Source organism: Phyllostomus hastatus, unplaced genomic scaffold, assembly GCF_019186645.2.
Source record: "Phyllostomus hastatus isolate PE091 unplaced genomic scaffold, TTU_PhHast_1.1 phas_scaffold_78, whole genome shotgun sequence".
Classification (NCBI taxonomy): Eukaryota; Metazoa; Chordata; class Mammalia; order Chiroptera; family Phyllostomidae; genus Phyllostomus; species Phyllostomus hastatus.
In genome coordinates, this window is record NW_025334041.1 from 90,714,589 (window position 1) to 90,786,491 (window position 71,903).

The 71,903-nt window shown below is 45.5% G+C and overlaps 1 protein-coding gene and 1 pseudogene across 1 annotated transcript; both read right to left on the reverse strand.

The window, feature by feature from the left end:
* Positions 1–4,298: 4,298 nt before the first annotated feature.
* SLC1A4 (solute carrier family 1 member 4) lies at positions 4,299–32,099 on the reverse strand. Its single transcript, XM_045827845.1, has 8 exons — positions 31,260–32,099; positions 19,820–19,862; positions 17,563–17,625; positions 16,052–16,218; positions 11,181–11,414; positions 9,790–9,984; positions 9,367–9,501; positions 4,299–7,631 (listed from the first exon to the last, which is right to left on the reverse strand). Exons 1-8 carry the CDS (start codon positions 31,802–31,804, stop codon positions 7,397–7,399), a joined length of 1,617 nt encoding a protein of 538 aa, XP_045683801.1. The 5' UTR covers positions 31,805–32,099; the 3' UTR covers positions 4,299–7,396.
* A 10,381-nt stretch (positions 32,100–42,480) lies between these two features.
* On the reverse strand, positions 42,481–42,930 carry LOC123811323 (annotated as a pseudogene).
* Between the last annotated feature and the right edge of the window lie 28,973 nt (positions 42,931–71,903).

A 71,903-nucleotide genomic window follows, 5' to 3' on the forward strand; every position in this document is an offset into this window, starting at 1 on the left:
TATGGACACATCTGGGAGGAACACACTCCCCTCTGTCCTCAAGGTTCTTCTGGCTGGTCTAATGATCAATCAAATAGACATGAGACAGATTAACAAGAGAAAACAACCAAATTTAATATATGTATGTGTGTATGGGAAGTCAGCATACATGAGAGAGTCAGAAACTCCAGATGCAAGAGAGGTTCAGAGGTAGAAAAGGGGATTGAGGTGTAGAAGACACCCTGAGCTAGGGATGAGGTAATGTAGCTTGGCAGCTTCAGAGGGTCACTGTAGATGATAAGAAGAATAGGCCCTTAGTAAGTATAGTTTGCCCTGTCCTGTAGATAGTAGTTAAAGGAAGAAGCCAGAGTTTGATTGTACTGTGCCTCATGGGTAAGTCAGCCCCGACACCGGTGGAGGAGGCCACCCTAATGGGTCTCTGTGGCTCACAATGCTATTTTTCTGGAGCAGTACACAAGGGCCATCCAAAAACAAGCAGTGGGCTGGACTCCACCTGTGGTCCATGGTTGGCTGACCCCTGCTTTAAAATATCAAGTTTAGATGATCAAGATGAAACTACCTGAGAGAATTTCCGATGGGCCACAGGACACCTAAGAAAAGCCATGGTCACCCACGGTGACTGGTAACCACTACAGAGAGTTAGGTCTGGTGCCAGGTCCTGCCCCAGCCCCCATTTGTTTCCCTAATGAAGTGTCACTCATGTATGGGAAACGTGTATAATGTAATGAATTATCACAAAGCAAACACTCATCCAGATCAAGAAATAAAACTTGCTCACATTTCTAGAGGTTTCTCTTGTCCCCCTCCCAACCACTGCCCCCTCTTTCCACCTGAAGGTTACTAAATTGACTTCCAACCCCACAGGCCAGTTTTGTTGTATAAATGAAGTAGCAGTGCATATAGCATTGCAATCTTTGGTGTCTGGCTTTTTTCAGTCATGGGCATTGCTCTCTTGTGTTTCTGAAAAGACTGAATGCAATGAACCACCATTCACAGGATCCTGGGGCTGCCCTTTCATCATGAGATTGGTTCTCTTAGTGTTGTGGCTGGAGGGGAGGAGGGGGCCTGTGAGCCATCCAACTACCCAGCCCAGGCTGCACTGTGGACTAGAGAGGTAACAAAAGGTGCAATGATGCTACAAAGTGCCTAGCAACAAACTCAGATGCCTCATGACAGGCATGCACAGGAAAACCAACTTGAGCAGTGGAGATGATTAAGGAGGTTCCTCTTGACCTCAAAGTTATCCTATTGCCTCTGAGACTCATTAGCCTCCACCTATTAGAAAGAAAAAAGATTTATAAGGCACACATATTTGAGTGTGAGGCAAGTCTTTTCACTGCACCTTACCTCTGGAGGTCAGGGCTGCCATGTGCAGCACTGAAGGCTGCTCACTGCTCAGCTCCAGGAGCAGCCCTTGCACAGAACGCAACGGAACGGTGCTTCCCGGGGAAGTGCGCAGCGCGGTCAGCAGGATGTTAGCTGATGTTACCACATTTTAACTTAGCCTGTGGTCTAGATACATAGACCTTCGTCGCTTACACATATTTGAGGAGGAGGCCCTTCAAATTATTTAAGTGTTCTCAGCATTCTGATTAACCAATCCCCCCTCCCCCCACCTGGCACCTCTTTTTGGCCTCACAGGCTAAAATGATTGCATCTGTATTTGGTGATTAATCTTATAGGGTGTCCTTTCTGTGTGTCAGGGGAGGATGAGTATAGTGGGAAGGTGGGTGGTGATTATTTTTTGCACGTCAGTTCTCTTTATCTGGGATCTTCTTGGAAAAGGAAGCGCCTAGATGTATGTGTGAGATGTCCAGGACAGGCAAACCTGTAGAGGCAGAGGGTAGGTTATTGGTTACCAGAGGTGCTGAGTTTCTTTTTGGGGTGATGAAACTTTTCTGGAATTAGATTGTGGGTGGTTGCGCAAGTCTGAATATACTAAAAACCACTGAATTATTCATTTTAAAAGGGTGAATTTTATAGGGTGTGGATTATATCTCAATGAAGTTATTATCTGAAAAAGAGCGAAGAGACGCTGAATCTTTACTGACCTCAGAATGCCCCTGAAACTATCTTTCCGAAGAAGGAACGCTTCTGAGCTTTGTGCGTGGTTGTCTTTCTCCCTGAAGGCAGAGCCTGGGGACAGTTGTACCCCAGGACCTGAGGCAACTTCACCTGTTACAGACCACCCTGAGAATCCCAAAGCTGGCATCTCAGGATTGGGTCTCGCTCCAAATAATCCTAAATCTGCTAAACTCTAGCCCAACATTGATATGTTGTTCCTGAAACAAAACAAAAAAAACCAGGTTTGAGACCCTGATTTGATAAATTTTAAGATACTCAGCTCCAATTCCCTGAAAAACCGGTGAGGAATCGTGGCTGTTTTCCTTTAAAAGAGGGAAGTTTTCTTTCAAATGGATTAAGATGTTCCCTCTCCCTACTTACTGAGAGCCCAGAGTGCCAGGGCCTGCGGGTGGAGGGCCCTGAGACTGGGAGGCAGAGAGGACTCTCCACACCCCAGTCTGCTCTTGCCTCCCCTGAGTGTGGTAAATAGGGGTTGAACTTGGGCCAGGAGAGCAGATTCCCCTCCAGAAGGCAGGCTATTGCTGGAATCTGCCTGCACCCAGAGTTGCAAATTGGGAGGATACAGCTGAAGAGAGGAAACCTTGAGTGGAGGGCTTCTTTTATGAATAAGGACATTCAAGTGTATCCTGACAAGTTTTTACAGGCCCAGTTAAAGCAGCTGGCCAAATATTTTTAGAATTAACAATCCTGTACTACATGGGCACAGATCAGCAGAGGAACCAGGAATTGGAACGCATCTTCCTCTATGCCTCCCCAAGGGGAAAAGGGGTCAGACCTGAGTGTGCCACTTGTTGGACCCGAACGCAGAGACACAAGCTGGTTGGGAATCTTTCCTGCCATTCTGTGTCTGATTGGGGAGCCAATGGTGACAGAGCATGCTTCACGTGCCAGGTGCTTTTCTGAGCATTTTACATATATTACCTCCTCCGTTCTTCACAATATCGTACGCCATTGGTACGATTATTACTGTCATCTTAAAGATGAGGAGACCGAGGCTTGGAGAGGTTATCATGCCCAGGGTCACCAGCAAGAAGGTCAACCTGGAACTGGACCCCAGACAGTGCTCACTGCTCCTTGCTACATGGTTTCTGCCATTCACAGGTGTCATCATAAGTTTCTCCGAACAGGCTCAGGTGACACAGGCTCAGGTGACCCCACAGATCAGTGCTCTAACTGCTTACTTGGAAGAGGCAGCTTCTGGAATTGTTCCTCTTGATATGGCTATGAGAGCTCAACACCGAATACTAATTTCAGCCTCCAAACACTGTCCATAACAGAGAATCAGGGCAGCCACACTCCAAGGTGGGAGCCCAAATTTCACTAGTAACAGACCCCATTGGGCCCTTGATCAAGCACGGCAAATTCCCTCCTCTTCCCTTGCCCAGAAATTAAAACTGGGTTCTGTATAATATGAAGAAATGGAAATGTCCAGGTTAGAATGGGGACTTGTTTCTTCAGAGCCCCAGGGAGTGGAAACTATGCTTCCAGTGTGAATTTGTAGGATAATCTTATTACAAAAGGCTCCTAAATTTCTGAATTGTGCTGGAATGTGGTGAAACTGAAAATGAGATTACATAAAAGAATGGGCTGGGTGTGATGGAAGAGGCTTGAGACTGCCTGACTGTAGGGTAAATGGAGGCAGTCTGGCTTCCTCACCCGGATGTCTGGGCAGCTAAGGGAAGCAGTTTCCCATAACCTTGAGACTTGGTCCGATAAACTGTTTCCATAGCTTTGAGTGGGTTTGCATGTGTAGTAGGAAGCTCTTTTGCATAATATCTGTTGGTACTTGCTGGATTTGTTTGTATCTAGTATTGAAAGAGGTAGGGGCTTCCTGCTGGGTGCCACGCAGGGGGACAGGTGACATGCAGGGACATGCAGGGGGACACACAGCTTGCAGCATGTGTGAATTGCCCACCCTTGAATAAAGGCATGTCAGACCTCCCAATGGCTCTATGAATATTCTTCCATCTGCCCAAATCTCGTGAAACTTCATCCTCGAACGGTCGCAACACACTGGTACAGGGACTTTCTGAATAATTCTATGGAGCTTGGCTGTTGGCTTAACAATAGATGCTTGGTTAAAGCTTGTTGACCTAATTGTCCTAGCAAGACTTAACTTTATGGAGCTATGTGGCAAAACTGCTCACTTTTTCCCTTAATCCTCATCAGAGGGTATTTTTTTAAAACTGATTTGAGAGAGAGAGAGAGAGAGAGAGAGAGAGAGAGAGACATCAACTTGAGAGAGAAACATTGACCAGTTGCCTCCCAAATGCACCCTGACTGGGGATTGAAACCACATCCTTTGGTGTATAGGGTGATGCTCCAACTGAGCCACCCACCCAGGATAAAACTACTCATTTTTTTTTTTTGCAAGAGACCTGCTAGTGTTGAATGGGAGGTGTCCAGCAATAGCTGGGCATCACCTGTTGCAAGCCAAGTCAGTGATGGCCCCACAGCAGCTTTGCCCACCTGAGGGGGCCCACCCTGCCTCAGGGGGTCATGCTGGTTAAAAGTTAGAAAAAAAAGTCCAACTCAATCACCACAGATCATTTCCTGTGGAGTTAGAACTCCATCAACATATGTCACTTCAAAACACAAGAAAGGAATAAAGGAACATGTAGACCCTAGTAGAAACACTGTATTCATTTTTGAAGACTACTATGTTTAAGGCAAATGTCATGCATACAAAACAGTCAGAGATGAATGGCACTTGAACTGTATGTACGATGTGTGACGGGAGAATAGTGAGGGAGATGCCTTCAGACATGAGCACAGTGGGATGTTCCCCCGCCAGACCACTCCTGGTCTGATTCCTCCTATAGGCTGAGAAACAGAGAAAAACAGCACCTTCTCCCTCCCAGCGGGAGGGGGAGTGCTCACTATCGGGATTTTGTGTGGAAGAATGCTTCTTCAGGCCACGGCACTCTCCGAGCAGCAGAGACCAGGTGCCGCCATGGGGTCTTACTGCTTTGCTCTAATTTCTGCATTTTGTGAAATTCATCATTAAAAACAGGAAAATCTGATGCCAAAGTGACACAACTTGAAATTCATTCACCTCTATCCCAACTCAAACTTGCTTGGATTGGAGCTAAAACAATATATACACACATGTATATATACATGTATGTGCACATATAGCCATGTATGTGAAGAGGGAAAGATGAAATATATCAAAGCATGAAAATCAGTGAAAGTTAACCGCAGTTGGGAATCAATGGGACTGTCTCCTCCTTTGAAAACAGAAGGGTATCAGCAAGCTATAGTCAGAGGGTAACATGTTTCCAGGCACCTCTCAGCTCAGTTCCTCGCTGCTCCAGTCTCCACAGGTCATGGGACTGGCTTAGCAGGCGTCAAGATTTGGAGGGAGCTGGGCCAGCTCTGTGTGCATGGCTCTTCCCCACCCCACCCTTCCTGCTCAGACACGGGCTGCTGATTTTTAAATGGAGAAGCTCAACCATCTCTGTCCCATCTGCCCATACTCATTACAATGGGAGTCACATCTTAATGGAGTGCCCCCCTTCTGTAGGGCCTGGGTGACAGCCACACCACAGCAACAGGGAAAACAAGGACATGAACGAGGGTTAAAGTTTGGGAGCTTTGATGGTGTGGCAGGAACAGTGAGTGTCTGGGTCTGGGAGTCACAGGCAGGTCTGGTACCCAGAAATGCAATGAAAGGTGAGGTGGTTAATTCATGAACAGTTGCAGGACATCAACTGTTGTCCTGTTGAAGAGGCTGCCTTTGATGTTGTCAAGGAGCTACAAGGAGAATGGCGTGACGAAAGTGGCTAAAGCACACAGAGAACAAGTCCTGCTCCTAACAGCTGTCTTCACCTGGAGAGCTATGCCTCTGTGGAAAAAGGAATCACTTCGGTAAAAAGTAAGAGCACAGGGGTGTTAGCACTTGATATCCAAGAAGTGAAATGGTTGTCTTCACAGATTCACTCAGTTTGCCTCACCAAATCCCTCCGAGGTAGGTAAGAGGCAGGTGACACTGGTCCCATTTCACAGATGGGGTAAAGTGAGGCCCCAGGACTCGCCACAGGCCACACCATGGATCCACACCAACAGTCTCTGTGACATGGCAGTCTTGTGCCTTTTAGGTCTTCTCTGTCACTGGTCACACTGGTCTTCTCTGTAAGACCCCTCACTTCGATTCAAACCAAGCCCGTAGGTATCTGGAGGAACACGGGCGTCTGGCTTATAATTTCAAACTTTGATGTACTGGCAGGAAAGGAAACCATATCCAAGGAGATCAACCAAAACCAGGGGATGTGGGGACTTGGAAATGGGGACAGCCCACCCCAGTTAGTGTGTGGGTTTGCATTTTTTAATTTTAACTTTTATTTATTTTTTATTTTTCCTTTTGCCAGAATGCAGTATTTTAGGGAGGGCTAGTTAAATTGATTGATAAACCAACCAGGGTCCTGAATGTAATGGCCACATCACACCTACCCAGAAGACAAGGCGTCTGTCTGTCCTGTTGCCAAGTCAGAGTGGGTGGGGATAACACGAGACTGTTGTCAGAGGCCCAGGTCACGGAAGCTGAAAACTTCCCCAAGGCTGGGACGAGAATGGGGGCAGTTACATGTGTGTATCCTGTCCTGGTTAGGTTGCTTCTCTTTCCCCTGCAGACTGCATTCCGCCTCCTTTCTTTGACCTCAGAATTTACATTATTACTTAATACCACTGACCACAGAACCCAGCAGCCCTAACATCGCTAAAACCGACCTGATTATTTCTAACTTGACAATGTGCAGTGCCTCCAGCCCACCAGCAACCCTTGAACCAGAAGCCAGCTGCACCTAGTTGTAGCACAAACTCCAACACCTTGAGCCCCAGCTCAGCGAATTTCAGCCAAGGCTAAGAATTTGGGCATTTTTCCAATTACTACGGCTCACAAGGCAATGTGACAGATGACTGCAACCCCCCTAGGTTTGCTGGGAAAGCAGCCAAGCAGAGTGACTGGGTGTAATGAAGGGTGCTTCTGCATTTTCCCAGGCTTTGACCATCAGGTCCCTATGAGCCTGTTATTTCCACCAGCCTAGCAGCTTGAGGGCGTATTTCAAACAGAGCCTGGTGCACATACAGTTTCAGAATCAAACTGAATGTCAGAGTGTCCCAGTTCTCAGGAAGCAGTTCTGGCTGGGAAGCCCAATGCCTGTGCTGAAAAGTGACCCTCAAACCAGTGACTGGGCCAGTGCATTGCCCAGGAGGCTAAAGTCGGTGAGGGTGGTGGGCAGGGCCTGTGTCCGGTGGCCGGGCTGATAGGGTGGGTACCACCCCTGGCAGGCAAGCCCGAAGCCCAGCCCCATCACAGAACCGACTCCTTGGATTCCAGTTCCGAGGTGCTGGCAGTAGGGCCAGCGGGGTTCTGGTGTGTCACCAGAGGTGACGTCTCCTCTTCTGACTTGCAGTTGGGGACGGCTTCCACTTTCACCTCACTCAGCACCTGCTCCCCTCTCTTCACTGCCTTTTGATTCAGGTGGTGGAGAATGCCTGCACCCAGGGCATCCCCTTCCACATTCACCACGGTGGTGGTACGGTCCCTGGTGGGAAAAGAGAGGTAGGCATTACAGCCCACACCACCTGGGACTACCACGGGGCAGCCCCGACACTGGAGGCTGGGGGCTGCGGAGCAGCTGTGACCCGGAGGAGCCCTGCTGTTTCCTGGCCAGCATGCTGCTATGGGCAGAATTAACATTTGATCATTTCCCTCCAGTCCTCTTTCTGTGCACGCACTTCGGATGTAACAGACACCATCATCTAAAAATCCCGTCTAACGGGGATGGATGGGAGTGCAGACACGGTTTTGTGTCCAGCTGTTCTTTTTCCTTCTCATGTCAACACTGAATCTCTACTGAATATCGATCTTCATATGCATTCCATGGCCGTTGGCAACACCACCTCACAGAAGACATCACTGTCCTTTCCAGAAGCTGTCTTCCCATAGATTAGCCCAATAACCACCCTCCCTCCCTGGAGCTCAGAGGAGGTATTTGCCCATTTTTAATGGGAAAAAAAAATGTGAACTTGCCTGGGGCCACTGCCCTGGAGTTAGAGGCCACAGAGAGATGGAGGGCTCATGTGACTTCAGGTCTCTGCCGGGCAGCCCACCTGGTGCCCTCATTCCCTCTTTGGGGCTGAGCACCCATTAAATGCCTGCCTGCCCCAAGAAGATGAGCAAGGAGATGGACCTCTGACCCCTGACCCTCGACTCTGGTCCTGTCCAACTCACCAGCTCAGGAACTGAGTTCTCTCTGATGAGTTGTCTGGACAATGCAGGTCTCTCGCACATTCCACCCTCATTGCTCTGATGAGCCGTAAGGATTCTGAGAAGCCCCTTCAAGTTTCTAGGGCTAAGAGAAAATGCTGGGAGCCACCCCCCCTTCCCCACCACTGTGCACAGAGCTGAGCCCGGTGCCGAGCCGCAGTGTGGAGGTTTTCTCACGCTGAGCTATGGCTAGCCCGGTAAGCAGTATCTTTCTTCCCTGATGCTCACTGAACGCTTTCTCACATGCCTGGAACTCTTCCATGTGCTGTGCATCTGCAAACTCAATCTCCACCACAACTCTGGTGTAGGTCCTATTATCGTTTCTATTTCATAGTTGAGCAGAGAAAGCACAGCACAGTCCTACTGCATGACTAGTAAATGGCAAAGCTGGGATTTGAACCCAGGTCCACAGGCTCTAGGGCTCATTTTCTCATCCATATGCTCTACTGTCCAGCTCTAGTACCTCAGCTAACCTTCCCTATAAAACAGGTATTGTTCATACCTGAAAAAGGTGTTGTGCAACTCAAGGAATCAACACTCAGGCAATGTTTTCTGTCTGTACAGGAGCCTGCCGAAAGCAGTCTGGACCACAACTCCTTCCTAACACTTGCTCCCCTGAGCCCAAGCCAAGGCATTCCCATTAGCTGGGTTCATCTTCTCTCCCCTCAGGTCAAGGGCTACATCCTTGAAGGCTCATGGTGGCAATGGCTGTGATTCCCATGTAGCCAGCAATTTGCAGATTTTTGTGACCCCTGAGCCCGTGCTTTCTGGGATGCTCTAAACAAATTCTTGGTAATCATATTTCATGACTGTTCATGAGCCTCTGACTGTCATATTGTTTAGTTTTTCCTAGCTCTAAATTTTGCCTTGTCAGCTCAGCTGTGGGCTCCTTTTCAAGGCAAGGAGCACGCTTGAGGTTTCCCCACCTGCCTCAGGCCCAGTGGCGTGCCAAGCTCCTGGGAGCTCAACAGAGTTTGTTTTGTTCGATGCCCTTAGGACTTGCTACTTACACAATCCAGTCCACAGCCAGGATCAGAGAAAGATCACGAGTGGGCAGCCCAATGGCCTCCAGGATAATGGCAATGGTGAGGACCCCTCCAGCTGGCACGCCTGCTGCTCCAACACTGGATGCTGTGGCCGTCACTCTAGGGTATGGCACAGCAGGGTCAGCCATTAGCACAGAGCATGGGGGTGGGGCACAGAGACATGCAGGACATGGCAGTCTTGGCCTGGAAACTGAAAACCACATCACCCTAGATTCTGCCAGATGAGCCACTCTCTTCAAGTGATGGATTCACGCTATCCTCATTTCATAAACGAGACACCCAAGTCCTGGTGAGACTGGTGATTATGAGGTTTTTCAAAGGAGATCTCAAGAAATACCTCAAGCTATGACCAAACCCTGAAGAGGAAGGAAGGAGTAATGAACTTACAGAATCGTGAAAATCTGTCCTGCTTTCAGCTCTATGTTGTTGAGCTGGGCGATGAACACCGTGGCCACACACTGGAAGATGGCTGCCCCGTCCATGTTCACGGTGGCCCCGATGGGGAGAATGAATCTGCTGATCCTCTTGTCTACGCCATTGTTTTCTTCAACACACTTTATCATGGAGGGAAGGGTTGCTGAGCTGGAGAGAAACAACCAACCATGAAGACAATCTTTCCAAGGGTAACATTACTCGGCTCAGACTCTGGAACACAACTATTAGCACCATCCTGGTTTCTGGCTTTTTCTCCTTGAAATAAAAGAAAAATCAGAATTGTTTCAAAGTTTCTCTCACAACATGGGGTTTTGTCAACTCCCAAAGTATTCAAAATCTGACTCCTTCGATTTGCCTGTTGTATTATTTACCTGGATACACCTGCTCCAAATTTCTCAAGAGCCACACATTGCCTTGCGGTACAAAGTGTTCTCAGGAGAATGAAGAACTGCTCACTCCATGTGCGCATCTCCCCTCTTGAATTCCCCGCTAAAGTACAAGGCGAACTGTGATTTTTTTCCTCCTTTTAGGCCAAGGGGGAAATGGCTCTGGGAATTTGGAAAGAGTAACTGTGTTCGTAGGTAACTGAATAAATGAGACTTGTTCTTTCCAGTCGCCTCTGCGGGCTGCGCAGAGGGTGGCGGGTGCAGCTGAGAAGCAGGTTTGTTTTTGTCTAAGCCAAAAAAACTGACCTTTTCAATTCTTTTCACCACCACTACCTTGTTATACGAATAGTCCTTCAGGATGTAAGGCAACATGCAGCAGAGAGGCAAAATCTAAACGTGAGAATGAAACAGTGTGCTGCCATCCTTTGAAAGATTTCTTTAATGTATTTGGAAAGTCCATTTTTCGGGGAAAGATTTCCAGTAATGATTAGGTGCATCTCTTGTGCTAAATTAAATAATCCTAGAGAACTGAACATCCACTCCTCACTATGACACCTTGGTCTTGTTTTCTAATTCATGTATCTAGAGGGAGATCTGAACAGGTATCCTTCTAGAAACTTCCCTACAATGCATTTTGAGTTAAGTGGCTGCCTTCTTTTACTCTGGCAAAGGTCTAATTAATTAGAGTGAGGACCCACAGTTCCTATGGGCTAAACCATGATCAGGTTGACCACCAAGGAGCCAGAAGGAGAGGAGGCAATTCCTCAGACTGACAATCACAGCTCTGCTTCTGTAAGAGCTGTGGGGCTGGTAATACAAAAAATAAGGTAAGACTAATTTAGAGGTTTTTTTATAATTAGATTATATTAAGATTCCAGTTGTGTGTCTACCATTGGACTCACCTGGTTTCATGTTAATGCAGCTCAGAGCCGTCAAGGGCACCCAAAATCCACTCACCTGGAACAGGTGGCAAATGCTGTCGCAAATGGTGTGAGGAGGCCCAGGAGGAACCTGAATGGGTTTTTTCGTGTGAAAACAAAATAAATAAGTGGTAGAACAATTCCTCCGTGGATAAAATGGCCCAATATCGATGTAAAGATATATTTGCCAAGGCTTGTCACTAGCACGATGATGTCCTTCATTTCCACAATCTTGCTTCCGACCAGGAACATGATGCCCACGGGCACATACCTAGGGCATGAGCACAGGGCCCTTGTCAGTAAGGGTGATGTGATGGGGAGGGGGCTGGGAGATGGGAGATGCAGGCCCTTCCTGACCCAACACAGCGACTCTAAACTAGGCAGTCTTCCTCTCCCCCTAGAACCATCCTAAGGAATGGAAAGGAATGGGTGCATTTTACAAGCTATGAAACTGAATAAATTCACACGATACATCACTATGGGTAATGGAGTCAGGATCAGAATCCAGACTTCTTCCCCCTTGGGTATACTATGTCCTTAAGAGATGGAAGTTACCAACCACAGGGGCTCCCAAGTGGAAGGCAAAGAAGTTCAAGATCAAAGCCTCTGAGAACTTTGTTTTGAGAACTTAGAAACACAAAAGACTAATACCTATTTCATAGAACTGAGACAAAGCTTTGTGAGGTTTTAAGTTCTTTGTGATTTGGAAAACATGATTCCGTGGGGAAAAGCCACTAACAATGACCCTCTGGGAATGTTCCTGGAGTGTGAAGATTTTTTTTACTGGCAGGATGAGAAGAAGGAAGGGAAGAAGTAAACTAGGGGAGCTACAAGGAACAAGTCAGTTATTTTGAATTTCATATATATTGAGGAAGAATTTTTAACCATTGACTTTTTGGGTAAATTTTAATTATATAGATACTAATGTCACATAGTTCAAATTTCACCTAATATTTGCACAGCGTGAGCAGTGTAATGTCTCCTTTCCGCCCGTCCCCCAAGCCCCAACCAGTCTCCTTCCCCGGAGAAAGCCAATGTCACTGCTTTCTCGAGTTTTCTTACCAGTGTTATTAATTCTAAATTCCATAGTAACATATGACTATATTCTCCTTTCACAAAATTAAAACAATTGATTAGGCCAAAATCCTTTTTTTAAGTGCCATCCTCAAGCCAGACCCCTCCTCAGATAACCACTCCTACTTTCTATACATTTATTCATTTTTTAAAATTGATTACAGAGAGAAAAAGGGAGAGAGGGAGAGAGAGAGATACTTGTTCTATGTATTTATGGATTCGTTAGTTGATTCTCTTTTTTTTTAAGATTTTTTAGAAAGAGGGGAAGGGAGGGAGAAAGAGAGGAAGAGAAACATCAATCAGTTGCCTCTTGCCCACCCCCAGCAGGGACCTGTCCCACAACCCAGGCACGTGCCCTGACCAGGGATCAAACCTGCAACCTCGGTGTATCAGGACGACACTAATCATCTGAGCCACCCGGTCAGGGCACACTTTCTATGCATTTAGATACATAGGTATGTATTTAAATTGGTATGTTTATTTTTAACACCACATTATCTCTCTTGAGATCTTTTCATATAAATACATAGACATCTACACTGGCATGTTTTTTTTTCGTGGTAAAATATGAATAACATAAAATTTACCAGTTTAATCACTTTAATTGCACATTTTAGTGGCATTAAGTACTTTCATATCGTTGTGCAACTGTCCCCACTGCCCATCTCCAGAACTCTTTCCTCATCCCAGCCTGAAACTCTGTGTTCACCATCACTGACCCCCACCACCCCCTCCCCCATGTCCTGGTGACTGCTGGCTGTTCTACCTTCTGTCTCTATGAATTTGACTGTTATAGGTGCTGCTTATAAATGGAATCGTACAATAATATTTGCACTTTTGTGTCCGGCTTATTTCACTTAGCATGTCTTTAAGGTCCATGCATGTTGTAGCATGTGCTAGAATTTCATTCCTTCTTATAGCTGAATAATATTCCATTGTATGTATACGCCACATTTTGTTCATCTAGTTGTCAATGGACATTTGGCTATTCCTACTTTTACTTTATTATTTTAAAATATTATCCTCAGAACCCAAATACTATAGATTACTTTGCTGTTGCCCAGCTGATGGACATTTAAATTGCTCCCAGATTTCCATCATGAAAAACAACACTTCGGACAGGCCTCTTTGTGCGCTACGGGCCTTTGTGCTCCAGGCAGAGACACTGAAAAATGGAAGTGCTGAGTTATGAAGTGTGCATGTTTTAAATTTTAGCAGATACTAACAAATGGCTTTCCAAAGTGGCTGTGCCAGTTCAAATTCCCACCAGCTATCCAGGAGAATAATCCTTTCCCTGCACCACTGGTTCCCGTCCAAGCATGAGTTTGCCCCCAGGCAAGTGCAGCAGTCTGGAGGCAGCTTTGGTTGTCACAGCTTTGGGGAGGGGGTGCTACTGGCATCGAGTGAATTAGAGGCCTGGGATAGCACTAAATATTCTACCATGCACAAGGCAGTCCCCCACAACAAGGAATGATCCAGCCCACAATCAGGAGAGCTGCTGTTGAGAAACTATCCTCACCCTTACCAGTGCCTGACGAAACCAAACTTTTCATGTCCTTGAATAACCTGGTTATTCAGGTTTCCTCTTCTGTGAATTGTTTGCTCACATACCTTTTCCATTTTGTAGTAGTTCATTCAGTCTTTCTTGTTTTTAAGTAATCAGAAGTCTATATTAGTGTTTCTCAAACTATCTTTGGTAAAAGACTGGTTAGTTTCTATCCAGGTAGGTCATGAACCAATATTCTTATAAATGACAATAAAAATAAAATATTAGAAAAACGATCATGTGTTTGGGTATTGCAGCAATATAAAATCACTATAGAAATTTCTAAATACTTAGGCTCAATTTCCCTATAAATCTAATTGCAGATAGAAAAACAGTTTGTGAGCTGGTACTAGTCCTTTGGCTACTAGTGCTTTGAGATCGTGTGTATGGGTGTATACATATACATACTATATGCAAATGAATATCATTCTTTCCTAAGTTTTGTCTTTCAACTATGTTTAAGGTATCTTTGCATGCAATTGTTTTATATTTTGATATAGTCAAATTTAGCAGCTTCCTATGGCTTTCAATTTTTGTATTTTGTTTAGGAAGACTTTTCCTACCCCAACATTTTCTTCTAATACTTTTAGAGGACTTCTTCCTTCTTTCTGCTTCCTCCCTAGAGACTTTAATGCATGGGTTGGCACTATGAGCTTTATTGAAAATAGCCAGAGCCCTTCCATTACAAATTGTCTATGGTTGCTTCTGTCCCACAATAGCAGAGTTAAGTAGTTGCATGAGAGATTGTATAGTCTGCAAAGTTTGCTGACCCTGTATTTAATCCGCTGAGGAGTTACTTCTGTGAATGGTGCAGGTGAGGCAGGTGCTTTCCTACTGGAGTAGGTAGTAGTGAAGGACAAAAGCCAAAAGAGCTGCTGCTGAAGATCCCTCCCTACCTGGTTGAGATCCTTTAACTAGAAAAGACATTTGAAACTCCAGTTCTGTATGGGATGGGATGCACTTTCTGGGCCAAAGATGTCCCACTGCAGTTAGACACTCAGCAGGAGATTTTGTTTATTTTTTTTTAAATCCTCACCTGAAGATATGTTTATTGATTTTAGAGAGAGAGGAATGGGGAGGGGCAAGAGAGAGAAACACTGACATGAGAAACATGGATCGGCTGCCTCCCCTACATATCCTGACCAGGGATTGAACACGCAACCTTGTGGTATCAAGGGGTGATGCTCCAACCAACTGAGCCATGTGTCCAGGGCTCAGCAGGAATCTTGGACAAAAGAACACAACAAAACAAAACAACAACAACAAAACAGGAAAGAACCTGAACTGTGATGAAGACACTTTTTCCTTCTGTAATTATTTCTCTCCCAAGAACAAGAGTCGTATGAACAGAGTTTCATGTTTGCAGTGGTAACAGTCAAACTGGACTGTGTGGTTGAGCAAAATAAACACCTCCAGTGTGGGCTCTGGACTTGGCCTCCCACCTAATCACAAGCTTTCCCACCAAATTTCAGGCTTCTCTCCTAGAATCAGTCCAGGTGCCATCAAGACAGAGAAGTTCTGGGATGTTGAAGGGTTGACAATGAGGAAAATGCTTTGTGCATAAAAGGACAAGCGAGTTCCTCAGTAACGCACAGGTTTGGCCGCAGAAGTGCGGCTCGAGTAAAACAGCGTGGTGAAGCCGACGAGGGACCGCCACTGGGACTGGGATGATTTCTGAGAAGTGACTTTGAGGGATCAGGCCAAATTTTCACCTTTTAGCCCATAATTAATCCAATAATTTTTATGAAATGATTGCATTTTCATTGCTATTACATACAGAAACATTAATGTAAAAAAGAGATAATTCCAAGTTTATATATTCACAGGGTGAAGGTGGATCTGTCTTCCATGTTGTGAAATATCACAGTAAGAGTCCCTTTGAAGCTCAAAGCCTATCATTTTAAGATCAATAAGCCTTATATTACACAGCAGAGAGCAAATGTATGAAATTCACTGCTCCACAAGATGATATGGGCATTGCATGTACAATGGGGTGACGGCGGGAACCCACATATAGATCTCTGATGACAGAACCAGAGGGGTCACTGTGGGTGCAGAGGAAATAATGGTAACTGTGGTACATGTCTGAGGTCCTGGACAAGAGGAGAAACTGCCACCACCGCCATCACACCCTGTACCAGGACCAACCCGGGTTGCATCAACCACATGCAGAGTCCTGGGCTAGGTGGTGACCCCGGGCGTGACCTAGGACAGCAGAGTCGGGCTCTCTCCTGGATGGCAGGAGAAACAGGAGGGAGAGTAGGAGGTGGGGAAGGGGCACTACTCACCACATAATCCATGACACCAGCACCATTGTCGCCTCATTGAAGGCATTGAAGAAACGGATAAGCTCTTCTCCTTCAGGGCCGAGTTTCTTTAAGGCCACTCCTAACACCAGGGCGAAAAGGACCAGTCCTAAAATGTTCATCCCTTCGATCTCGGTGCCAATGGGGATCTGCAGGATCAGAGCAAACACGGGGGCCGAGTTTACAACAGATGGGTGAGACCTAGAGGCGCATTTGCCTTGTGTGTCCACTGGATTGAAACACTATGCCCAGGATGAGAAAAGGCTCATATTTTCTTAAACCTCTAGTGATTTCACAAGTCAAGGGGTAGGAAAGTTAAGGGAGCATGGAGTCTAACGATACAGAAAGTGAACAAGAATTTCACTGAGGTGTTAACTCTGACAGCTGCTCAAAATTGGTATAGGTTGAAGCAGAAAGCAGTGAGCTCCGTGCTACTAGATATTCAAGCAGATTTTGACAATGACATCAAATGCTGCTTTTAAAAGGAGAGCTGGTTGGTGAAAAAGTTCCTTCAGATCAAGAGTCAATGATTCACCTCGTAAATGTCAACAGATGCTTGGTTGCTAGGCTGTTATGATGGCCTCCTGGCTGACAAATTTCCCAAAAGATGTTTCAGGACTGGCAGGGGTATTTTCAGGATATTTGTTCCTAAATCACTGACTTCAAATGTACAGAAAAAAATGTATTCTTTTTTTCCCAGTAATGTTGAATCTTACCACTGAAAGCATATGTTAGTCACTTAATTCCATCAAAACACGGTATGGAATTCTGAACAGGAAACGTATGTCAGCAAGGTAAAAAACAGAAAGAGCATTTTTGCCATAGTTCTAGTCCCAGCTCTGATATCAAATAACTTATCTGGACTTCAGGTTCTTCATCTGCAAGATGAAGTGGATTGGACTAAATTAGCAGCTTTTTTTTTTTAAGTAGAGCTTTTCCTTCAATCAAAGAAAGGCTGGTAGCACTCAGCGCCCTCAGCCCCGGGGAGTATGTGTGTGGGGGCAGGGAAAGAGTAAAGTAACTCCCTTTTCCCATGACATTCTGTGGCCGGGCTGAATGATCCTAGAGGTCCCTCGTCCCTTCCTGATCTCGTGACCTGGCCCAGTGTCCGGCAAACAATTGGAACTAAAAAAAAAATGTGTGAATGAATAATGGCTAGAATAAGTTAAGCCCCTAAACAATTTTTATATGCCTGTTAAATCACCTGTTAATTATATATTAGGATAGCAGACAGGGTTTTATAAAATATTTTTGAAGAGGACATTAGTTCCAATTAGATGAAATAGATCCACTAAAGGTTCCAAAGCTACAGACACTGGCCTTGACCATGTTGGTGAAGAAGCAAACCCAACCCATGTGCTTTGAATAGTCTACCCAAACCCCAAAGTTTTCAGCCCTGCTGAGGAACAGCTGCGCTGTATATGCTCCTTCAATTAAGAAGCATTATTTGCTTTATAAGTATTCCTCGCCAGTGATTTTACAAAGAGCTTTACCTTTTCAAGGGTTATGTTTCCAGTGTTCATGCCGTAGGCCACCTCTTTATAATCCGTTGCATACTGTGAGCGAGAGAAAGAAAAACCCACTGTCAGTTCACAGGGGAAGCGGGACCCAGAGGAACCAGAGGACTGTCTGGCCTTTTGCTGTTCTGGCATTATTCACTCCAAGTGCTGGGGGCACTGCTCAATTTGTTGGTCTGACCAGGGTCTCTGAAAACTATACAAAAGCAACTTGAGACCAAGGCAGCAAGTGTTTCAGGAGACCTCTGGGTTATTTAGGGACCCAAGGACACAGGGAAAACTTTATGTCCTTTGGACAATGGTTTGTAGGTCTGTCCAATTTCATGCTGATAGTTTGACATTTCAAACAGCTGACTGCTCATATTATTTGGAGAACCTTGGTATTAATTCTATAATGCCCAAGTCCACTTTTCAATTTGTCATTTTATTTTGATCCATTTATTTGTGCTCCACTTTGTTCCAGAACTTGTGTGAGTGGACTGCTTTTCAGACTTGGTTTCTAAATGTCCTGAGCTTCCACTCTCCAAAGCAAAGGATGCGAGGCACGATGGAGTTTCCTGGCGGAGTCTTGTGGGAGACCCACCTCTCAGAAGTAAAACACCTCTCCAGCCTCGGCCCTACAGTTGACCTCACACGCTTCTGCACAATGCACAAGGGTGTCTCCCTGTGGCAGCATGTACTGTCGAGGGTGATCTGTTATGAAACGCCTTCCTGATCTTTTCTATGGACACCTGGCTTCTGAACTGTCAAGGGCAGCCCATTAGGAGGGACAGACACGGAGGCCTGCTTTGTGTGAGCCTGTGAGGAGCTCTGGTCTCCCTCAGCTCTGATTTACTGAGCTTTCAGACAGGCAGAGCTGTTTAGTGGCCCTGTGATCAAGGAAAAACAAAACCCACTTCACGGTGACAGGCACTGAAACCCCATAAATCTGTTCTTTTCTTTTAGAAATTTTTTCTTTATTGATTGATTTTAGTGGGAGAGAGAGGGAGGAAAGGAAGGAGAGACACACACACATACACAAACAGAGAGAGGGAGAGAGAGCAGGAGAGAGAGATATTAATTTGTTGTTCCACATATATATGCATTCATTGGTTAATTGTGTGTGCCCTGATTGGAGACTGAACCCACAACCTTGGCATACGGGGACCATGCTCTAACCAACTGAGCTATCCGGCCAGGGCTTTTAAAAAAATTTTCGTTGATTGATTGGAGAGGGAGAGAGAAATCTTTTCTTTTTCTCCTACCTCATGTTATATATACAAGCCACAGCTGTGCTTATATGCAGATTTGTTGTTTTTTGAAAAGAGAAAAGCTGTAAGTAGAAACAGAAAAGCCTTTGCTTAAAAAGAACCATCAGATTAGTCGATGTCATCTAGACTTTTATATTTCTTCTCTGTGTAAAGCAGGGCGGTGGGTTACTGGCACTATTGTTAAAATTAGGGGAAAACTAGAAACGACCTGAAAGCCCATTCATAAGAGACCAGTGGAGCGAAATTAGAGTACACTCATACAGTGGGATACAGGCAGCAACATTGTGCAGAGGATATTTCCTAACATGAGAAAATCTTCACAATATGCTGCTTAAAAAAAGAGTTTGCAAAAGCTATGTGAAGTATGTGCACATGCTAACAATATGTGTAGTATAATGAATTTTAAAACAACTTTTTATTGTTGTTCAATTATAGTCCCATTACTCTCCCCTGCCCTATCCACCCTTACCTCCAGCATTCAATAGTATAATGATTTTTAAAAACATGTGGGAACTCATTGAAGAAACAGATCTAATGGACATATACCAAAATAAATGTTCACGGGTAGCTGTAGGTGGTGGACAAGGGTGATTTTTATTTTGTGTTCTTCTGCTTTTTTAGACTTCATTTAAATTTTTTTTTTGCAATTAGCATATATTACTTTTATAGTCAGAAAAATAGATAAAATTCTAATTTAAAATACTCTAAAATACTTAAGAGAACCCCAAAATGTGATTTGAGGGTATTTCTCAGGTGATGTGAAAAAGATATTGGAGCCACTAGGATATTTTAGAAAAATGTTGAGTTTTTTGTTTTGTTTGTTTTATCCCAGAGGCCCATGTATAAAACTTAGCCCAATGTTACCAGGTTTTGTTGATAACACTAGCTCTCCCTGTTCCACCTTACCTAAGTCTATAGCAGTAATCTATACATCCCCCACTCCCGTCAAAATTTCACATTTTTAGCAAAGCATCAAGCCTTACCGTTCGAAAAGCTGCAACCACAAGATTTGAGGGGAACAAGTTTCTGTTGGAAAAGGAAGCATTTCATCAGTATTCTGAAAATTCAGCATTCAAAGTATCCACTTTAAGATGCCCATTCTGATGGCCTAACATAACGGTGTTCCTCCTCTGCCCGCCTCCAGCAGTCATTGTGGTCTTCTGCTTGTCCAGACACCCAACTCTGTTTTGGCTCCTGCGGCACAGTAGATACCTGAGCACACCAGTTTTCATCTCTTCCCCATCCTGGTACTCCTTGATATTTGGGCTTACCTGTGTTCAACCAGACCAGAACAACTGCATTACTTTCCTTTCCCCAAGAGGTTAAACCCTATTCCCGTGGTTTCCAGTGGGGAGTGGTGCTATCCCCTAGTGAAATCCTTGGGAGTGTTTTTGTTGTGGTAATAATAGGGCTGGAGGGGGCGTTCCTGGAATTGGGGGAGTTGTGTGTAGGCGAAAGTGCCAGGTCCCAGCCATTCATTCTTCTAAGAGTTAAGCCAAGTGCCATGCAATAAACGGTCTCAAGGCCGTCATATGTTTTGATATCCTATATGACATACCTGCAGATGAAACCTTACAATTACCTAAGCCTAAATTAACCTCCAAACAAGGTAGTTTTTGCATAATTTGAACATACAGTCATACCTCGGTACTCGTAGGCTCCAGAACGCGTCAAACCCTGTACTCGTTGCATTTGGGCGAGGCAAAAAAACGTTTCAGCACTCGGCGCTTGCTCGGGACTCATCACACTTGCTAGAACTTGTATGAGAACTTGTATGAACTTGCTAGAACTTGATGCCGCCCCTCAAGAGAAAATGCTTCATCGTTTGGTACTCATTGGTTTTGGCAATGGTCATGAGTTCCAGAAAGAATTAACAACAAATTCCGAGGTACCACTGTATATTGAATTTTCTAGGACTGCAGCTACTGTGTAAAATATGGGATAATTACTTTTTGTTTTGTTCAGAATATTTCCAAGAATTATTCATCTTTCTGGAAAAATCACATCACCCACAGAAAATTGTAGGATTTGAGTCCTTAATCGCACATGTTGTTACGTGCCAGTCTGTATTTATAGCTGTGTCCTTAATGTCTAAATTCAGAAGCAAGCACGTAACCAGTTTGTTTTACAGCATTTACCTATTAAAACACATTTTAAACGAGATTTTATTTATTTAGTTTTTAGAGAGAGAGGAAGGGAGAGAGAAAGAGGGAGAGAAACATCAATGTGTGGTTGCCTCTCACGTGCCCCCTACTGGGGACCTGGCCCACAACCCAGGAATGTGCCCTGACTGGGAATGGAACCAGCGACCCTTTTGTTCACAGGCCTGCACTCAATCCACTGAGCCACACCAGCCAGGTCTAAAACACATTATTTTTATAAATAACTCTTTTGTCTTTTATGTTACAGTTAAGTCACTTTAATGTTTTTAAATTATTTATGTAGGTAAATCTTATTTATGCATTTTATTTCATGTTAAGAAGCAGGGCAGCAGTGCTGATCAAGTTAAGCTATGTTTTAAAACCAAAGTCTATTCATGCAAGCAGTTTTTACTGAGAGTCTCCTTTTGGTCAGGCTCTGTGCAGGGTTCTGGTCTTGAAATATGAGAAAATCCCACTGGCATTCCATTTGTCCTATTCACTTCCTGTAAGAATAAGGCTAGAAGAGCAAACAGCTCTGGACCATCCTTTAAAATTTGTGCCAAGTGTATGCACTAATTCTTACTCCTATGGCTGATTTGTTTACCTAATGCTAGAACCTCTAGGCAACTATTTGCATTATGTTTGATTTCAGAGGGAGGCGGGTCTGACTGTAACCCACCTTAGCAGTGGGTTCAGAGATGTCCTACTGGAAGCCACACCTGTGTGTAATACCCTCTCTTTGAGTATGGATAGGGTCTATGACTTGCTTAATTTAGCCAAAAGAATTGCGCTAAGGGCCCTGGCCAGTGTGGCTCAGTTGGAGTGGCATCCCATAACCTAAAGGTTGCAGGTTTGATTCCTGGTCAGGGCCCATAACTAGGTTGCAGGTTGGATCCCCTCTCTAAAAGCAATGAAAAAATATTTCCTTTGGTGAGGATAGGGAAAAAAAAAGAACAGAGCAAAGGTAATGGGATATCACTTGCTGACATCTTGTGAGAAGACTCTCTTTACTGCCTCCGGGCTCGCTTGCATGTTTGATGGAACAAGCTGCCGCACTGGGCGGGCCCTTGTGGAGACAGACAGGGAGCCTTCTGGCCAACAGCCAACTAGGAACTGAGGTGCCAGTCTGAACTTGAAGGACCCGAATTCTGCCAACAACTGTGTGACCTCAGAAGTGAATCCATCCCTGCTGAGCCTTTGGAGGAGACCCCAGCTGTGGTCAACACCTTGATGGCAACTTTGTAAGGGATTCTAAAGCAGAAGACTCAGCTAAGCCATGCTAAGATTCATGACCCTATGTGAGATAATTAATGCATGTGATTTTAAGCTGCTAGTTTTGGTAACTCATTAAATTTGTGCATTAGATAACTAATATACTGGCCAACAAAGTGAATGAGATGAAAAACAATTTTATTACACTCAGGGTGCATCTGCAAGAGAGCCAGCATGCAGAGACTGCAGCATGGCATTTTCCAAACCTACTCTGTCTACGGAACCAGATGGCATTGAACATGTTTAGAGAATACCAGCTAGTAGACCCCTGCATTTAAGCAGACAAAATGTGATCTTCAGTTGGATTAACCATTACAAAATGGTGATGACTAAATACCAGTCCTTTACAAGCATATTTACTTTAAAGAAAAGGTAGAAAAAGACTAGCAATGTGTATTGACTATTCCTTAGTGTATAGATGAATAGCAACTTCCGTTTGCCTATTATTTCCATTACAAAGCACCTTTCTTACCTATGTCAACCTTGTGACATAGGTTTGGTATCTCATTTCCATTTGCTATACTAGTTAGAAGCAGAAATAGGTTCTGAGCCAAGATTTCCCTGTTCTACATGCACTGGATGACAACTCTCAATAGCCCAGGACGGAGCTGGGTTCTCTTCCTAAAAGGGCAGGGAAGTTAGGGAACGTGTTGGGTTAAAGGTCCTCCATCTTTCCCATGAGGAATGACATCCCTTGGAAGTGCCTTGCATCTTTTAGGGATCAGCAGATTCCTCAGTTGGCACAAGCACAGCCTTTCCCACAACCTTGAAATGCACTCTCTTCCAAAGAGCACACACTGTTTGTTTAAACCCTGCTGCTGGCCTGCCTGGTCTTTTTAGCGTGAGCAATCACCCAATACTGTCTCACCCAGAATGGACCCTGACCCTATCCCAGAACTTCTAGACCAAACAGCCATTGACACACCGACCTGCTTTCAGACAGTCTACAGTATCCAGTCTACAAAATCCAGTGGGAACAGAGAGGCACAGACAATACTAGAGGCAAAACAACAACTCCTGCCAAAAAAAATCATCTTCCTAAGAAAAAAATGATGTGTTCTGGCAGTTACTTATAAAGCTAAACATACACTTACCATATGACCCAGCAATTCCATTCCTGGATATTTACTCAAAAGAAATGAAAATATATGTCTGCAAAAAGGACCTGTATGTTTAATAGTCTTATTAATAATAGCTCCAAACTCAAATGTCCAAAAACAGATGAAGGGACACATGATAAATCCTCACAATGGAATCCTCCCAGGCAATACAAAGAACTCAGCTACTGATATATGCAACCCAGATAATCTCAACAATATTGTGCTGAGCAAAAGAAGCCAGACAAAGAAAAAGTACATGCTGAATGATTCCATTAACATGAAACTCTAGTAAAAGCAAAACTATTCTGTAGTGACAGAAAGCAACCTTTCTATCCAGAACTTCCTGGGGCTAGGGGTGGAGAGTGGGAAATGCTGGGAGGGGTCACAGGTGACAGGACTGTTCAGCGTCTGCACTGTGGTGACTGTTAAATGAGCTCTCTGCATGTCAAAACTCACTGGCCTTTATACCTAAAATGGGTGCATTCCAGTGTATGTAAATCATACATTAAAATGGTTAAAAAGTTTTAAAAATACAGTGCTAACTGCAAAGGAAAAAAAGCATTCAATAGGATGGCTGAACTTTCTTCAGGTTATATGGCTCAGCTCTCTGATGTTATTCCCTGGAGAGAGACCGCCTGAGGGCTGCGAGCTGAAGCTCACACACCCACAAAATCACATTCCTTTCCCTTGGTCCCTCTGGTTGCCATGGACTTCCTGTCCATAATTAGGGGCAAGGAACTGAGGCTGTGGGAGTAAAGCAAAACGTCTGAGAGATTGTCTTTGGTTTTGTATCTAAAAAGTCATCTCCGCACCTGAAGTCACCTAGGGTTTCTCCTATGCTATCTTCTAATTTCATAGTTTCATCTTTTACAGTTAGGTCTGTGATCCATTTTGAGTTCATTTTTGTGAAGGTGCAAGGTTTGTGCCCTGATTCATTTTTTTTGTACAAGGACGTCCAGCTATTCTGGCACCATTTGTTGAAAAGATTATCTTTTTGCAATTGTATTGCCTTTACTCCTTTGTCAGAGATCAGTTGACTGTATTTACGAGAGTCTGTTTCTGGCTCTCTATTCTGTTCCATTGATCTATTTGCTTGTTCTTATGGTAGCTTTATCATGTCTTATAGTCAGTCGAGTAGTGTCAGTCCTACAACTTTGTTCTCTGCACTCTTCTGAACCCTCTCTCCTTTAAAACACAGATGCTGCTGTGAAATCTGGGATTTTCTTACTCCTGAGCTCTCAGGGATCAGCTGCCTGTCACGCAACCTCTGCTCCCAGGGCTCTGACTTCAGGCATTTTCCCTCATCTCCTCACTTTCACACACTATCTTTGGGGTTTTCAAAATAAAAAACATTTGAGCTGGAAGGGATCTTAGTGGTGACTAAGTTCAACCCCCTCATTTGGCACATGGTGACCCCAAGGCCCTGAGACATTAAATTGATACATCTGGCATTCATGTGATGGTTAGACCAACGCCGTCAGAGAGAACTTTCTATATTCGTGCTGTCTCATATGGTAGTCATATGGCTATTGAGCAAATGAAATATGGCTAGTGTAACGGAGGATCCGAATTTTAAATTTTGTTTACATTGACAATTTAAATATTTAAATGTAAATAGCTACTGTGGCTAGTGTCTACCTTATTAGACAGCGCAGACCTGCAGCACTGAGACCCAGAGTCCGGGAGGCAGGAGGACAAGTGTGTACTGCTGCAGGACACTCAGCTTCACTGGCTGGTAGGGCGCGCCTAGCTACCGAAATCTACATCTTCTTCAATTCTCAAATACTTCCCCTTTCTGTTGTTGGATCCCGAGAAATTTAGTCGAATTAAATAATACCAGATACACATTAGACCAAAGTTTCTCAAACATTAGTAGTCCGTGAAATTAAACATATTGGCTCTAACCAGCATTTTATAAAAGATATACTACATTAGACAGAATGGAAAATATTGGCACTTCAGATGTTGTTTTGAGACACTGTTGTTCATGTTGAGTATGGGAGGCTCAGGGTGCATATACATAGATGATTATTTTATTATTTTATTTTATTGTTGTTCAAGTACAGTTGTCCCCATTCCTCCCCCCAACACCTCCCCACCGTAGATGCCATCATTTTAAATGTATGTCTTCTTTCTTGTTCCCCGGCCATCTCGGCGGCTGCTCTTGGTTGGGGGCCATGCTGCACCTAAGGCAGGAAGATGCTGGCCACAAAGAAGACGAAAGAGTTGCTGGAGTTGGTCAACTCTAGGCTCCAACTTGTTACGAAAAGTGGAAAGAATGTGCCAGGGTACAAGCAAATTCTGAGGATGATCAGAGAGGGCAAAGCAAAACTGGTCATCCTCACCAAACTGCCCAGCCTTGAGAAACTCTGAAATAACTTTCTATGCCACGTTGGCCAAGACTGGTGTCCATTGCTACAGTGCAGTAATAGTAAACTGGGCCTGGCGTGTGGAATATAATACAGAGTGTGCACACTGGCTGTCATTGATCCAAGTGATATCTGATATCATTAGAAGCATGCCAAACAGACTGGTGAGAAGTAAATCATGCAAAAATTTTCTTTAATAAAACTAGCCAGAGCTTGGTTTTCAAAAAATCTATTTCTTATAGTGGGTTAAAGCCAAAAACATTTACAAAAATGCCAAGGCCACACTACTAAATCCAGAGACTCAAATCAGAACAAATTGGGAGAGAATGAATTGACACGCCTTTCCAGTGCTATAGCAGTCTCTGGATACGTCACTTAAAACAAACAAAAAAACTGGTATGGCCCTGGCTGGTGTGGCTCAGTGGATTGAGTGTGGACCTGTGAATGGAACATCGCCAGTTTGACCCCTGGCCAGAGCACATACCTGGGTTGTGGGCCAGGTACCCAGCTGGGGGCGTGCAAGAGACAACCAGCTGATGTTTCACTCACACATCAATGTTTCCTCTATTTCTCCCTCCCTTTCCCTCTCTCAAAAACAAACAAACAAAAAAACACAACAAAAACCATAGAGCTTTAGTTAGTGGTACTATGCAGACTCATGCAGCTCACAGGATGAAAAACTTCATAATGTTCCTTCTTTCTATATCTGCTACTATTTATTCTTCTTATTCTATTGTGAAGGGTAGTAGCATTTCCCTGTTTTATGTGAGAAGAATGTAAAACAATGTACTTTTGCTTAGGTATATTTTTTGTTCCAGAGTATTTCCTTTGAGTTCAAAAATTCTTTACTAAATTTACGAAAATTTCAAAGGCTCTTCAGAACAGGATACGGCTCACACCGTATACATCTGATATTTGTTCCTCCTTGTGTTTATTGTCAGTCAGTTAACAGGGGTGTGCTCCTTCTGATCTTGGTGCCCCCCAGGGGCTGGGGTCACGCTACTGTGAGAGCAGGGGGTGGGGGAGTAATTGACCCTCTTTTTAAGGCCCACATCCAGTTTTAGATTCCAGCTGGGAAGGCAATTGCTGGGCCCCTGCGGTGGGGGACATTTTAGGAAATAAGGCTGAGAACGGTACTCACTGTCTGTATGCAGTAGCCTGAGAGGCTGGACACACCAGAACATTAGCAAGGCACTCAAATATTAACTCATTTATTCCTCATGACAAGTCTAGGTAGTAGATACTAACTATTATTAGCTTCATTTTACAGAAAATGAAACCGAAGCATCAAGAGGCTAAATGACTGGTCCATATAGCTAGTAAGGGGTAGAGCTGGATTTGAACCCAGGTAATTGACGTCAGTGTCTCCTCTTAATCACTGCCCACACTGCCTCTCTGGGTGTATGTCCTTTTCAGTACCTGAGCTATTCAGGCAGTCTCGTGGGTAGTAGAAGGAATGGTGCTGAGCTAAAACCTTTTTAAAAAAATTACAAGCTACCATTTTAGTGAGTAGTTTGGCTGAGAAACCTCCATTAATTTGGATCCTTGTTGGTTTGCTAAGAGTCTTCATTTTGCCAATAGAATACAGACACATCGGCATAGACCAAACAACCTGCCACGGCCAACAGTTAAGAGAAATTATTCACTAGTCACTCTCTCAACTGTGATCTAGGGGCTAATGTTAGACCTCAGTCTCCAATAGGTTTCTTTGTACCTGCTGAAGAAATGGGTTCTTTGCACCTTGGGAAGGAATGTAAGTTTCTCACGCCTCCCTTGGTGAAGGGAAAGGCTCATAGCACACTCTACTATTGATCAAATTAGCACAAGAGAAAACATAACTTTAAAAATCAGGCAACAGGCAAACCCTCAGTCGTGCTCACTGGGCAAGTGGCAGCAGCCTGATAGACTTCTGCAAAAGACACCGGCCCGGGCCTTTCTTCTGGCTGCCAGTGCAGACAGAGCCTCGGCCCAGGAGCTGTCCCTTCCTGCCTCCTTTGCTGGTAAGTCTTTGGTTTTCCATTTGAAAACTATAAATTTTAGCATCCCGATGAATGTTTAGAAGCCAGCTGCCTCAGTCCTTTCCATTTACAGCTGAGGTCAACGTTGGGGACCAGAAACAGGTAATGCAGGGAGAAAAGAAACTGGAATACCGCAGAGCACATATGAGGATTTCTGCCCCATTTCAGAATGGAAGGATTTTCGGTGTTTAGTTTTGACTTTTCTCCATTTCCAAATTTCCCATAATGCTGATCCTATTAGTTCAAAACAGTCAGTCACTGTTCATTTCTTTTTCCCCAGGCTCCTCCATATGGTTCCCAATATACCTAAAGACTATGTCAGCTATAAGTCATCTTGAGTTCCCCCAACATTCTTTTATTCCCCATTTACTCTCATGTATTTCAAACTATAAAATTGGGACATCCTCATTAGCTGTGAATGGGGAAAACCCCGTTAGTTCTGTAATATTGCTCTATTTACATACAACAAGAGCAAACATATATTGGGCTAGCATGTCCTGTTCTAAGAGCTTTACAAAGCTCATTTAACCCCCAAACAATGCTGTGAGATAGGTACGATCATGATCCCTGTTATGAAGGTGAGGGAGCCAGGGCACAGAAAGTTATGTGCGTGCCCTAGGACCCATCATCAATGAGCATTGTTAGGGACTAAGAACTTCCACAATGACTGGATTCCTGATAAGCTGTTTCTGTCTCTTTGGTGCCCACACTATTTCATTTTGGATGAAAAGTCACGACTCAATCACTTGGGTCGCACCCAGTTCTGAGAGTCCTGTGTCGTTCCAGGTCCTCAGGCATAAAAGCTTCAGGCTGGTGGGGAGGAGACTGTCTGTGACTCTGACATCTGACAGTTGCTATCCACTATCACTTCTCAGCTCTCAAATGGCCAGCACCCAGTGCCAGCACCTCACACCCACTCCCCCATCCACTTTGTTATTTCTCATCTATTGTGTGGTAGGAAATCAAATCACTTGATAATGGCATTCTGAATTTTCTAAAAGGCATACTGAATATCTACTGGCTTCATTTCTGACTTGTAGTTACATCTTGGAAAAAAATTAGAAATTGTGGCAGAGAGAACCTACGGGATTTGGGGGCACTCCACGACCAGGAAAGGTCATGGCCTTTAGCAAAGCCTGCACTGCGCTTAGTCATATGAGACTTTTCTCACTCCTTCCAGGTGTTTAAGTTGTGGGCAGTAACCAGGGCTGTGCCCTGTCTTTGCCAAGGAACATGCCCAGAGTCACAAAAATATCAGCACCTGTGAGGTTTCTTTGATGTAAGCAATTTGAAAATTGTAACCCAGAGTATTCCCAGACCCAGGGAATATTTCCACGTGGCTCAGGCCCGCTCCCTTACACAAGCTGCTGAACGTGAAAGCCAAGTCTGAGCAGCTGCACACACACTGCCCTTCACCAAAGGGGGTCATCTCCTTCTTTCAGAGGAAGTGGGCATCTGTCTTGACCCAATGAAACCTTTATCTAGTTCCTCTTTTGGATGAGAGCAAATATTTCTGAGACTGTGAAACTAGACTAGCAGCTGATGTCATTACTATGGCATCTTGGCTTGGGGGACAGGAGAGTAGGAGAAAGACAGCCCTGAACTGTGGGGTACAGACACCCCTGGTTCTTCTAATCCCTCTTCTGATAAACTACTCTGTGACCTAGTGCAAATCATTAATACCTGTATGGCTCAATTTCCTCAGTTGGTAAAAGAAGATCGTACCTCCTACACTGCCTTTATTCGTGAGCTGCTGGATTAAATGTGGTTGGCTGTTACAAGCATTATGAAACATTACCTATCCCCAACAAGCCACAACAAAGGTTCTTTTAGTTCTTCCTTGTATCTGCAGCCCAAGTCACTGAAAAGTCTGCACCTACACGGACCACTAAATCACGGTGCTGGGTCACCGTTCATTTCAGAAGCAGGAGCTAAAGTGGCTTGGATCTAAATCTAGACAGCCATGATCAGGAAATAAGAGATCTCTTCTGGGGTTAGTGGTAATAAGGTAACCCTCACCCCCCGTTTTTTGGCCACTGCCCCTCTCTTGGAGATCAGAATGCTACTGAGCCTTCCTATGAGGGTACAGCCAGCAGGTCAGAGCTGTGCATCCACACCCCCTCTCTGGCCACTGATCCCTGCAAACAAGAATTTTTTAACCTCCATAACTGCCTCCTCTCCCGGGACAGCTGACAGATATACTGAAAAGCCAAAGGCACTCCCAACCTCATTAGATTGTTTTCAACACCCACCTAAGTGAGTTCTCAAACTTTAAGGATCTCTAAAGACTCCAGATATCAAGCTGCCAGACACTAAACAAAGATGATCATGTCATCAACTAGCCACTTCTACCTGCCTTTTTGGTAACAAGTTTTGGTAAGACCTTTCTGGTCTGCCTCATCAGAGATTTTTATTTTTCAACACCTTTGACTTTTTTGGTGGTTGTTGCTGTAGTTTCAAATGAATACTCTTTCTCTTAAGTGGCAGACAGTCGTCACATTTTCCAGAGGGAGAAATGGAAACAGCAGGAAGTCAAGTCATTTTGCCCAGGGTTTGCTGGTTTTCACAGCCTTAGCAATGAGAAGGTTTGCCTCAGTGACTCAAGACAAAACATACCTCTCTAAGGCTCCCAACTGGAAACCTGGAGTGGGAGCCAGCTGAGCTTCTCACTCAACTGCACTTGGCCAGGCCAGTAAATGCCTCCAGCCTGCAATTTTCCACTTGTGAACTCTGGGCTAATGGAGAAAGCAGAAGAGGCTGATCTGGGTAATCCACAGAAACTACACTACGTCTCAAGGAATGAAAACCAACTTGTAAGAGTCAGAGAAAGCAGGCAAAGCCAAGTGAAGTTGCTTCTCTTTCCCTCTCCTCTAGAACTCTCACCTTCCCACAATAAAGCCTCTTGAAACTCACAATACCCCACAGTGGTCCTGACTGTGGGGTGGAGGGCGACCTGTCTCAAGCCCTCATGAGAGGCTTGCCTGGGCAATGGGCCCACACAACTAAACCCAGCCTTTTTATCCTTGGGTTCTCTGACAACTTTTTTAAAAACTGCCACAACCTCTCAGCCAATGGGCTGAACCAGAGAGGGCCACAGATTACAGGCCATGATGGCCTAACAGGCAAAATTTAACAAATGCTCACAGGAGCTTTCAGGCACTGTGGGGGAGAAAATGGGGTGAAGATATCCAGGAGCGGTTAGAACCCAGCCATGGTGTAAGGAGTAAAGTGCAGGTAAGGACGCTGCCTCTGCCCTACTGTACACTCACACCAAACGCTAGGACTGGCCTTTGCTAAAAGCGTGGCCCTGCTCCTTTAGATTGTCTGGTGAGCCAAGACTGATGTTTGAAAAGGTGTGATCGGCATGCAAAGGCTCCAGGCGTTACTTTGGTATTTTAAAAATGTTAAAGGCCACCGGTAGCTCACTAGAATGAACTCTCAGGAGTATATGAAGGTGTGTGTTTAGGAATAAACGGGAGTGTATTGGAGAGCTGGCATCTACATTGCTTTGGGGGATCTTTACCTGGCCAGGTCGAGGAAAGAATCCACTGTCTCTTTGGGGACCGGAGTGGGGCCCGACTCCTCCAGCCCAAGGTCTCTGGACTGAAGATCCTGAGCGCCAGACCCAGGCTTGATGATGAACGCCAAAACGACCGCGAGCGCCGAGGCGCTTAGCGTGGTGAGGCCGAAGTAGGCGATGGCGATGCCGCCCAGTCGCCCGAGAGAGCTGGCATCCAGAGAGGCTGCGCCCGACACCAGACTGCAGACCACCAGAGGCAGGATAATCATGCGCAGCATGCGTAGCAGCATCTCGCCGGGGAAGGCTAGATAGGTGACCTGCGTGCGGTTGAGCCCGAGCCCGCGCAGCGCCGCGCCCAGGCCCACGCCTGCCACCACGCCGGACACAGTGAGCAACACCAGCGCGTGGTGCCTTAGAAAGCCGGTGCAGCGCCGTGCGCGTCCTGCCACGGTCCCGGGCGCTCCAGGCCCCGCTGCAGGCCCAGCCTGGGCGCTGTCTACGTAGCCGTTGGTCTCGCTGCTCTTCTCCGTCTCGTTGCTCTTTTCCATGGCGCTGCCCGCGACTCGGAGCTGAAGGAGATGAGGGATTTAGGCTCTAGGAAAGGACTGGCGTCTCAATGAATGGCGCAGGCGGAGCTGGCGAGGTCCACTAGCCGTGCCGGGCGTGTTCTGGAAGCCGGCCCTCGGGAGACTCCCAGTCTGGGCTCTGGAGAGCGGGCCCGAGCCTCGGACTAAGCGGATCGCTGCACGACTAGCTTCCCCCCAGCAGCCGCGGGCTGGAGATGATGCAACCTGGGGCCTCCAGCAACCAAGCTGCTGCAAAGGAGGGATGGGTCTGAGCTCAATCCCTCCACACCCGCGGCCCCGCCTCCAGGGGCTCTGGCCAATCAGCGCCCAGGAGCCGCAGCCCCCTCCAGCTCCCTATCCCCTATTTCCGGCCCCTGTCGCGGTGGGAACAGAGACTGGTTTGGGGGCGCAGCCCGAGTCGGAGGGGCGCAGGTGGAGCCGGCCAATCCTTGCGCCCGTGGCCGCCTCCCGCCCCTTCGGACTGCGCCTTCGGGCTGCCACTGGGAGGCGCGTTCTGAGGGACGGCTCCGGCTCGCCGGCACCTGCCAGGGCCTCTCGGCCCACCGAGGGCCGGGAAGACTGTGGAACGAGGCTGCGTTCCTTGTCTGATGGGGGTGGGGTGGGGGGAGGTTTTCCTCCAGGCTCAGTGCTTTCGCACCCACCGCCCCATCCAGAGTCTGCCCGAGAATTTACTGATCTCTTTTGCGACGGGGCCACAGCGCTGTGAGCGGCCCCAGGGTTGTCATCCCGCCACGTCCTCCTGCATAAAATCCCCTCCTCCCAGAAATTCCTGTGGAGTTGCATTCCTCAGGGTACCCAGCGCAGGCCCTGAAGGGCCAGAGACAAAAAGGGTGGATGGATTGATCAAGGGATGGATGAATGGATAAATCAGAGAAGCTTTATCCCAAGTTCATTAAGGGCTCTGACTCCTCCAAAGAGAACCCGGGTCCGAGGTGCCACTAAACCCAGCGCCTGGCCTCGCCACTGCACACTCCAAAGAGGGTGGGTTGGGTTCCTCTGCAGCTGTCTGCAGTAAAGATGCAAAACTCTTCTAGAAGACGCAGAGCTCTCACCCCTTTTCCAGGTGCCTTTCTACCCCAGAACCTCAGGCGAATTACACAAATCACTGGATTTTAACCTCTTCCATCCCCCAGCGGTCTCGAGGGTACAGTGCAGACGGCTATTTAGCCAGCCTGTGAAGACGGTTCCTCACTGTTCATGTTGAATTCATACCCTTTTTATTTCAGCCTTTATTTAACATTTGCTCTGGTCTCAGCAGATATAGGAGAAAGCTCTGTAGAATTGTTTTACTCTGTCACATTTATTAGATTTTTTTTCTCATTCTGTTTTTGAAAAGAATTGTTCTTTCAAGACATTTGTGAAAGGGAAGTCTTCTTATATGTGGTTAGCCTGAATTAAAGAGGAGGGTCATTTCTCTATAGATGTCTGGCTGAAAAGGAGTCACTTAAAAACATGTCATGACAAAGATCTGTGCAAATCAAAATGCCTTCTTAAGGAGCTTTAAGGAGCTGTCCAAATTTTGAGATAGTGAAGATTTCCATTACTTGAAGCCAGCCAGCCAGTCATATGCTGGAGCTTGTGGAGGTTATTTTGGGGGCAGGGCGTACATATCATGTGAAGAGCTGTACGTATTTTTATCTGGTTTTGAAGAATGCTGTTTATTTCTCTCTGTGCACAGAAGAAAGAAAAAATTCTAGAGATACACTATTTTGTCAACCAACAACTCCCTCTGTTTGACTACCATTTTTGTGCAAGGACTCTCAAATCATGCTCCAGGGATGAACTTCCAATTGCCTGCTTTGCATCTCCACGTGGACATTCCACAGGCATCCCAACTCAGCAGTCAAAAACTGACCTCATGGTGGCCTTCTTCGAGCCTGCTTGTTTGTCTTGAGTTCTCTGTTTCTATTACCAACATCACTGACCTTCACTCACCTCTGCTTACAATCTCAAAGTAACCTTGAATCTTCCTTTGCTAGTGTCTCCTCTCATCTTAGCAATTGCCAAACCCCACAGACACTGTTTTCATACCCACTCCTCCCATCCATTTCCACTGCTACCATCCTTGGCTCCGTTTTTATTTCCTCGCTTCTTATCTTGACTATGGAGTTGTTCTCCTAATTAGTCTTCCCATCTCCAATGCTCCTCTTGTTTCAACCATCTTACACTTTGCTTGCCTCAGACCAATCTTCCTAATAAATAATTTACATGTTAGGATTAGGTTCTGCTTCCATCTAACAGGAAAAATAAAGGAACAATTCCCTCTCCCTTTAAGAACACTTCCTAAAAGTTGTATACACTGTTTCCTTGATATGTCACTAACCAGAATTTAGTCACATGATCACTCCTAGCTGCAAGAGATATTAGGAAATGTAATCTTTATTTTGCACAGGCTTATACCCAGTTAAAAATTAAGGGGTTTGGGTGGGGGTGCTGGAGGGGGGCATAAGGTAGTTAAATATAATGAAAAAATACAGTAAGAAATTTTTTTAAAATTGAGGTTTTGTTACTAAAGAAACAGGAAAGAATAGTACTGGAAGACAACTCCTTCATGCCACTTCTTGTTCAAAGGCTTCCAGTGCCTCCTGCTGAATTAAGAATATGCTTTCACCCTCACATTCAAGACCCACCCCGATCTGACCTCAGCTCACTCTCCAGCCTTGTGACCTCTATATGTACAACAAAAATGGGACTGTGTGCTACTTCCACATCTTGCCTCTGCATCCAATCCCAGTTTAGAAACCACTTCTCTCCCGAGGTCTTTCTTAATTCCCTTTGCTCCAACTCTGCTTGCTGCCCACAGCTTTTTGTGCCATTCTATACACCCCAGAGCTGTGTTAATAGTTAACTCTCCACTGGGAGCCAGGCACTCTCTGCCTTACAGGCACTTTCATTGGACACGAGGGTGGTGCGGAGTGGGAGAGCTGTGCTTGAGGGCGCCGCATGCCATGCTGAATGTATCTGTTATAGAACAAGCACAATCTCTCCTTAAGGAGGAGCTGGTCTCTTGGGGCTTCCTTCAGGGACCGACTGCCTTGTAGCAGCTCTGCCCACATGTGAGACAAACTGAGAAACAGGCGTTTGCTCCTGGCCTCCCAACAAGTGGTAAAGGGTTTCATTTGGCTTTCTTTTTATCAATTTCTCTCCTTTTGCTCTTCTACTACATTTCTTTAGTCTTATAATTTTTACATGCCTCCTGTTTGTGGGTATTTGTACAAAAAAGTATCGATCCCTGTATTTACACACCTTCACCCACACACTTAGTATGTGTTCTCTCTGGGTTCTAGGTGTGTAAGTACCGGATTACAGAAATACCTTAATGTGACCCAGTCTGACACCACTCACTGTCCTCGCCACTGTCATCTGATGCTTGAAGCTCTCACTAGTCTGGAGTATTGTTCAGCAAGTCTTTCTCTCTTCTTCCTCTCACTTGGATGGGAGTGTACTTACCCCTTTGACTTTGAGCTTGACCATGTAGCCTACTTGGCCAATAGAATAAGTGGACATGAAGAAAGCAGAGGTGTCAAAATGGTTTTGCAGAGTTGCGCTTGGACTCCTGCATATATGTGACCTGGCATACATGTGACCCAACATACGTGTGACCCAGCATATGTGTGACCCAGCATGTCCCAAATACATGTTTCCCCTTCAGCCTGGCACCAGAACAAAGTGAGAATCCACTCTGCAGCCTTGAGCAAGCCCAGCTTCCTCACAGCTTGAAGGAGAGCACCCCAGGCAATGCACAGACCCATGAGTGAGAAAAATAAATGCTGTTGAAACTCACCAAATTTTGGAATAAAATATTATGCATTATTGCACTATTGCACTACTACATTATTATGGCAATAGCTAAGTAATAAAAATTCTCTCTTCAATATCCGCTCCAGTTATCTATCAGTGCAAACAAACCACTCTAAAACACGGTGGCATAAACCATCAGCCATGCTCTTTTTATGTTTTGTAGGCTAGAAATCCAGAAAGGACATGGCAAGGGGTCTCGCCTCTGTTTCCTGGTGACTGGAGCCTCAGCTGAGGTTCAGTGGTTTAATGACTGGGCGTGACTGGGGTAGCTGAGCTAGGGCCATGTGCCTGTGGCCTCAGTTCCGGCTATCCTCTGGATTCCTGGGTTCTTTCACACATTGCATCTACTGAGGCTGCAAAGTCCAGCGTGAATCTTTCATTCACAGAACTGGCACCTGGTCTAGTGTGGCTGGAGCAGCTGGGGCTGGCCTTTCCCCACTCCCTCTCTGGCCAGCTTGGGTTTCTCACAGCATTGTGATCTCAGTGTAGTCAAACTTCTTACCTCGTGGCTGACTTCCCTCAGAGTGAGTGTTTTAAGAAATCTAACTAGAAGCTGCAAGACTTCTTCTGACTTGGCCTCAGAATTTCCAGAACATCACTTCTTTCACATTCTGTTGGTCAAGCAAGTCACTAAAGCCAGCCCGAATTCAGGGTAGGAGAATTAGACTCCACCACTAAAAGGAAGGAGTAGTAAAGAAGGTGCAGCCATCTTTGATCCACAGTTACATCCTTAAAGCTAACACGTGCACACGTTCTAGACCAGAGCAGCACACGAGTCGCTGCTTCCGCTGGTGCCCTTGCTCCGGTGTCTCTCTGGACAACTCTGTTAGGAAGTTGCTCTGGCATCACTTAGTCATGTTCTTAAAACCATGGCTGCACTGTCCGTCACAAAGACTCAGTTTCTCTCACTGAAGCAGTGCTCTGGAGTTTTTACTCATGAGGTGATAAGAACGGTGTTGTACTTATTTTGTCAAAGTGACTGTCACTCCCAATACGCTTATGTGTTGGTGGATGGTCTTTATTATACACACATGCTGACTTCTGCCAGCAAAGAGGTTATTTCAGTTCTAACTTCATATCTGGTGACAGTTTGATATCTTCCAAATCATTTCACTAGAATCCCTAGTGGCATCATTAGAATCAGCAGGAATTATTTTCTGCCATGAATGGTCTGAAAAAAAAATTGTCTCCTTCACCACAGGCACATTTGGATTCTAGAGTACTTCTTATCTTCACTGAGACAGCAGAGAGTTTAACTAACAATTATATTACAAAGATTGAACTTCAGTTTCTTTCCATGTTAGCAAAACACAACTTTGTAGAAAATGCAATGTAACTTTTTAAAAAGAATATTTGTTTTTCAAATAGATCAGATTACTTAGCAAACAGAGCAAGCAGAGTGAAAATACAAAGTAATAAACAAGCTCCTTTTCTGCTACAGTGGACGACTTAGTATGTAGTGGCACATGGACGACAAAGTGCTGGTGACTTTGTGGTCTGCACTTTCCCTCTAGGCCTTCCTCAGAACCATCTCCACACACCAAAAAAGAAAAAAGGGGCCCTGAAGATGCCCTTAGAGCTGAATGGTCAGGCATTCACTTAGAAAAACAACTGGAGTCAATACTAAAGGGAATTTAGTCAGAGTGGGAGTGAAAGGCAGGATGACACAGAAATGAGATGTCTGTCTCTATGGTTTCGGAGAGGAGCTAAAGCTCTGCTAACTGATATTTTCTTCTAAGAGCGGACTAGTGGGGTAGGAGCGCCGAAAGGCATGCGTTAAAAGATGGGAATGTAAGTTAGTTTGGTGTTTGTGTTTTGTGGGCAAGGCTTCTAAGAGTGGGACTTCATTCAATGACTCAACCAGATGTTTACCGAGTTGCTTTGCAAAAGTAAATCACTTTGCAAGGTTCCTACAGTAAAATACAGAAGAGGGGAATATGGATTACCTGGGGAGCTGATGAAGATGCCTATTTTGAGCCTGGAGAGAACCTAGGAACCTGCATTTCAACAAACCAATTCTCCCCTCTTGTCTCCTCCCCACCTGAGATTATGAAATCAAAAAGTATCTTCAAGGACATTAGATTAATAGAGTTAGAAAAATCTAAGATAAGGTCTAGGGCCAGGCCTTCAAAGACTATCGATCAAATCCTTCTTACTAAGAACAGTGCTAAGAGGTGAGAAGCAGGTGGGATTAGAAGGAAAGGGGATTGGCAAGGGTAGAGAAGAAATGGGTATCAGTTGTAATGAGTTATAGTTGCCCCCAAATTTATTATGCCTAGCACAAGGATTCACTGAAGTCCGTTTGGGCAATAGCCAAGGACCCCTGAAAAGTTAATGAACCTTGGAAGAAGAACTCAGTGGTCCCCAAACTTGACTCTCATCAGGGTTATCTAGAAAGGGTTTTAAAAGGACAGATTCCAGGGCTCCAACCTGGGAAAACTTGTTTTTGTAACTCTGGGGTGGGACCCAGGCATCCATATGCTCTTTATTCTTCCAGCTAACAGATCAATGAGATGTGATAACCAAATGCAGTGGAATCTGGATTAAAAGACAACGAAAGCATACTTTTGAGACCAGTAGGGAAATTTCATGTGCACTCCGTGTTGAACTTAATGTTGAGTTTCTTAGGTGTGGCAACGGTGTTCCGTATAACAGGACAACGGCCTTGTTCTTGGGGGAGAATGGAGAAGTAGTAAGGGGTGATATGCCATGGGACTGGCGCACTGCTCTTGGGGGGCTCGGCAAAGGGAAGTTTGTGCGAATACAAAGAGTGCTGCGTGGGGGAGGCCCGATGTTAATGACTGGTGAAACTAGGTGAGGAGTAGATGGCTCTTCACTGTTTTCCTTTTGAAACTTTTCAGTGGGCTAAAACATTTTCAGGATCACAAAACATCAATTTTTTTATGAGAGAAGAAATGATGGGAGGTAGGGGCTAACTTTTACAACAGAGTTGAGCAAACTTAATAGAAAAGTACGGGTTCTGGAAGCTTGGAGCAGGGAGAGGTCAGGTGGGCTGCACCTGCGGTCCTCCACTCACTCTCCTCTGGGGTGAGCATGACCAGTGACGCTCATGCACAACGTCCACAGCCGCAGGCGTAGAGGCAATTCCTGGCCACCCACCTGTGACACGGCAGCTCTTCCTCCTACTTAAGAAAAAATGTTGGCCTTCAAGTAAGTGGTGTTATCACAGAGATAACTTTGAAGTTATTCAAATTCAAATTAGTTATTCAAATAATAAAGCCTTAATTTCTGTACTTCCATGTGGAAGGGGTTTGAAAATTCAGTAAATGACTCTGATGTACAAAGAGAATGTCGATTGTTATCTGTAATTGCTCTAATCTTTGTCACGGGCAGTAAAAGCACTGGGTCATGCAGGGTGGAGCAAATGGCTTTAACTTGACAGTGAATGTAATATCTTTTTTTTTTCAATTTTACAAAAAAACTTACTTGTGTTTTTATCCTCACCTGGGGACATTTTTTTTTCATTGCTTTTAGAGCAAGGAAGGAGGAAGAGAGTGAGGGAGAGAAACACTGATGTGAGAGAGAAACACAGATTGGTTGTCTTCTTGCATGCATGTACCCTGACCAGTGATTGAACCTGCAACCTGAGAATGTGCTCTGACTGGGAATTGAACCCACGACTTTTCAGTCTATGGGACAACTTCCAAACCAACTAAGCCACACTGGTTAGGGCTTTTCTTAATTTAAATAGCCTCATGTGGGTAATGCAGAGTCTTTTGATAAATACTCAGAATTCCTCACTATTAATAAGTGACTCTACAATGTGATCATAGAAAATTTTAAGAGAAGTTACAGTTAAAAAGAACTAAGGAAGAGTGGTGCTTTACTAATAAGAAAACCACATGGACATTGTGACTGATTATGAAAATAGTCCCCTACTTCATCTGTCCCTGTGTCCTGACCCTTTGTCACATTACTTTTTAGGGCCCTCCAGCTCAGTCTGGGCTCAGCCATGTGATTTTCTTTAGCCAAGGGGTAGAGCGGACCTGAGGCAAGCGGAGGTGTGAAATGGGCCTGTGTGTGGGTTGGGCTTTTCTCCTGTGTCCATGCTGTTGCCCTCAGAACAGGTCTGGGCTAACCTGCTGGCAGGAGAGAGACACGTGGAGTCCAGCTGTGTCCTTAGTTATCACAGCGGAGGTCACCCCAGATCAACGTTCAGCCAGTCAGCCCCAGATATGGGAGCAAGTCCAGTGAAGATAAACAGAGCTGTCTAGATAAACCACCTCCTCCCTGAATGTGAGCAATAGAAAGTTATTGTTGCGTGCCTTGGAGGTTTCATGGTTCTTTGTTGCTGTGTTAGTCCAAGTCCTCTAAGAAGCAGATGGCAAGCTGTGATAAAACACACAGGGATTTTATTCAGGAGAAACCTATGGGAGAGAAAATAGGGAGGGAGCTGCAAGCTCGGAAGGCAAAGCAAATCTTACCCCAAGTGTAGGGGAAAGGGCAGGAAGGTTGGGTAGAAATGTCCTAGGCTGTCATGCAGTCTAAGGGAGGTTTATTAAAGTTCCTGGGAATCTCCAGCCAAAATCAGCTTTCAGAGGAGTCTTGAGACTTTCACAGATAGGTCTGAGGAAGTATCCCCAACTGTGCTCATGCATTGGCTGGGAGCAACCTGTGCGAAGCATGGCTGTGGCACAAACTTGGCAGTGGATTTCAGAGCACACTAATTGGTCAATTGGATTGGTCAGTCTGCGAGGTTTTTTTGTCTTTGTTTTTTTTTCTTGTGGCAGCCATCCATACACACTGTTACTGTGGTGAGGCTTAACTGATAGAGGCACCAGGACTCTCCTTACTTACAGAAGGGCAGTTCTTCATGTGGAAGGTACAGCCTCCTAGGGGGCATTTTAGAAATATCTAGGGGCACTTGGCTGTCATCGTGATTGAAGGGTGCCACTGGCATTAGTCCAAAGATGGACTAATCTTTGGACTAGTGGGCATGGTCCAAAGATGCTAGATGTCCTGCAAATCACTGGACCATCTGGCACAACCCATCACCTTGTGCTCTTCAGAAATTTTCAGTGTCTTATATGGTGCCCACAAGGGAATAATCTGTTTTAAATTATCTGAAAGAAAACTATGTGAGTCAACACGTAATTCTGTTTACATAGAAATTTCCAATTTTTGCCCAAAATAAATATGTACTACATTTCTGAGATCATAATTGCTGTAGACATTAAAGAAAGATTGCTTTTTTTCAAATCACTAAGTATTGGCTGCCAATACTAGGAAGTCACGCCACCAAGAAACACTACTTGTGGTATTTGAATCACCAAGTCAGTGCTCCGAGGCAGCCTAGAGCTCTGGCTGTGGCAACCGTGTGCAATGTGTAAATACTTGATTATGTCATAATATTCTCTGTGCGATCATTACCAAGTACTTGCTCCAACAAGACATATGTTATTTTGCTATACTGATTTTCCTGAAATGATGTGTTAGGTAGGCTATATTATTTATGAACTCCATTTACAGATGAAAGAAGGTGCTGGGTCTGACATGGCTAAGAGTGAAGGTAAGAAATAGGAAGGAAATGTACACCCATGATCATAGAAGCATCATTTACAACAGCCAAAATGGTGGGGGTACCCTAAGTGTCCACTGACAGATGATAGGATAAACAAAATGTGGTATATGTATATGTACACACAACAGAGTTTTTAAAAGCCTTATGATGGAAGGACATTCTGACACCTGCTACAACATGGATGAACCTTCAAGACATTATCCTAAGTGAAATTAGCCAGTCACAAAGACAAGTACTGCATGATTCCACAAATTTGCCTAGAGTAGGCAAATTCGTAGAGACAGAGAATAGAATGGTGGTTGCTGGGAGCTGGGGAAGAGGGATGGTGAGTTGTTGTTTAATGGGTATAGATTTTCAGTTTTGCAAGATGAAAAGAGTTCTGGAGGCAGGTTGCACAACAACGTGGATGCATTTCACACCACTGAACCGTGTGCTCGGAAATGGTTAGGATGGTAAATTTTATGTTGTACATATTTTGCCACAATAATAGAAGAGAGAGAGTAATCCAGGCCAGACTCTGGGTAAAATATGAATGGATATTAGTGTGTAATAGCATCCATTAATTTATACTGATATTTAGATACACAGGTTTATATAATATGTAGACATATTTCATATCATATTAAAATTGATCAGAAATGATATGATGCATGAGGAAACTGGTACCTCAGGCAATATTTTATCACAGAGAAAGAATTTTAAAAAGACTTGAAGAAGCTTGGATTTTAATTGGAAAGTCTGGGTGCCCTCATGGCCTTTGCGCTGGTTGTCCATCTATTGTGACCCCCCTGCAGGCCCCCCCTTCTCTGCTCTGTGGCGTTGGAGTTGAGCCACATTTCCCTCATCCCCTTGCCAGAAGCGTCCATGGTTCTGGGAGGCCCTGGTGGGAAATGTGAGGGTAAAAGAAAGGAAAACAGGGCTTCTTGCCTGTTTCTGCCTCCTGTCCGGCAGTAGCTGTAGCTCCAGCTTCTAACTTCTTTTTGCAGCCCCAGCTGCAGCCTTACACAGCCCTTTGGGGGTGTCAGTGTCCAGGAGGCCACACCTTCCACAGCAGCCAGAGCTCCTCTGGGACAGAGCTGCAACTGTGGAGAGACGGCTGGGAGCCTGCCCCGCTGAGTCCTCCCCTGAAGTCCTGGTTTCTATTAACTCTGTCTCTTCCCTTCTGCTCCCCAACCCAAAGGTAATGCTGAGTTATTAGTCTCTCAGTTAGTACTCTCTGGTTTACCTCAGCATTCCTCTTTTGTTCCCACCCCAGCTCACACTTTTAAAAAATGTTTTTAGTTTATTAATTCTCTCATGCACACTCACCACAGATAAAGTCACTGAAGAATTTTGACTCCTTCTGCTGTCCCGTCTCCAGCTCACTTTTTCCAGTGCCAACAGTAGCCTCTGCAGACCCCTTGAATTTCTTCACCCTCTCCTCGTGTTCCTTTTGCTATTTTCTTGAGGTCTTCTGCTCATACAGGCCATGTGTTGCAAGTCTGTGTTTGGGTTCATTTTTCTTTGCATAATCTAAGGAACCACAATCTGTGTCAAAGCCAGCTGTCCAGCCACCACCAAAATAGGTTCTGAATCCAATTACAAAGATGACATCTGTCCCATACATTTTGGCTAATTTTCCCTGAATTTCTGTCTTAAGGACTGTTGCCTTCCCAGGGTGAATGACATCGGTAACCATTTGTTTCTGCTAGTGTAGTCTGTTGGTCATGAACTTCCTGGTCCAGATAGTGACTGTGTCATTCATGATGGCAGCCAATCCTCCAGCAGTCAGAAAGGAAAAGAGCCCCAGCTAACACTTTTGTAACCAACTGCCTGTCTTGTCTCTCTTCCAGTGGAAATTCCCTATGCGATTGCTGTTTCCCTTACTGCACCCTGGCTAATGAAACGTTTTAAAGATACATCACATCTACTTATCCATAAAGTGGTTGGTGGTGATGCTGCCCCTGCCCGTGTTCCCAGGGCATGAGCTAGTGGGGATCCCTACAGCTGCTAGATTTTGGTCTCTAACATTATTTTCTACCACAAGGAACCAGGGACCCTTGGAGGGTCATTGACTTTGTAATTCTATCTTTGGATCATGGAAAATAGAAATGGTTTAGAACATCTTATTGTTGTAAAAAAGCAAAATTTCTTGTCAAGATCTCTGGGACTCCCATTGGCCAGGCTGTGACAACGTGAGCATTGAAAACAAAAAAATATTCTGTGGAAAGCATGAGTACATGATAATATTCAAAAGAAACAACTAAAATATAGCACATTCAAGGAAAGACAGTTATGAGTTTCAAATAGTGTTTGCAGAAAATGCTCTTTATGCTAATGCAAGCATATACCCACCACAGTCCAATTTTAGTTATAATCTAAGCACCATCAGTAAAAACCAGATAGTGAGAATTCAGCCTAGCCCAACAAATATTTGCCTGGCACAAGATCAGCCTAGAAAGAGAACTCTGATGTTCTGTGCCTGTCCCACATGGTAATTCATGTATTCAGTAATTCAACCAAGTTTTTCAATGAGTATTTATTGAGTGCCTATTATGTGCACTACTTAAGGCACTTGGGATATAACAGTGAATAAAAAAAAACACAAAAATATTCATTCTAATAAAGCTTACAGTTTAGCTAGGAGAAGTCAGTACCCAACATGCATAATAAGACAGTAAGTTATATAATAAGTTAGAAGGTAGTAAATGTTATGGGGGGAAAAAAGAAAAAGCAGCAGAGGGTAAAGAGAATGAGGAAGTCCAGAGGAGGGCAGTTTGCAGTTTTAAATTGGTAGGACCTGTCATGAAAGTGAGGTTTGAGCAAAAGCTTGGAGATGAAGGAGATGAAGAGGCTGTCTGGGGAAAGAATATTCCAGGCACAGACCATAGACTCAGCAGAAGCCCTCACTTGGAAATGTGCGTAGTATGGTCAAGGGTTAGAAGGAGGCCAGTGTGGCCAGTGTGAAATGGACAAAGGGCAGGGTAACAGGAGGTGTGGTGAGGGCAGGGTCCAGAGAGCCACGTGGTGCAGGGTCTTGTGGGTCATTATAAAGACTTTAGCTTTTGCTCTGAGTGAAACAGAGAGCTGCCGCACAGTTTGGAGGGTGGCTAGGCTGGTTTAAAATGATCTGTGCATTAAGAATAAGCTGTAAAGGGGATACTGGAATAGATGTAGCAAGACCTGCTGGGAGGCTATTGTAACTGCCCAAGTGAGTGATGATGGTGACTTAGGTCAAGGTGGTGGCACAGAAGGGAGGAGCAGTCCAGTGCTGAATATATTTTGAAAATAGAGCCAAAGGTATTTGCTCATGGAATGGATATGGGAGGTGAGAGAAAGAAAAGAGACAAGGATGAAGCTGAGGTTTTGGCCTGTGCAGTTAGAAGGACGAAACTGACATCCAAACCAGGCAAGGAAGGTTGAGTGCAGCAGGGTTTTTAGGGAGATAATAAGAAGTTCAGTTGTGTGTTTGTTAGGTTTGAAATGTCTAGATATCCCCACGGAGCTGTTGAGTTCGTATCTGGGATCTGCGTCTGGAGTTCGGCAGAGGGGCGTAGGACGATGGGCAGTAGTCAGGATGGACAAGGCTAGGCTGCAGTAATCAACAACCGAAAAATCCCTCTGGATTAAGACAACAAAAGTTGACTTCCTACATGTAAGTCTCTGTTTCATGTTATTTTCTCTCTGGAATTCAGACTAATAGAGGCTCCACTACCTGCACTATTTCAGTGATGAGGAAAAAAGTGAGGGGGAGCGTCTCACTCTCTCAACAAAATGCTTCTGCTGTGAAGTGGCCCATGACTTCCACTCATATTTCTTTGGCTGAGATAAGTCCATGGTGAGATAAATCCCCAACCTTAGAAGGTGAGGAAGTATGATTCTCCTGTGCTCCTAGAAAGAGAAGAACCAGAGATAGGGGTGAGCAACATGAATGCCTACTACAGATGGGAGTACACAACAGAAAGCCACAGGCACACAGGGGCATTTAAAGCCATAGGCCTGGAGGGGATGACCAGGAAGTGAGTGCAGAATGAGAAAAATGAGAGACTGAGGGCAGAGGCCTGGGGGACCTCCAATAGCCAGAGGCCACGACCTTAGTTGATACAGTAAGTTGGAGATGGCAGTCCTGTTCCCCTTGGTTACATGAGTAATTTGTAATTCCAGGATGAAGTAATAAATTGACAGCATCAATATCTTAGTGTAAATTGTGCTTGAGTAAGTACAATAGCAAGTTTTAAATTTTTGTTCTGTTTGGGTATGGTGTGTTCTTTATGGTGCTTTAAGTGATGAAGTTAATCTGATTTATTTATTAAATTTGTAAGTCACCTTTGAGTTATGAGTCACTTTACTTTTCAGATTTATAAGTCTGCTGTTTAGTGTTTGAAGTTCTTGGGAGAATCATGTATTTGTGACTGTGGTTTGAAAACTCTACAGGAATGTGACTAATCCATGCAGTCAGCGTTCAGGGAGATAGTCATCTGTCAAATGTGTAGGCTCAGTGAGAATAAATCGAAGGGAAAGTGGAAGTGAGTATTTTCATTTTAACACAGAAATTACTGGACTTATATGTTGGGGGCTGCCCTGCCTGGTCTCAGGAAGCGGTAACCCCCTGTGACTTAGGCTGAGTGAATGACCTCTGGACCAGGAGCCTCTAAGAAGACAAAAACTTATTTCCCTGGCATGATCGGCAGTCAATGACGGGTAACAATTCTCTAAGAAAGAGAATGAACTTAAGACAGACGCGATCACATGAGAATGCCTTAAAAGAAGAGACTTGGGGCTGTGGATATGAAGTGGTGATGGACATCAACCCCTGCCCCCTCGGTTTTGTCAAAGCCTGAGTCTTTGTTCTTAGATGTGAGAAATCCAAGTCTCCTGGCTGCCTCTGTCTCCTGCCCTTCTCAGGCCTGCGGAAATAGCAGGAGTGGTACAGCCCAGACCAGAAACAGCGGACCCCTGAGATAATCAGGCCTGGGACATAGAATATGCAAGATCCTGTAAGATCTGTTTGCTGGAGGATGTTATTAACTTGGAATTTAAAGGCACAGACAGGAAACCTTTGGAACCTGTAGTCCTTTCATATGTTAAAACCTCAAACTTTGTCCAGAATCACAGTGGGGGTTCTGTCTGCACCTTTGTAAGCCACCTACTTCTTTTGATCTTTTCTCTGGTCTTTTGATCTTTTGTGGAGTCTGTGAATCCACAAACTAAGTCTGTATTCTCAATAGAAATCTGCTTGGGAATGGATACAGGGTGCTCCCCACTAGAGAGAGTGGCCCTTCTGACCCTATTTCCCCACAGGATCTGGTTGTCTCTGTGCGTGTTTTTTCTCGTGTTTCAACGAGCATCCGCAGCAGAGTTGGATACTGCTGGCCGGTATCCGCCACACTTGTAAGTAAATAAAATCTGTATGTTAAGCTTAGAGACTTTAGAAAAAGTAGGTTTATAGGTTTATCATCAATCTCAATGTTAATGAAAACACGAGTACCACCTGGTGTTTTTTCCCCATGAAATAACACCCATGAGTGCTGGGAACACCACCAACTGTCCTCCTCCCCTGATGCTCCTCACGGCCTCATGGAGGGGCCCCTCGGGCACCCACTGCTCCAGCTCTGGGGGCTGCCTCCAGGCTGATGTCTATTTGCCCCTCCTATTGTTCATAGCTGTCACTATTCTGATTGGTGTATAATTCATCCTGATTATGTCTTTTCTGATGGATTGGGACTGAAATAATTACTCAATATTTGACCATTCCGATCATGGTCATGTTCTATGCCATTTGTTTTTTGTCTCAAAGTCACCACATGCTGAAGTTCTTTATACTGGTTTGAGGTCTCTTTTAGACAGCCAACTCTCCCAGTACCCCTGATTCTGCTCCTGGGCATGTGGGAACTTCTGGGAGTAAGTGAACCAACAGTGAGGTCCTCTGGCCAGGACTCTGCTTTATTAGTCCACCCATTCCTAGCATCATGCAAGTTTCTGGGAGCACTGCAGACACTACTGGGTTGTATAGGGGCTTGATGGACAGCACGGCTGTATGATTTGGTGGTTTGGTGGACTGTGTAGCCATAGGGGGTTGTGGCTACAACCCCCCTCCTATGTTGAATGGCACAGCATATGGAGTGAGGAGTCAGACTGTTTATCCTTCCCAGACACTTATTAGCTATATGATCTTGGGTAAGTTGCTTATCATTTCTGTTCCTCATTTTGTCTTCTAGAAAATAGAGCTAACAGCCTTATCATACTGCTGAGAATGTGCCGTGTACATGAAATAATTAGCACGGCTTCTAATACATGGTAGACTGTTTAATAAATACTAACTAAAATAATAATTATATAACATACTTTTATTATTACTTTATGTGGTCTAATTCAGCCACTTGAATGAGTTTATGTGTCAGAATAAAGGTGGGTGGAGGAGAAACACCACTCCAAATCCAAGTTCCATCCAAGGAACAAGAATTTAAATTATTGCTGGAATATTGTAAAGAAGAGTCCAGCAAAACCTTGCGGTTTAACAGAGAGGCAGCTTAGACATTTTCTGGTAAACTTCTCAGATCTAATCCCTTATTTTCTTTTTCCTTCCCCTCGGATTCTGGTCTGGCTTTCCTGGTCTCCTACTGCCTTAGACAGTGTTGGGCGATGAGACACCACCCACAGGAAGGCAGCTGCAGAGGAGAGGGGGCTGGAAAATCTGAGCTGCACCACGAAAGATCACTGCCAGTGAACAGGAAGAGCGCTGGGCAGCTGGCCCTGCTTGGCACCTGACCTTGGCCCTTGCCAAGCCTTCTCCGCCAGTTTGGCCTGCCGCAGGAGCGGTCAGATCATCCTGACTCCTCTCTACCCCTGCACCCTCCTCCCATACCCAGGGCCAGTGTGAAGGTCATACGTCTCCCTTTTGAATCTCCTCTGTGTTTAGGCTGCTCAAATCCAATTAACTGGGGAGGTGACTGTTGCGAACTGGAACCAGATCTCTGTCTCGCACGAAAGGCAGAGGGATTGCACTTGGCAGCAGGTGAGGAAAGGTTACGTCTGCACAGGAGCCGAGTCAGCATCAGCGGCAGTAAATCATATTGATAATATACACCCTTAATACGATACTTTGTGTCTTTTAAAATCATCTGTCTCTCTATTAGAAACAGCCTTGCCGTGGCTGAAAGGCATGCCAGACCCGGCCTCCAGTCTCTGCGTTCAGGACAGTGTCTGTGAAGAGTCACCCCTCGCCCAGACACATGGGAGCAGAGGGGCGAAGGACTGGAGCTCTAGGCTGTGTGACATTTGTGTCCTCTTACATTAGGCTACTCCAAATAGTGTTCGTTGTTTCATCTCGGGCAATACGCATCTAGGTTCTGTTTTATTCTAAGTTAAAGCTCAGGTCTCTCGTCTCCACTTTAAAGTATTCTGTATCTGTGTTTGGTTCAGACACCATTTAGAACCCCAAGACCCTTCTTTTCATTTAAAGCTTTCTTATTTGGCTACAAAGTCAAACATGTTAGTGTAGTACTATTGCTTAATATTAAATAAACATTGCTTAATATTGTGAATATATGCTGAACTTAGGCGACAAGTATGTGAATTTATGGTGACCAATCAATAGATGACGTACCTGGGTATGCCACAGGATCGCATTTGGCTGCATGTGGTGGGAATCTGACAATATGGCTTAACTAGCGAGGTTTCATTTCTTCATATCAAGGAATCTGGCGATGAGCAGACAAAGGTTGATACCGTGACACTATGATGCCATCAAGCACCCCAATTTTGTCTGGCTCCTTGGGTCACCATCCTCAGCATGTGACCTTTGTTCTCACGGTCACCAGCTGGATGCAGTAGCTCCATATGTCACATATGTGTCTCAGGCACAAGAAAGACAAAAAGAAAAGGCAAAGGGTGTAAAGTAGCTGAGTCTTTCCCTTTCACCAAGAAAACATCTCTCTGGAAGTCCCCTCACTACACATTCCCTTATGTCTCACCGAAACGCTGTTATGTGGTCCCTCTAGCTGCAAAGGAGCTGAGAAAAACAGTCTTGGGGCTGGGTCATGGGTGCCCAGAACAAAAGCAGGGCTCTGCTGGCAAGCCAGGCAGGGAGAGTGGATGCCGTGAGGTGGTTTCAGGGACAGCCACCGTGAGCACACAGGTCAGCTGGTAAGTGCTGCCCCTGCCTCACAGGACAGAGCCCATGTCCTCCAGAGATTGCTCCAGCTGTTCTGGATTATCACATAATTAATAATTATGTACTATAATATAATTATATAATTACTAATTGTGTAATTCTATTATACGGTTGAAATATTATTATAATGATAATATATTATAAGTGATGGGTTACATTTTAATTATATAATATAATTACATTATAAGTATGTATTATATAGTTAGGCTAATTAATAGAATTACTGTAATATAGTAATATTAATTATATATTTAAATTAGGTGGATTATTATAAAATTATATATTTAAAGTGTCAAATTTGTTTATTTGACTTTTTACATATATGTTTTTCTACAACAAATTTTGGTAGAAAAATTAGCATCGCCATCAATTGTTCTCATGGAATACAAATTAAGTTTCTACAGAGCACAGTTTAGGAAATTGTAGCCTAAGTCACAGAAATGGCCCATTGCAAATGACAGATACAGTTTACGTTAAAAAAAAAACAACTTACCTCAAGGTTTCTTTAAATCATACCTTCTCTTAGATTTAAATTGTTAATTTAATTTAAAATTTAGAAACCTATTTATATACACTTAGTGTTACAACTTTTCATTTCCAAATTTCAAATAAATAGTGATGCATCGTGCACTTCCTGGGTCGCCCCTCTGACGACAGTGCACACACCGGTTCACCTGAGTCTTCTCAGTGTCTGCTTCACTGTTCGGGCGCTTCCCTGCCACAGTCACAGTCTTCTTTTACTCTCTCCGCTGACACTGGCCCACGTCCTGAGTGAAATCAATCCTTTGTTCCTGCATTCAGTTCTGAGTGACTTCAATTTTCTTTTAGAAGATTTTAGAGAGAGGGGAAGGGAGGGAGAAAGAGAAGGAGAGAAACATCTACGTGCAAGAGATATACCAATCATTGCCTCTCACAGGCCCCCAGCTGGAGGCCTGGCCCGAAACTCAAGCATGTGGTCTGACTGGGAATCCAACTGGTGACTTTTTGGTTCACAGGCTGTAGCTCAATCCACTGAGCCACACCAGCCAGGGCTGAATGACTTTATTTTTAAATGTAAAAACTGATGCCTGTTATGAAAATACTACTGGCTCATTGTAGAAACTAAAGAAAATGACACTTATGTCTTAACTAGCACAAGTTCCCTTTCACAAATAACCATTAACATTATTTATTTTCTATCAGAATTTTTAAATGTATGTATATTTTTAATATGTAAAAATATATACATGAAAGATGTGGTTGACTATCTACACAATACCCATTCTTGTTCTCTTCTGAACAACCCATTTTGTTGAAGAAATTCAAACTATTATTTAAGCCTTTCTATCAAGAAAGGGCACAGGATGACATTCTGGCCAATAAGACAGGAGCAGTCAGCTGGGGGTTTCTGGGAAAGACTCCTCCTGCTCCGGACTTTGCCCTTCCTGAACTGGCGGCGCAGAACCGCTGCCACCATGGTGTCCATGAGACAGCGAGCCGGAGGACCAATGCCACACGCTGCTTGTGGACCTCCTGTAAGGGCGAGATGGCAGATGTTTTCACTGTTGGTCCAATAAGCCAGGGTTTTCTGTGCTTTGCTACCAACTACATCATAACTGATAGACTACATATTTCTTGTTATTATTACAGACATGAGATCTCATTATCTGGATTCATCATCTTGTCCTCATTTGCAGCTTTCCAGGTCTTAAAACGGAAAGCCTTGAATCCCAGGAACCCCTTCGGTCCCTGAAAAGCCTGAACTTTGGTCGTCCTACATTATTGATACTTATACAACGTTTTTTCCCCACTTAATATACCTTACATATCTTTCCATACTGATATGCAAACACTTGTATTATTAATTTGGGGTTTTTCAGAATTCCTTTGGGTGGGCATTTTGCTAACTTGTTGGGAGGCCGTGATTCATGAAGCACTTAGAACAGCTCCTGGCAGTGAGTGAGCATTGTGCAAATATTTGTTATTCTCGTTTTTGATGCAATTCCAGAACAAACTATCTGGTTTCCTAAACTGTACCACATCAGATAAAAATAGTAAATAGGAAAGTGTATAATGGTTTACAGACACCTTATTATTTTAGGTTCATTCTGAAAGGTGGTGGGCAAATGTGCCTGAGGGAAATCAAACTCTTTCACAGAGAGAGAGAGCGTCTGGGTTCCGATGCAGGTTGCACTATTGCTCCCCTCCACTTTGCACTTTTTTTTTAAATAAAAAATTCACTTTCAGATACTTACCATAGAAATCTTTTTTGTTAAAAAATTCATCTTCAGATGCATATCATATAACAGAGGATAACTGTAGCAGATGGAATTAGGTTGCTAACAGCTCACCTTAAACAGGGAGGTTTCCCCGGAGTAGACAGGTGGGCCCAACGTGATCAATCCCAAGGGCCCCTCCATGTGAGAGAGGGAGACAGAAGCTTCGGCGTCCAGATTACATCCACCTCACATCCCTTCCCCAAACGAGAGGCCAAGGAAGCATGGTGGTGTTGGGGTTGAGTTTGAGGTTCAGCACATCGGCGGGTTCAGGCTAGTTTGGGGTTCAAGGCTTAGTCAAGTCCTGGCTTCAGCCCCATGCCCTGTGCCCTGGGGGCCTTCCCAACACTTGTGTGGATGCCCTGCCCAGGCTCACGAAGGCCTGCCCAGGGCTGACTGTGTGTAGGGATGGAGAGAAACTTCATGTTTGGTTCCTTTCATGCAAAGTGTTGTTATGAAGACTATCAGACTGCTCTGATGATGGGATGTGACCCTAGGTGGAGTGTTATGTTGACCAGATGTTGTATGTCTTTACTTAGCAGTTGTAAAATACTGATGGCATTTTTAGCTGATGAGTTTGTGATATTCATGCTGATATTTTGGTCCTTAGCCCTCTGAAGAATCTCTACCAAACCATTATTTTTTCAACTATTATCTAATTATTATCCATAATAATTTAAGAAAACTTGGATAAAGGTCCATCTTAATCCATTTTATTTGTTTAGTTATCTTACCACATAAATTATTTCCTACGGACGTGGAATCCCCTAAACCAGCAAACCTTTAGCCATTTTTACAACACGACTCACATATCAAAGCTATTAATAGTAATGGTTACATTTCACAAGGGCCTTACAATGTACAAGACACCAAGATTTACATGACTTGGTTTTCCCAGCAATCCTATGTGAAATACACCTTTAAGAGCATCATATCATTGGTGAGGAAACTGAGTCTTGGAGAAATTAACTTGTGCAAATCACACAGCTGACAGACAAGGAAGCCGGTATTCAAATCTTAGACTGTCTGATTCTGTATCTCACCTCTTAATCAGCCCTGCTAATGGTGTACAATTTACCTGGCAGCTTATGGACACCAGCAAACTACAGCCCATGGACCAAATCCAGCCCTAGAGCCAGCTAGCACTGCACCCCCTCTGCCCTGTTCCCCATTCTGTTCCCAGTCTGCCTCCCTGGCTGGTGGCCACACCGTGCTGCTGCTCATGGGCCACTGGTCACCACCTACATGTTGGGGACTCTACTATCGGTAATTGCTAGGTAATGAGCAGTACAGCCTTAGTCTGGGAGCTGATGACTTGGCAAGTAGCCTTGCTTCCAGTGAAGTGTTCCAGGTGACAAGGCCAGGTTTTCTAGGAGGTAGGAATCTGGGTGTCACCAAAGCAGGGTTACACTGACAGTGTCACAGCCCCACGTCCTTCTCCAGTGCCCAGTCTCTCCCCCTTGGGCCAGCAACTCTTCCTTCCAAAATGTCTCCCTGGAAATGCCATGGATTTTGTCACCAGGAGAAGCTGCCAAAGCCACCCCCTCAGTTTTCCTACTCCAGAAAGGACAGGAAGGTGTCCACCCAGATCACAGGCCACAGACTGGGAATGGAAGCCCCCTCCAGAGTGCCTCACCCCCAAAGGTCACCTGAGGGCAGCAGTGTCAGGACAAGGACCCTTCATTCTGCAGTGTCTTGTGGGAAGTGGTCAGCGCAGGAGTTCTGACAAAGGATACAAGGCATTCTTTATAGCAATTATTTTTAATGATTACCTGTTAAACCATACTTGTTTTAACACATAATAAATGAGAGGAATGATGTGGTGAGTACACCATTCCCCAGGAGACAAAGACTTGAGTTTTCAGAATTTCTGTTACAACTCTTCTAAACTGTAAGTGCAGAGAAGTCAGCATCCCCACACTTAATCATCCCCTCTTCTTCCCCGCCCCCAACACCGGAGGCCTCCGTAATGATTCAGTGAATTAACGTCTTTCTACTCCTGGTTCTTCATTTAAGTGCTCAAGTGAGGGTAAAGCCTTTGCCCGAGCTCTTGTGGTGGACCTGTGGAGGGGTCCTTGTGATGCTGGCGTCCGAGGCAAGGCCAGGGAGGCACAACTGCCCAAAGAATTCTGTGAACAAATAAGTCCTCTGATCCTTCCAGGGAGTGGGCATTAGCTCCTGAAATGAGCCCGCTGGGCACGGCCAGGTCTGGGATTGAGGCCAGCATCCATCTATTCAATGGAGAAGGTTTCCTCAAAGAGGCAGGCCCATTGGTTTTCTCACCACATGAACTCTACTCTCTAGGTGTCTGCTACAACAGTTGTACTCAAAATTCCCTACGTGAATCTAAAGTCATTCCATTACAGAACTGCTCTTGCTCTGACAAGAATGCTGAGGGTCCTGGAGCCCCAGATGGAGGGTAAGCCACAGACTCATCTTAGCTCTTGCCCTGGTAGAAGCACCGTGCATGCTTGTGGTGTGCATGTGGCAAAGAAGTCTGGTAAGAAAGTTGAAAAGCTTGTGAATTCAGTAGGTGATCCTAAGAGGCCTGGAAATTCCATAACTTAGAAGAAGGGAAGTTGAGAAGAGATAAAGCCTATCTCGAGAGGTGATAACAGTAGAGACATAGAGTGGCCACATACCTCCTGTCTATCACGTGTGCAACTTATTTCTGCACATTCTGTGCATTCACTCTGGATCTTTACATAGAAATGTATTATTTGTTCATATTAGAGAAGGGAATAGAGAAGGGAAATGCAATTTATATACATAATTCAATCCAGTATTACGTCTTACATATAAAGGTAAACACTCACCCATAAGTTCATTAAATGTTAAATAATTAGGTAATTGCTTTATGTCAGCAGTTCCTGGCTGTTAGCATGCATCAGAATCCCCTGGAAGTCTGGCCACAAATCAGATCACTGGCCCCCACACCAGAGTGTCTGATTCAGTAGGTTTAGGACGGTGTCTGAAAATTGGCATTTTCAGTTCCCACAAGATGCTGATGTTTGCTGGTCCAGGACGGCACACTGGGGACCACTGGTTTATATGATTTAGAGCTCCCTGGTGGATTGTTTGTAAGTGTTTGGGTGTTTTAGTGATTGTGAGGATAGAGGTTGGGGTCTTTGGTTAGGTTAGAAATGCATTTATCGCTTTCCCCATTTTCACTAATGAACTAGACCTGCTATCCGAAATCTCCAGGATATCTTTGGGAACAGATTAGATTTGGGTAACCTATCTTGGCTCTGCTGCCAGCTTCAGGCTGCCTGGGAAGTTTGTTGGGAACCCCCTTCTCCCCCAGTAGGCCCGTATTCAGGACAGGACGTCGTCTGACAGGTGGGCTGTGTTGGGAGAAAGCAGCAGCCTGAAAGGGCTTCACAGCCCCGCAAGGAAGAGAGAGAAAAGCCCCTGCATTCTGCTGCAGGACTAAAAGCCCTTTCATGGCCGATGAAAACAATTTGGAGGACTTGGCCAGGAGCCTGGAGCTGGGGGAACCAGAGCCATGGGTAAGTCATTAAGTGTCCCATAAAACCCTACTGGGCAATTTAGGGAGTCCCTGGCTTGCTATTGATTGGACGGCATCCATGGAAGGAAGTGAGTGGCCACCAGGCCCTCTGTGGGGCCTGAGGAAGCCTCAGTTCCCGGCCTGGATAGGGGCTGTAGGTTGGCCTCACTGGGGCCAACGCCAGGCCAGAGAAAAAGTGAGGCAGAAAAGAATGGACAGAGGACACCATTTCCAGCTGCGAGGATGTCAGATGGGGATTTAAACATTTAGGAAACATGGAGCAGGGTAGGGAGGATATATTTTCCTGAGGAATCAGGCATCCTTACCTCTCTTACCCCAGTATCGTTTTTCAGATTTTGTCACCTGATTCTTGAGTCCGGTCTGGAAACTAGGGTTTCTTCTTGGCATTAAATCAGATGGCGTGCACACATTCAGGCTTTCCAAGCCCGTGTGAGGACAGATAGAAGTTCCAGGGAGTGAGGTCTGGGCCTTTCCACCTTGGTTTGTGTTTCCTTAAAAGCCACGACATTTGCGCTGGTGCTCCTCTCATATTTATGAGTTCTCGCTCTGCCCATTTGGAAAATGGGGCTAGGAATACCTGTCCTGTCCATATGCATGAAGGTGTTCTGGAGATAAATTCACTTTGAAAAAAATGAATGGATGAATTGTTGGAATACTGACAAGCAGTGGAAGGCTTTGTGTTGTGAGATCCTAAGGAGTTCTGAGCTGTATGACGGCGGGAGTTTCCTGATTTTGCACTGATATCCTCAGCTCTTAGAACAGTGTTTTATACATGGTAGGTACTAAAAAAAAAGTTGAATGAATAAACAGGAAAAAGAGAAAGCATAGAACAGTAGATTTTAACACTGGAGGGGTCCCGAGGTTCCTTTGCAAATCTTGATTTCCGAGCCCAGCAACGTTTACGTTTCTCTCCAAGCTGCTGCAGCCTCGGGGGTGGAAAATGTGAGCTCCACACTGGAGCCCATCAGGTTGCACATTCTCTCACTGCTCTGCAGTGACATGCAACTCATTTTGAAAAAAAAAAGAAAAAGAAACTTGAGCTCTAATTATTGACTCTCTCTTTTGGCAAGAAAAAAAATTTCCAGTCCAACTCTGAGCATAACGTGTCTGGTCCTATTCACTTTTAAACAGTTAAAAAGAAAAACAACAAACTCAACCTGGAAACTTCCTGGCATTCTGTTTCCCCATCCCAGGTTCACAGAGCGGTCAGTAAACAAATCATCTGTGATCCCCTTCTCCGCCAAGGCTAATGCCAGCTTGGCCTCCCGAAGGCTTCTTTAATATGTCAGACCACCCCACCCCCGATGTCGGCCCAGCAGGTCATCGTTCGGCTGGGACAATCTGGGTGACAATCGTTGATCAGAAGGGCTGCAGAGGCCTGGTGGTCCCTTCGTTGCATTGGTTACATGGCTTGCCCTCCTGACAGTAGCAGACCCATCCCATGTCCCAGCCCAAGGACTCAATAGAAAGGACGCTGCTCATCAGCTGACCCTGGACACCTTTCAGACCACAGGGTCTGTCTTGAGAGGGTGTGGGTGGTGGAACATGCACGCTGTGTTTTCACAGCCAGCGGAGTTGCTCGCCTCCCTCCCCGACCCCTGACCACCCTTCCTGTCGCCCCACAGCACCAGTGAGGCAATGTCTGCTCTGTGGCCACCTTGCCCGTCCAGCCGGATCGGAGCCTCCCCGGGCCTTTCCTTCAGCCTCGGGCCTTGGACAGCGGAGTCCCTGTGTGTGTTTGTGTGGGCAGAAGGAAAGGTGCCGAAAGATGTGTGTCTCCTGTTGACAGTGGTTACCTTGGGTGCTGAGATTGGAGAAGGCAAACAGAGATGATTGCTTTTCCTTTATTCACGTCTGTGTTGCTTGACTTGTTAAAACCAGTATCTATCACACATGTGATTTTTAAAAAATCCAATAAAATTAAAAGCAGGTTGCAAAATGATGTATGTGCTATGATATCATGTGTATAAAATCCAAAACTATAAAAAAGACTGCTATGTATTGTTTATTGGGCTAAAGCTAGGTAGTAAAAGCCCCAAACCTGCCCAAACAGTCCATCCTCGCCGGGGATTGCTGCTGGAGAACGGAGGCACAACAGGATCGAGGGAGGCAACTTCAACTGGCTCTGGAACATCTTGTTTAAAAAAGAGATCAAGCACCCCCACCACCCCCCTTAAAACAAATATGGCCAGAGGTTAATGTCCATGGACATTTGGAGGTAGTGATGGTTATTTGGGTGACTGTTACATTATTCTCCATAATTTCCCAAATGTTTGAAATAGTTCACAAACTCACTAAGCACAATAAAAGTAAAAATAAGGACTGAGTTTACCTTATTTATAATTTATCATTGTGTAGCAACTCTCTATACATCCTCCAGGTATGAACAAGGAGGGAAGGACAGAGGGAGGGAAGGAGGGAGGATCAAAATGAGTTTGGGAAAGTTAGTTTGTTTTCCTGATTTTCCATGTTCTTTGTCTTGTCTGTTTGGGCTGCTATAAAACACACACACACACACACACACACTGTGGCTTAAACAACACACATTTAAGTCCAATATCAAGGTTCCAGGAGAGTCTGCATCTGGTGCAGGTCCTCCTCCTGGTTTGTGGATGGCCAGCATCCTACCGTATCCTCTTGTTACAACAGCGTAGATCCCACTGTGGGGGCTCCACTCCCATGGCTTCATCTTAACTGAATCACTTCTCAAAGCCCCACCTTAAAATACTGTGACACTGGGGATTAGGACTTCAACATATGGATTTGGGGAGGACACACACCTTTGCTTTATGTATTCTTATTTGTCAATAAACAAGGGATAGAGCCAAAATCAGTGTCTAATGGGTGGATGGATGGATGGATGGGTGGATCGATGGATGGAGAGATGGGTCGATGAATAGCTTAGTGAACCAATGGCTGCCAGGTTCTTGGTGCAGGCTGGAGTCTGTCCACATCATGAAGGCTCACAGACACCACCCCCATGGCTATGAGGCTGCTCACTGCCCACCTCTGGATGTAATCCTGAGCAGTGCATTCATGAAACCAGGCCCCTTGTGCTTTTGCCTGTGAAGCTACAAGTACTTACACGTGGTAATAAGTGGTGAGAACACAAAGAGCACCCACTGCCGATTATCCTCCTGGTGCCATGGGATGAATACGCCTGGCATCCTTCCCCAGTCCTGAGTTGAGACATGCAGCGTGCTTGTAGAGACCCAAGGAGGTAGCGTCTCCCCTGCTCCTGGGGGATGGAAAATACTAATGAATTGTATGACCAATCCATAGGTACCACCTCACGTTTTTCCTACCATCCCCTCCCCCCAAAAATCCCTGAGAAATATTGGACAGAGTAGGCATTCTTCATTTTAGCCCTTGAAGGGTGTGATCTGGATCTGGGGAGTTGAGGGCCTGGCCAGGGTCACAGTTAAGGACATGTCTCCTGGCTTGCAGAGAAGAGCGGAGCTCACCCATCAGCCAGCACAGGTGGGCCCTGGAGGGTAGACTGGTGGGGAAGTGCCCGGCCTGCCAGAGCAGCTCATGTTTGCTGAGGTCTTACTATGCTTCAGGTGCTGTGCACGACAAGGTAGTGTTTCATTTTCATAGCAGCTTTGAGTTAGGTGAGCTACATGACTGGGGTGTCAGGCATGCCCAGGGATGTGCTGGGAATAGACCTGCTTCCATAGGTAGGGACAGGGCTGGAGAAGACCACACACCACTCTGAGGGCCCACCACAGGGTGAGGGGGAGGTAACAGGAGATTGTTTTTTTTAACAGGGCAGTGGCTAACCTGACTTGGTTTTTGGAAAGTCACTCTGGCTTCTGGGTGGAGAGTGGAGTGGAGGGTGTGAGCATGAAGGCCGAGAGGCACCGGGGTGGTCGCCGCTGCCTTGAGCGGGAGCAGTGGTGCGCAAGACTAGGACACAGGCCCGTTAGGGAGGTCTCTAGGTCTGGAGAGAGAAGCAGCACGAGGGGTTCATGGAGAAGAGAGCTGGATAGGAGGCAGTAGTCAGGCAGGAAGGAAGACACCACGGATGGGCGCCTTACTGAGGCTTTGCCACCATCTAGCCTTGAGACCTTGGGCAAGCACAGCATGTCTCTGAAACTCAGTTTCCACTTCTGCAAAACAGTGGGGCTGGATGCAGCTTCTCCTGCTCTATCCATTCTGGGTCTTTGGTATAAGGGCCTAGTGCCTCGTACAGCCAGAAGCACTAGAGAAGCTGCCAAGGTGGCTGGGAGTGGTGGGCACATGGGAGCCAGTTGGCGTGGAGGAAGCAGAACAGCCAGGCTTAAGGCAAAGAGCAAACAGGCGCTGCCAGGCTTGCCAGTGTGGCCAGGACGCTGACATCACCAAGGCAGGGCTCCAGCCAGGCGTGGGCAGTGCTGGGCCATGAACCGCATCCTCGCTTTATGTAACTGTCTTCATGGCAACATGTACTGTAAGTCGGGTGGTGCCAGGCCTCTGCTCAAATGGCTTTTGCAATCCTCACTGTTAAGTTTAAGCTTGGGCTAGGGAGTGGGAAAGAGCAAACAGTAAGTTGGCCTCAACATCATCCCAGCCCTCCAGCTCAGTCTCCTTGTGTTCCAGGGATGGGATGGATCTCCTGAAGGTCCCTCCTAGCCTTCGGTCTGGGAGCTCCTGGTCAGGACTGTGCCTTGGAAATCACCGAGCCCGATGCTCCCTGCCTCTGAGCTGAGGGCCTGGTGCGCTCTGGCCCAGCGTCAAGTTAGAAATGGGAGGGGCCATCGGGTACGATGGCTAGCTGCTCAGCCTGGCTGGGTTCAAAGCCTGACTCCTTTTTATACACTTTCTAATACATTTTCAGCTGTATAAACAGCGAGTGACAAACTCTCTGTGCCTGCAGAGGAAGCATGATGGGGCCCACTGAGGCTCTGTACATTGGGGGTGGTAATGCTACTTACTTTGCTCTTAGGAATATTAAGTGAGAAATACCCATAAAGCCTTTAGCACAGAACCAGGCAACTGTTCCTTTCACTGACAGCGCTTACCCCAACTATGCGTCTGCTGTGAGTGCTTATTGAGTACCAGCTGCTGTGCTGGCCTCGCCTCGCCTCGGGGGTAGAGTGCTCGCCTACTAGTCTGGTGAGCAGGGACCCAGCATTGGGGTTGTGAGCCCGGCAGCCTCGCTCCTGTAACTTCCCCCATTACCTGCATGACTCCCTCCCTCCTGTTACTCAGGACTCTGCTGAAATGTCACTCTCTCTCAAGGAGCCTTCCCTGACCTTTCTAATTAAAATTACCCCTCCCAGCTCACCCCCTTCATTATTCTACACCTTATCCTGCTGTATTTTCTCTATAGTATTTACACTCTCTGCCATAATACTGTGCATCTGTTTTGGAAATATGTTCATTGACCATTAACCTACTATAAAGTGAGCTTGATGAGAGCAGGAACTTGATCTACCTGTTCTCTATTCCACACTATTTCCCCACTGCACAGAACAACGCCTGGGCCACAGTGAGCCATCGATTAATGTCTCTGATGAATGAAGCAATGTCTAAGCTGGATCCAGAGGAGGACTAGGGATTAGCCAAGGACAGGGTCAGGAAGAGTAGAGACAATCTTCCAGACGGAGGGAAAAGCATGTGCAAAGGCTGGGGGAGGAGAGTAGAACGTTACAGGAAGTAATTTGATGGGTCAGGTGTTGGTTTGGGTCCTCTGAGCAGCTGAAGCCAACAAGGGGTTAGATAAGCAAGAGACTTCTTGGGAAAACATTTCTGTGAAGGATAAAGGGAAGGAAGAGGAGGAAATGTGGTGGGGAGCTATTGAAACATGATGAAGGTCTGGTAACCTGTGAAGGGAGCTGGGGAAGGAAGGAGGAATCGAGGAAAGTTCCAGACTGTAGAACAGTTTCTAAAACTTTCAGCCAGGCTGATGGGAAGTCCCTGAGCCGAAGTTGTCCCTCAAAGGAATCCGCCATGGGCAGCCGTGGATCTGATCTAAACCTGCTGGGCTTTGCCTGTGTCTGGGAGTAGCTCAGGGGATGTGTGGCTCTGGTGTGGACCCAGTGAAGCGTCAGACACAGTGGAAGCTGAGGCTGTCTGTCAACTCTGCTCTTCGTGGCAGGAGGTCTCAGTGGTGTAATTCCATGATGGCTCAACAAGCAGAGAGGGCAAGAGAAGAAGTGTGGAGAGAGTGGGGAGAGGTGAGCCTGGAGAGCCAAGCAGGGGCCAGATCATGAAGGGTCCTCCAGGCCCTACCAAAGAGCTGGGCTTTATCCAGAGGGTCGGAGGATGCCATGGCTTAGTTTTGTGCAGGGGGATTAGGCGCCTGGATCTGCATGCCAGAGAATCGCTTTGGCCACAGTGTAGAAAAAGGAAATCAAAACCTATTAGAAGTTTAGAGCAGTATTCTTGGCTGTTGGAGTTCAGGGAGTCAAAGTACCCCTTTTTCCTGCATCCTCGGGAGGCCTCCTAGTGAAGGTCAGACTTCACATTCATTCGTGATGAAGCTGTTGGAGACTGCGTCTTGGTTGTGAGGGCCAAATGGGTTTCCTAGCACTCTCTGCCCAATTGCTCCCTCCAGTCTGGGCCTTGAGACAGCCTTCCCAACTGAAAGCACTGCCTCCCTCTGGTCTAGGATGAGGAGGGAATGCAGAGGCTGAATCCCTGGCACTTGCTGTGATCTCACTAGTTAGCTCCACCCAACAGAAACACTAACCCCCGTCACCCAAGGGGGAGTAAATGGGGTGGGAGGGGCCATGAGTTGAAGCCTGAGGATGGGCAATCAGTCTGTGTTCCCAGCGCTTACAGGTGAGAGATGATGGTGGCCTGGGCCGGGACTTAGTAACTGACCAGATAGTGGGAGGGAAGGTTCTGTGTCACAGAAAGGGCAGGTTTCTGGCAGGGAAATGGCAGGGCCACTTATGGGTCACTGCTGACCCATGAGGTACTGTGGTGGTTCACTTTACGTGTCAACTTGACTGGGCTATGGGGTGCCCAGATGTTTGGTCAAACATTCTTCTGGGTGTGTCTGTGCTGGTCGTTTTGGATGAGATTGACATTTGAATCGGTTGCCTGGGTAAAACAGATTGTCTTTCCTAATATGGTTGGGCCTCATCCAGTCAGATGAAGGCCCAAATAGAACAAAAAGTCTGACCTTCCCACAAGTAAGAACGAACTCCTTCCTTCTGGCTGATTGAGCTGGGACTTAGGTCTTTTCTTGTCTTTGGACTCCAGCTGAAACATCAGCTCTTCCTGGGTCTCAAGGTTGCCGGCTGTCAGACCAGAACTGACACCGTCAGCTTTCCTGGTCGTCAGGCCCTCAGACATGGATGGGAACTACACCATCAGCTCTCCAGGGTTTCAGCTTGCCAACTGCAGGTATTGGGAAAATAAACCAGAAATCTAGCTCTTAACCCTGGCACATCACCTGTACAATGGCCCATGTGCTTGGTTTCAGCAAGAGAGAAATCTCGTATGTCCTCTTTTCCAACAAGGGTGTTTTCAGAACTCCCTGTCCCTATGTACACTGGTTTGAGATTGGGTTCAGCTGTAAATGATAGGAATCTGGAAAGTAGTGGCTCATAAAAATTAGGGGTTAGCCTTTCCCAGCATCGCAATCTGGACTAGAGGTGTGTAGGTGCGGGCAGGGGTGGCTACCCCCGCTGTTCTTAGCAGCCTCAGCTCCTTCCAACTTCCTGCTCCCCCCTCTGAGCTGTGGCCCTTGTGCTCATGCCCCCAAGATGGCTGCACACCCTCCAGCACTTTGTCCAAAATCCAGGCAGGAAGAAGAAGAAGGACAATGGATAAAAGCCACAGGCCAGCATGGCTTTCTCAGAAACTCTACTCGGTGACTTTATTTGCATCTCACTTGGCAGAACTATGTGACATGGTGACTCCAGCTGCAAGGCAGCCCATGTACCTGTCCCAGAAAACAAAACCAGGGTCCTGTCAGTGAGGAAGAAGAGAAGCTCAGGTGGTGTGTCAGCCAGGAGTTTTGAAACTGCAGTGTGCCTCAGAATCGCCCGGAGGGCTTCTTAGATCTCTGTTTGCCCCCACCCCCATTTCTCAGCTGGTGCTGGTGACCGGGGGCACACTTTGAAAACTGCCAGCAGCCTGCACTGTCTGACACCCCAGGGTAGAGTGCTATGAAATACGCAAAGAGGGGTGAGTCTGCCACCGAACACAGACTGGCTTGTTCGTAGAGTGGCTGCCGTTGACTTTCAGAGACAACCTCAGTGTGGCTGATGTGTCATCTAGTTTGGCTTTGTCCTTCCTGCCATCTTTCCACTTCTAATAGCCCACCTGCCTTCCTCTTCAGCCCACACATGAATCTGGCTTCCGAACCTTCAGAACCACAAATATGGTTGCATAGACTTCCGGCTGAGGGGCTAATGAATCCGCCTTTCAGGGGCCCGAAGAGGTCAGGACTGGGCTGCTCCCTACAGGGCTTTTTGGAGAGGCTCCAAGCTGCCCTTTCTGACAGCCAGGTTCTTCAAGAGAAGTGCTGCTCACCCTTTCCCCCATGTCTGCAGAACTCATTGCTGCCTTTTGTTGTCATTTCTAATCATATGTGCCACGTGAATATTAACACATCCTGCAGCTAGAAAAGCCTTCTACCCATAGAGGTGTCCAGCTGTGCTTTATGATGATGATGTTATTTAAGTTGTCTTTATTTCTTGGCTATTATAAATGATTCTGATGTGCATACACCTAGGAGCTGAATTGTTGGGCCATATAATACCTTACTGGGGAATCACCTGGGTGTTTGCCAAAACTGCTGCTCTGTTTTACTTCCCCATCGCAGTGTATGAGAGCTCCCATTTCTCCACCCGTCTCACCTACCCTTGTTATTCCCGACTTTCTGGTCACAGGCGCCCCAGTAGGTGTGATGTGGTAGCTCATAGTGGCTTTGATTGATGCTGCTGTGTTAAAAGAATATGACTAAGGGTGTGCATGAGAGCTGTCTCCAAATGGGTGAGGACTTGTCAACCTTAAGGGGGGATGTATAAGTTGCTGTGGATCCTGGCCCCAAGTTAAGAGACCCTTCGAACAAAAGGGGGCCCAGTCAGGCAGCATTTCAGCACCTCCTGTGTGTTCAGCTCTTACCGTGTGCCAGGCTCCTTGCTAAAGGCCAGAGACACAATAGTTTCCAATCTTACAGCAGTTCTAGGAGGTAGACCTTGTCATTACCATTTTAGAAACTGAGGCTCAGTCTGGTTATATCATATACGTCAGGTTATAATGAATAGATCTGGGATTCGGACCCAATTCTGCTTGACTCTGAAGCCACCGGTGCACTTAACCACTACACTCAACTGTTGTGAGGATGTTGAAGCAGAAGATGTGAGGCTTGGTTTCAAACAGGTGAGCACTTCAGTTGTAGGGGCAAGCTTGAAACGATGGCAAGTTAAAAGATAACGAGATATCATTAATTACTGAGGTGTGTGGTGGTACCAGTTTGGAGTGAGCAGGAGTTTGTATAAATCAGGATTTGCTAGATTATATGCTGTAGTAACAAATAACCCCAGTGTCACAGTGGCTTAAAGAAACAGAGGTTTATTTTTCTCGTGCCTCACGTCCATCAGGCATCAGCAGGGGCACTCTGCTTGTTACAATCACTCAGAGACCCAGGCCGACAGAGGTGGCTGCTCCCAGCTCCAGTGTGGCCAGTTGCTTTGCCAGAATGAGATTGATTATGAATCGTGTGCTGGATTTTGAAACTCCTGCCTGGCACTCACACACTTTTGTTCTGTCCCCTCCGCTCGCCAATGCAAGTGATGCAGCCGCGTTCCAAGGGCAGGGAAGTATAACCCTACCTGTGCCAGGAGGAGGACTAAAGGGATTTGGTGAGCTGCACTAATGACTCCCGCCGAGTTCAGATAGGATTTATGGGTAGCAAGCACCAGTTCAAGACAAGGCCAGAATACATTCTCCATTTTTACACACAAAAAAATCTAGAACTGCAAATAAATAGGTCGGTGAGGCACCCACTGACCAACTGGAATACAAGAACATTATGCATGATTCCATTACTGCCGAGAGACGGGGCCCCATGCCCAGAGCATGGACGGCCTTGGTTACTCTGCCATGGGAACAGCCATCCATTGACTTGCATGGCGTTCCTTCCTCGGTGACATTTTCAGATGAAAACTTTTATCCCCTACAGCGACCCCGAGGAAAGGCTCTTTGATCATTTTTGCATTGTGTGCTTCCTGTCATACCAGGGTTGAAGAAAGACCCAGGAAGCCAGGCCGGGAGGACAGGCTGCCTGAGTCACAGTTCGTGGACTGCCGCCTCCAGAGGCCAGGCTCCCCTGGAATCCCCAGCCAACCCCCCTGGTCAGCCAACCTGCCCCCCGAGCCGTGAAAGGTTGAGAGAGCACACGCAGCAGCCCTGGGCAGCAAAACAGAGACTGGGGGGAAATACACACTGATTGAAATAAAGCCTGTCAACAATTATATACATTTGTGGGTTTTAACTTTTAATAGAAAGTCTTTATTTTTAAAAAAGATTTTATTTATTTATTTTTAGAGAGAGGGAAAGGGAGGGAGAAAGAGAGGAAGAGAAACATTAATGTGTGAGAGATACATCGATCAGTTGCCTCTCACACACTCCCAACCCGGGACCTGGCCCACACCCCAGGAATGTGCACTGACTGGGAATCGAACCAGCAACCTTTCAGTTCACAGGCTGGCACCCAATCCACTGAGCCAAACCAGCCAGGGCAAAACATGTCTTCTTTGGATGATCATAAAAATCCGAAGGTTTCTCTCCACCCAAAATGCTGATTCATTGAGAAACACCTCTTAACTGTATATCCCCATTTGCCAGGAACATTTTATTGAATTTTATTTCCTGTATTTTATTGAAAAATACAATTTCCAAATGTAAAATTATTATAAACTTGACTCTTTCTCTAAAACACCCATGTTCTTGCACACATAAAACTATCCCTCCCTGGGATTAGGAGTTCTGACTAAGAATCTACAGGCTCCAGCACAGACTCTGACAAATGGGTGACTCAGAATACTGATTCCAAACAAAAATTTGGAGCCTAGCAAACAGGTTTGAACCCAGGTGCTGACATTCAAGAAATGTGTGGCCTTGAGGAACTTCCACAATCTTTCCAGACTTTATTTTTTCTTCATTGATAGAATGGGAAGAAACAACAAGTATGATCTATTCCATGGGGGTCACTGGGAGAAACCTGGAACATTTAGCACCAAGTGCAGGATGAACACTCAGCAAATTGTGGCCACATTGTAGCTAGTTGTTGCCCAAAATAGAGTGCAACCAGTGACCACATGGAACTGAGCATTTTCACAATGTGCTAGTTTCATATCTTACTTTCTTTGGGCTTCTCTACTTCTTCTTTTGAAGAAGACCTCATGCCCACTTGCTTTTCTGAAGGAGGATGACCAAAAAAGAGCTTAAGAGGCTTTGCGTTAGCCTTTCATTGAAACACAGCCAAGGCAGTAAAATGTTACTTCAACTGAGTCATGGACATTTGGGGTGGTAGATCTGTGATACTAGGAGGAACCTCAGGGATCTGCCCCTCTTACCTGGACAATGCATAAACTGAGACCCAGAAACGTGAAGGGACTTCCTTGGTCCCTTGGTCATGAGCTGGTAGGGCAGCCCATGTGAATGAAGTCTCCTGGAGCTGTGCAGTGCGTAACCCCTTCTGTGCAGCCCCAGGCCTGGGCTGTCCTGGCCAGTGATGGAATAAAGTGGTCCAGTTGGAGAGTGTCTCAGGATTTCTTCTAGTTTGTGAAGATTGAATGAATTAAGATGCATAAAACACTCAGCACAGGGCTGGCATGTCATAACACCCTGTAAGTGTTAGCTTTTACTGATACTGGGTTTTGATCACACCCTTAGAGGGGCCGAGTCAGTGTCATAAGCAGTAAGGTCATGGCACTGTGGTTGTTGATGAATCCATCGCTCAGGGCACCGAATCGCTGTGTGAAAGTGCACTTCTGCAAAGCTTTAAATAGACATTTCATCAAGATACACATAAATAAACTCATGAGGACATGTTCAACATAATTAGCCATTTGAAAAATGCAAATTAAAGCTACAATGATATATCATTACATACATATTAGAAAGTCTAAAATTTAAAAATCAGTCTTACAAAGATTTGGCCAGGATGTGGAGGAACTGGAACTCTCACACACTGCTGGTGGGAATGTAGAATGTTTGGAAAAACCAGTTTTGTGGTTTCTTTTTTTTTCTTTTTCATTATATGGCAAGTTCTTAAAATGTTAAATATACACCTACCATGAGACCCAGACATTCCACCCCTAGGTATTTAGCCCAAAGGAAAGAAGACATGTCCACCCAAAATGTGTCCACAGATGTTTGTAGCAGCTTTTGTTACAATGCCCCAAACTGGAAACGATCCAAATGTTCCTTGACAAGGACACAGCCAGATAAACAAATTGGATCCGTGCCGTGGAATATAGTTCTCAGCAGTAAAAAAAGAATGGACTACTGATACAATAGAGCAACATGGATAAGTCACAGAATTATTATGCTGGGTGAAAGAAGCCAGACAAAGGGTACATACTGTGTGATTCCATTTATATAAAATCCTAGAAAATGCAAACTAAGAGGCAAATCAGTTGTTGCTAGGGAAATGAGGAAGGAGGGGGAGGCAGACAGGAGTGGGAAATTACAAATGGGCTTGAGAAAACGGTTGGGGGTGAAGTAGATGTTGTCTTGGTGGTGGTGGTGGTTTCGTGGGTGTACACCTTTGTCAAAACTTACCGAATGGCACACTTTAAATATGTGCGGTTTATCACATGTTGATTACACCTCCACAAAGCTGTTAAAGAAACTACTTCTGCAGAGTACTTAGCTTTGAGGAACACCAGTTGCAAAAAACGGAACTCAGCTGACTTGGAGGTGAAGTAAGGGCCAATATACTGCTGGAACACCCCAGACTAGTGAAATAACTTAATGGGATCTGACTCAATAGCAATATAAATATGAATAAATGTACAATTACTGTTCAGAAATTATTTCTTGTCATCATTTTATAATTATGCTCAGAATAATAAACCTTTAAGTCATACATAAATACTTTCCAATGCTAAAATGATTGCCCATGAACAGTCCTGCATAGATTATTAATAATTCCAAGCAATTTTTAATAATAAACCTAGGATTAAAAGAAATAGATCTCAAAAAGAGAAAAAAAATGAAACAAACAAATGTTCCCAATAACGATTAGCATCATCTGAGTAAAATGAAGATCAGGACAGTCTACGAATCCTTAAACGGAAGCTAGTTTGGTGGCTTTCTCTCCATACTTGAATCTTCATGTCTACGGCAAACTCCTCCTTCGTTTAATTCAGCCTTTCACAAAGAGCAGCAGCTGCTAACGAGCTCCCCACCACTTGAGACAAATTGTAAGAAGACAGATGCTAAGAGATCGTCTTTCCCCAAGGGGAGGCTGGTGGCAGTTGCCAGCCAGCCCTGCAGCCGTGGATGAGCCACCTGGCCTTCTGTGCCCTGGTTTCCTTGCCTGTCAAATGGGAATGCCAGTGCCCACCTCACAGGGGTGCTGAAATTCTAATAATTGCTAAGAGCCCTAAAGTGCTTTTGAACAAGTATTTTATAAATGTAAGGTATGCCATGAAAAGTAGCACCATCTGGGCACCTATCTTCAAGCCAGAGAGAACTTGGAGGAGTCTCCGTCAGGTTTCTCTGTACGTTTAAAAACAATAGCCCACCAACCAAGATTAGGGTAAGATTTGACTGGAAACTGACAGCGCCCCCGAATCCTTACATCTCTTCTCTCTTCTCCCCAGCGCTGAAGTCAAGGCCAACCCTCTGGTCCCGGCCGCCCCCAGCCTCTCAGGCCATAGCCGCATCGCCAACGCCCGCCAGCGCCCGCCAGCACCCTCCAGCACCCTGTGTTTAGTTGAGTGTGCGAGCAGCCCCATCCAGTCTCGTCCCTAAGTCTCAGTTGTCATGACCTGCCGAGGAGCTCTCGCTGCTTAGGAAGGCAGTCGTACCTTGCCCTTTCCAAACACTGTTCCTTTGTCCAGTTCTGGTTGCAGGAGTGGAGTCGCCCCGAACCTGTGAGGCGACAAGCCTGGTGAGTGACGTGACCTTAAGGACCTCTGCATGTGCAGGTTCCATAACCGCAGCACTGTGGACATTTAGGTTCAGACAATCCTTTACCGGGGCTGGGGTTGGGGGTGGCGAGTGAGGGCGCCCCGTGAACAGAAGGATGTGTAGCAGCACCCCTGACCTCACCCACTACATGCCAGTAGCACCCTTGCGCCGAGTTGTGACAACCCAAAATGTCCTCGGACATTGCCGAAATTGTCTCTGATTAGGAACCACTTGAACCAAACTTCTTCTAAGAGCCCCACTGCCACCTTCTGGAGGCCCTGTTACTGGGTCGGAGCCCTCGTTTCCCCTGGAACACCTTCCACCGCTGACCAGTGAGCACAGCCTCAGAGACCGATCAGCTGTCTTCCACTCTAAGGGACATTGGCTGAATTTTCGGCTGCCCAGACTCTGAGTTCCCTTCCTAGGTCTGGGAAATCCTTCCAACATGAATGGGAGGCAAAGATCCCTCGGTGAAACATGAAGACCACTGCTGAGCTCAGGCTCCTCTCCTAGCTGCTCTCAGAGTCAGGGTGGTAGTGGACCTTCATGCCTATCTAGGCCCTTAAAGGATGGGAAATGCCTTTTTGTTTCAACTGTCCGTGTTAAAACCCTTCTAGAACATAGGCAGTTCCCACCTCACAAACACCTGGCTTGCACGGGAGCCTCGAGCTCACCGTCACTGCCAGAGTGAGGGCTGCCACGAAACCTCTGGAAGGTTTGTGTGTTTAGTGTGAGTTTGGGAGACCTGTGGGTCTGGAGAAAAAGGGATCAGACCTGCTCCACAAGCCCTGACGGTGGGGGAAACTGCTGCTCTCTGGCCCACTGCGCTGCAAGGAGTAATGGAGTAAAGAAAGCAAGGTAGGAGAAAAAAATAGATTTTACTATACAAAAATGAAAAGTGACTGAACAGGAAACAATGCCTTGAATAAAATAAACTGTTCATAAACTAATAAAAGATAGTTGCAATAAATATAACAGAGTCTTGCTAGTCAATATATAAGGAATTATTCACCTAAGAAAAACATTAAAACCTTAATGGAAAATAAAGACAAATCACACACCAGATTATTTGCTGGGGAAAAAAAATAGCAGTAGACCTAAGAAAAATGCTTTGGTGCACTAGAAATGAAAGAAATGAAAATTTATACCATCCCTAGCTGGTGTGGCTCAGTGGATTGAGTATGGACTGTTAACTAAAGGGTTGCTGGTTCGATTCCCAGGCAGGGCATCTACCTGGGTTGCAGGCCAGGTCCCCAGTGGAGGCCACATGAGAGTCAACCCCACATTGATGTTTCTCTCTCTCTCTTTCTCTCTGCCTTCCCCTCTCTTTAAAAATAAGTAAATTAAATCTTAAAAAAAAAAAAAGAAAATTCATACCATAATGAAATCTCATTTTTCAACCTATCACATTAGAAAATACGAACAAATACATGTCAGGTGAGCTACGCTGGGATGAACTTGCCCCTCCGACTCTGCTGAAGGAGGGTGTTCTGTGCTGCTGCCGGGAGGGCAGCCTGAACGTGTATTAAGTGCTGTGAGAAGAATGTTCATGTCCTTTTCATCTGGGAATTCCTCTTCCAGAATAGAGGGAACAACTAGAAACATATTTAAACCTGGACATGAGCACAGGAACTATGTGGTTCAAATCCTGGCCCTGCCCTCCAACTTCCCAGGCCTGAATTTCCCCACTGATGCATGTGGGCATTGCAAAACAGCTTAGGGCCACTGTCCAGATTAAATACTTGCTAACACGGTGCCTGGCAAGGAGCGAACCCTCAGTAAGTATTAGCTATAAATGCAGTAATATTTATCATAGCAACAAATAGCAACATGCAGACACAAAGGAAATAAACTAATTATCCCAATTCCAAAAAATAAATAAATTCTGATGCATTTATACACTAGCACTGTATACAGGCATTAAAATAGTATTTTAAGCCCTGGCTGGCGTAGCTCAGTGGATTGAGCGCGGGCTGGGAACCAAAGTGTCCCAGGTTCGATTCCCAGCCAGGGTACATTCCTGGGTTGCAGGCCATAACCCCCAGCAACCACACATTAATGTTTCTCTCTCTCTCTCTCTCTGCCCCCCTTCCTCCCTAAAAATAAATAAAAAATGAAAAATCTTTTAAAAAATAGTATTTTAAAAGGGTAATTCAAACCATGGTAATGATGAAAATAATTAAGCCCCTCCCATAATGAAAATAACTTCATGTCAGATATTCAAAAAGTTTAAAAGCTGAAGGAATACCATGATCCCCCCTTTAAAAAAATACTTTATTTTTTAGAGCAGTATTCAGTTTATAGCAAAATTGAGCCGAAGGTACAGACAGCTCCCATACACTCTCTACTCGCATGCGCACAGCCTCCCTGATGTCCACGCCCCCACCGGAGCGGTCTGTCTGTCACCGCCAGTGAGCCTGCACCGACGCATCAGCATCGCCCAGCGTCCGTCGTCTACATTAGGGTTCACTGACGGGGCTGGCATTCTGTGGGTTTGGACAAATGTCTAACAATGCGGTTCCGCCATTGTGTCACAGACTAGTCCCACTGCCCTGACAGGCCTGTGTTTCACCTGTTCATTCTTCTCTCTGCCAACCCCTGGCATTGTCTTCTTTCACCTGGCAGTGTACACTTACGATTCTTCCATGTCTTTTCATGGCTTGATAGCTCAGTTCTTTTCAGAGCTGAGTAAT

What these genes read in the sequence shown, in the direction of transcription:
- SLC1A4 (XM_045827845.1), bottom strand. Translation starts at nt 31,804, where the DNA reads ATGGAAAAGAGCAACGAGACGGAGAAGAGCAGCGAGACCAACGGCTAC. An exon ending in GAAACATAACCCTTGAAAAG is followed by an intron (nt 16,219 to 17,562) that starts GTAAAGCTCTTT and finishes CTGATCCTGCAG; the next exon opens with ATCCCCATTGGCACCGAGAT. An exon ending in CTGGTGTCATGGATTATGTG is followed by an intron (nt 11,415 to 16,051) that starts GTGAGTAGTGCC and finishes CTCATGCCCTAG; the next exon opens with GTATGTGCCCGTGGGCATCA.